Raw genomic sequence first — 72,089 nt, 5'->3', positions numbered from 1 at the left:
GTAAATCCCAGTATCTCTGTGATTTCTTTTTTTCATCCATTGTAAACTAATAGTAATAGAACAGTTCACGCCATGGACTATCATTATAAATACGGTGTAACAACTCCAGGAACCCCCCGACAATGGTTAAAAACATGGAAAGTGTTGGTTACTGCAAGGTGAATTGTTGTAACTGTTCTCTGGGCTGTTTCCCTTCAACACTTTTAGTCTATCCAACAACAGTTTTGCAGCAGGCAATGAATTCAGGCCAATGGCTTTGCTGAAAGTGGAAATGCCTGGCCCTGCTGAAGGAAGCTGTCAGATCCTGAAAGGCCTATTGTGCTAGCAAAAGTGCTGGCCATTTCCTCACTCCACCTTGGAGTCCGCACCCTTTGTTTCTGTGTGATTCTCAGATCAAAGCATTCTTGCCCTGCTTCCCCTCTAAAGCACTTCATATCTGCGGGTTAAGAGTTGAAGGTCACCAGCCTCCCTCTTTCTGCACCCTGTCTTCATCGTGCTTGGGAGCAGCCAAGGCCCCAGCTGGAGTGGGGAAAGCGGCAGCCAGCATTCAGTCTGTGCTCCCAGCAGATGTCAAAAGCTTGGTGCAGTGATCTGGGTGCACCTGTTGGTTTACCACCATCTGTTAGCTAAAATGTTAAAGAGCCACACCCTCGGATGGCCAGCTGAGGAGAACTTAATCTCTCCTTCCCAGGCCTCCCAATACAGGCTGCTGATCATGTTTTACAAAAAAGAGAACCAAACACAAAAGAGAGTGACTGAACCTCCCCCGGGGAGAAAGCTAATCTGCAGTGGTGACTGCGTTTTCTACACTGACAGGAAGGCAACGAAGCTTTAAAAGTAAACCTAGATAGTTATCACCTGATAAGAGACCCTGCGGCAAATTGCCATTTCCTTAAAGGAAGATATTAGTTTCACATGGATACTAGTATTAAAGGAAATGAAGTGGTAATGGTATTTGGAGATATGACAGGGGACCCAATATCTGTTTCCTCTGAAGGATACATAACTGGAGTTTGAGGGGCAGTGTTATAACTTCCAGTGAACTCTCAAGTACATGCTTCTTTTTGTACACTTTCAGGTAGATGGAGGATGAATGGGATAAACAATTATAACTGAGTTTAGCCATCAGAGTCTCAAGGATTAGACAAGCACTCCTCTAAGGAAACAAAAATCCACTTGACCTTTGTCAGACCTCAAGACAGGCTTCACAGGGTGGCTATTCCGTCCTTGCTGTCAGCATCATTGCAGCACAAAACACTTCCACACTGCAAGGGATCAGGGGACACAGGCTAGTCTCCTAGTGTGTCATTTCAGAGCTAGCTACTATCCTGTTCTGATAGATACCAAATACTTGTTTATAAAGGCAGTTCAAGAGGTGGGGACCTTGTAGCAATGACCAGGTCAAATCCTATCAAGCTAGCAGACTCATCTAGGAATTTTATTGAACATCTATAAAGAGGGTTGATGATGTAGCTCAGTTGGTAGGGTGCTTGTGTGGCATTCAGGAAGCCCTGGGTTTGATCCACAGCATACTGTATATTGGATGTGGAGACTCATTTCTGTAACCCTATGACTTGGGTTCTACAGGCAAGAGGATTATAACTCAAGACTGTGCTAACTAGTCAATTCAAGGCCAGCTTGAGATGTATGAAACCCTGTCTCTGTATATACAATATTATATTGTATATTATTAATATATAATAAGTGAGCAAATGTTAGCAGACATTCTGGTCTTTTTAAACACTAAGCAGAGAGTAAGAAACAGGCTTCTTTCCAAAGTTGTAAAATAAGGACAATTTATTTTATAATTTAGCATTTTAAAAATAACCCTTAATTTAGAAATGACTATATCTAGCTAATGCTTGCTTTTTTTTTTTTTTGAGGTATAAAAACACATTGGTCAAATCTTTGGCATGGCCCTAGACTTTTCACAATGATTCTTTACCCACTTTCTTTCTTATCTAACCAGCATTCAACTAATCCTTTAGGAATGGTGAATGGAATTAACACCTCCCTGGCAATCCCATTAGTGTTCTGTTAAATTAATGGGTTCATTCCTGCCCTCAAGCAAGAGGTGGATTATAATCTTGAGACAAGCTACCTTTAGGCAGTAGGCAATCACTTTAAAAACCTGCAAGCAAGCAACATATGGCACAGTACACAATATGAAAGTGTTTGAGAGGTACAAGTTTCCACCCTGGATGATACATGCCCAGTTTTAAATAAAACATAGCGTCATCTGGCTCATGCTTAAACACTGAAATTGAAATGATTGGCCATACTGCCATTTTCAAAACAATAGCTAACGGTTTGCACATGTGCTGTTTACAAATCCACAGCCTGTAAACACAGCCACCAACCACAACTTTGCAAAGGTAAATGACAGCTTGAAAAATCTCAAGTTGCCAGAACTCCTGGGATTTCCTTATGCCCCCCCACACACACCCCATTCATTCTTTCTCCTCACCCTGTCTAGAGTTCCCACCCCCAACCTAATTATAGACACAACATAGCCTCCTCTGCTGGAGCATGCGTAATGGTAACCTAGTCACTCCACAGCTCCCCCCAACACACACACATTTTCCTGCTGTTGAGACCAGCTGGGATGTATTAGTCATGCTGAAGCACGTCATGTAACACCACAAAATATCAGGCAGCCCAGTGTCATGGGAAAAGAGAATCTACTTCATTATCTACCCAGGGAAAGGAAACAGAGCTGCCATGTAAATGGACCTGGTCTTCCTTTCTATGCTGTTAATATTCTATTGATATCATCAATAATATTCCAAGGAAAATGGTGTATGAGCAAGCATCATTGGTGACACTGATACTCACATTTGTGTTCCTTGGTCCTTAGCCCCCCCTTGTTCTTCACACATAGTTTCTGTAGATATCAAGGATCTTTATTTTCATAAGCAGGGGAAAAGGATACTATCATCAGAGTAGAAACAGGCAGGTCCCCCATTCTGTGTTTCAAATTGTCATGGCACCATAAGACATTGCTTTGGAAATTCTAAGAGAACAAAAGAATGACACACGCCACTGTTTCTTACCCTTTAACACACAGTAAATTGTACTCAGACCCTCTTGGGTAGTTTTTTGTTTGTTTGTTTTTTTTGTTTTGTTTTTTTCTGATTAGGTGGCCTGAAATTGTTTTTGTTTTTGTTGTTGTTTTTTTTGTTATGATTTTGAGACTGGGCTTCACCACATAGCCCAGGCTGGACTTGGATCCACACTCTCATGCTTTGCCTCTCAAGTGCTGGAATTACAGGCATGTAACAACACACATGCCTCTGAAAGTTTGTATTATCAACAAGCCTCAAGCCTCTGAAAGTCTGTATTAGCAACAAGCTTCAAGGTGATATCCAGACTGTTGGTCATAAACCACACTTTGACTAGCAAAATTAAATAAAAGGGCCAGCATTCAGGATAACTTAAAGGATATTTGCCTTGAGCTACCAAACAAGCATCAGCATCAATCCAAAGCTGATCACATTGAGTGAGAAAATGCTATGGTTTGAGTATGGATTGCCTCCATCTAAACTTGGTGAGGTTGGATCTTCACTGTGATTATGTTGAGAAGTGACTTAGCCTTTAAGAGATTTGGGGCTCACTTTGATGAGGAGATGGAGGAGTGTCTACCCAAGAACAGGGTGTTATCAAGAAATTTGTCTCCCATAGTGTTTCTCTGGCTTCTTCCCTGGCACACGCACTCTATCAGCATATACCTACTGCTTCGTGCTTCTCCACTATGAGAGGATGCACCAGGAAGCTAACCTATGAAGTCTCTATCCTCAGGCATCAAAAACTGTCACATGATAAACCTCAGTCCTTTACAAAGTACCCAGCCTTAGGTGTATATCAACAGACGTATCAACACAAAACAGATCCTAACAACAAAAAATCAGAACAAGATGATGGAAAGGGAGAGGACCTTTCAGAATTTGCACACCAGCATAAAGAGAAATATCCTTGGAGCAGAGTAGGAGTCAAGAGTGTGCTTAAGTTGTGTTTAATTTTTTTTCTTCTACTCTGGACAAACCTGAAATTCTGGGAATTACAGCATCCTCTCGAGGAGGCTGGATGTTGGCATAGCAGATATTTTAAGAAGAGAAGCAGATGTAAAATGAGATCTTCATAAACAAGAGAATGATATCAAAGGAACAGGCGATGGAATTGAAACCTGATTCTGCCTGGGAACTGCATCCACCATGGTGGACCCTGGGGAATAGAACAAGAGCCTGCCCTTCTGAGCAAAGCTAGCTGAGGAAGCGAGACTCCCATCTCGTTGAGTAACTAACGTCTACTAGCTCAGCTGCCATTTTTCTCACATCACTAATGATGGAAGCCAGAAAATACTTTGTTGACATGAAGTTGTTTTGCATTTGTGATAACATTTTAAAGACAGAATGCATTTTCTGAAACTGAAAAATGACAGGTGTTTTCTGTCGTAGAGCTAAGAAACACAAAGAGTTGTGGCTTCCTATGCTGAAGCTAAACGTAATCTTTGAGGGTTGAAAAACTGCAGTAATCCTACTTCTCGTTATTTCTGAAATCATATTCTGGAGCTGTGTTCCCATGGTTACAAGGGCAAGTTATCCCAAACTCAGTGGCTGGGGGTTATCAGTAGTCCTCAGTGTCCTTGGCTTGTGGCTGCATCACCTAGTCTCCAACTCTGTTGCCTCAGCTTGGGTGTCTTTTCTCAGAATGCAGCAGTGACTCAGACTTAGGCCCACCCTGATCCTTCACGGCCCCGTCTTACCTTACTGCCTCTGAAAAGCCCCATTTTCAAACTTATTTACATTTACAGGTACAGGGGTTTAGGACTTAGCACATTTCCCCCCTTGTCTTCCTAACTGATTTGTTCTTTGACAATATCATACTTGTAATGTATTCCAATCCCTTTCATTTCCCATCCTCTCTTATTCCCACCTCCATCAGCCCCATCTCTTTCCTACAAATCATTCCTCCACATTCTTGACTATTTGTTTTGTTTGTCGTTTGTGACCCAATGCGTTTGACTGGGGCCATCTGTGTGACCAAGGGTTTGGCACTATCCACTAGAGCCTGATGCACTCACTAGTGGGTACCCAAGTGAAGAAAATGACTCCCCGACTCAGTCTTTCAGTAGCCCATAGTTGAGTAGGGAGGCATAAGGCTGCATGAGTCCCTCCTGCATCCATGACCGATTTCAACACAACTTTTTAAAAGATCCTACCCAATCCTCCACAGGTCACAGCACAGATGTCTTTGTACTTTGTTGTAAATTACCATTCAAAAATATAATTTTAAACATTGTCCTTGCTAATTAAGGCAAGGGTGACTGTCCTTTATGGCAGAAGTGCTATGATTGCAATGGGAGAACAAAACTTAGCTAAGCTTCACTTTTTAAAATCGACAAGTAAAATTGTACATATTTGTAGTATATTGTATAGCATTATGTACTACATGCCAGATGTATGCATATGTGATAAAGACTTAATCTATCTATTACCCTGACAATTTCTATGTAGGCAAACCAATAGCTTTAGCTGCCATGAAGTTACTCCTGCCTGAGAGAAGTAATTGTCTGGAGAACACCTCTTCGTGCCTCTTTGCCCCAAAGCAATGCCACTGAAATCCATATTTATAAGTTCGGCTAGAAAAATTTATGCTTAAAAAAGTAAACTTTTCAAGTACATAACAGATATTCTAATGCTTTGCTTTATTTTAGAGCTAATACAATTCCAAGTGCTTATTGTTAGAAGACTTGGTGTGCCTCTATATGCCGGTGTTTGTTCATTGGTGGGTAATAAGTGTTATGGGGACTCTCAGAGACGATGACTCCATACTGTCATCATAGTGAAAGGCTCCTGAAGTCTTTCCTGACCACTGTCCTGTTATTTTGATTTTCCCTCTCTTGTTAAAAGTGCACTTCCTGAATATGAGTTGACTGTTTTTTCCTATCACCTTAATAAAATAAAACATGTCTACTCTCTGTGGGAGTCTGTGAGAGCCCAGCTCTGGCCTGGTCCCACCTATCGAAGGGTTCTTGGGTGGAGGAGAGAGGAATTAGGAAATATTAGGTAGAAAAATAGACCTAGAAGATGAGGAGAAAGACAGAGACACAGGATAGCTTCAGGAGAGCCTGGATCAATACCCAACAGCCCAGAGCTTTATGCAAAAGGGCTTTTTATAATATGCCAAGGGGAGAGGCAAAAGACCTCCCCCTTGCAAGATCAAAGCACACCATAGAGCCAAGTGTAGACCCTTCCAAACAACTAGTAAACACATCTGTGGTCAAATCATCCCATTATGCAGCCCTGCTGAGTAAAGCAAGCTCAGATTCTGTGACCCTGAGAAATTTCTCACTAGATAGCCTCTGTGGGCCTCTACACTACTCATGATCAGCACCCAGGTGAACCTGTTGACTCCATAACAAAGCCTTCTCAGAAAGGGGAACTGATACCTTATAAGTGCTATGAGCATAAGACATCTAACAAACAACCACAAACAGCCAGGGAAGAACCAACACCCTAGCTTCATCTTCCAGGCTGTAAAATCTGAATGTTTGGGATGGGATGGAGTTCGGTGGTGGGAGTCCTCACATGTGTGCGGCCCTGACTCCTCCCCACATCTGAAGAGAACAAGCTTCGCACATTATGCACTTCGGAAGTCCCGAAGCTAGCTCACTCCACATGCTCAGGTGTGAGTGTAAAGTTGCAGTCACCTGCACACTGACCCTCTGAGATACAGGAGAAAAGGGAAGAAAATCTGATATGACATCGCTTTGACTTAACATCTTCCCAGAATCCTTTTCCTCACCAGTCTTCCCCAGCACAACCACATTCATGCAAAAGTAATCAAGAAAGAATCCTCATGGTTAAGATTCAGAAACTCTTCTTGAACTCAAAGCTAGCAAATGTCAGCAGTTTCACGTTAGTTTGTCCTAATGTTCTCAGAAATCTAAACTATGGTGTGTTGCCACATTTAAAATTCTTCTCTGCTCACTGCAGTCCCTAATAATATCCTGGCCATGTACCTTCATCTATATTCATGAGGGTGCAGATGCAGCCAAATTAGAGGCAGCAAATACAATCTGGCTTCCTTTAAACATTTTTTTTTGACAAAAAAAAAGTTTTATTAAAAAAAAACAGAAAGAAAGAGAGAAAGCAAAGCAGACAGATTTAGATTCAGTACCACCCGTCAGAGGAGTCTGCTACAAATGCACAGCTGTCTTGACGGTGACTGACAAATCAGAAGTCAGGGAGAAACTTCCTGATCATCGGAGCCCTTGCCACCCGATTAGCAGAAGAAAACCAGGGCAGATGGAGGGAGACGCAGCAGTTCGGAGGGAACAGATGGCCACTGCGAACTTGATATATGAAATTAATAACACTTTCTCAAATACAATTAGTAACAGGAATACATTACCTGAATTTTCATAACTGTGAGCAAGCTGACATTAAATGAGGTTTTTCAGATTAACAGTTGATGTGGCATTGATATTTGGAGGGAAATAAAAATATATAGCAATCTGAGAAACCTCTTGCTTTTTGGTGCCATTGATCAGGGTGTTACGACATATGAAAGGAGACTCACCATTCAAAGAAATTCTATATTTAAATTTTGCTAATTGGGATTTTTTTCTAATGTAGCCATTTGGGCCACATAATGCATGAGATCCTGGAGAGCTTCGTAGATGTAGGCAGCATCTACTGCCCTAGATGAATTGTTCTTTAGGAGAAAATGATAGCTATCTCCTTATAGAGGACCTGGGGGAGAGGCACACAGAACAAGCGCAGGCCAGCAGCATGTGAAGGCAAGGGGAAACTAGAAGCCAGTATTGAGGTTTCTTCTGTTTTGTGTTTTCTTTCAAATATAAGTAATTTTTAGAAAAAAGCTTTCAGCTCTTTCTATTTTGATGCCCAGTCTTTAGAATGGGCAAAAAGCTTAAGCTCAATATTTTATTCAAAGTGTTGTCAACCCCAAATATTTTTCATTTAAAACCCATTAGGACAACACTTGGAACTGTATTAACTGGCCCTCTGGGAAGCTAGACCCTCCATGAGCGTAGGAAGGTCAGCCCCAAGTGCAGGAGCATCTGAGACTCCTGATGAGACATGACAAGGACAGCACCTCCCTGGATGATATTCAACTCTAGCCCCTGTGGGAGGTGGAGGCAACCTAGTATACTACAGGATGTGGCTGTGTGTGCATGCCCTATCTTGTTGAAGGAAGGGCGCATGAGTGTGTGGGTAAGCTTTGCCATAGGTCAAGGCCTGTGGCTCAGAAGGCAGAGGCACATGCACTAGGCACGGTACAGGGACAGATCTGTAATATGCATCCACGCTAGCCATATGCACTTCTCCAGGGTGGCAAGAGGAGGTTCTCCTGAGTCCCAGGAGGCAAATCATTAGGTCTGCTACAACATAGGGAGGGCTATGACAGCTGGTAGCTGCAGAAATAGCCAGACTGAAAAAGTCAGGACACTTCCTGCCTCCTGAAAAAGAATAACCCTGGTCAATCAGATAAATGAAGTCACAAGAAGGAGGTTTTCTCTGCAGCAGGGCTAGTACCCGTCTGCCTGTATTTCCAGAGAGAGGTAGACTTCCTTCCCCCAATCCATCCAGAGATAGACATAACAGATAATCAGCCCAAATGCGTACAGTCAGAGATGAATCGATGGTTAGGCTTCAAATAATAATTATAAGTAATATCTGAGTTGGTTTTATGGTTTATGGTTTGGTTTGAAAACAATTTTCAGAGTTAATTTAGGTAAGTTACTCCGTTAGCATTCTAGAACCTTGGAGTTGTCACTGCTGAGGTGAGAACTTGGGTTTTTTATGCTGACTAGCAGATGTCTAGTTGTTTTATTATATTAAAATTGTGAAAGTTGTGTCTATATATGTTTTGTGAATTCTTTCAGGTTGCAGTGATGTGTTCATTATTAATCAAGAAAAAAGAAAATAAAGTTGCCATAAGGGTTAATATTCAATGTTCCGAAATGTTTCAATCTACTCTTAAACAAAGGAATATTGCTTTTCATAGTGAACATATTTTACATGATTTCTGAAACAAATTTAAGACCTTCACTCATGTTTAAGTGAGATTATAGAGAAACACAGTTTCTATAGGCAAGTTTCTTAGTTTAAATCCCCCAGAATCCCACTTGACATCATAATTTTAGAGTATTTTGTTTATTAAGAAACTGAAAAAAAGTTGAGTATGAGGACACACACTTATATGCCAGCACTTGGGAGGCTGAGGCAAGAAGGTCACAAGTTGGAGGCTGTCCTGGGCCGTATAACAAGACAGTGTCTTAAAAAAATAAACAATAACCAAACAAAATAAAACGATATCCAATAAATGTCACCTTCTCAAATCAGTTGCCACAAAGGATAAATTCTGCCTGGTCTTACTGAGAAAACTCTGAAAACCTGGAGTAAGCCACTTATTTCAGAATTAACACATTGCACACAGGATAAGGGAATGTGTTGGGTCTTTATGTAACAGCTTCAGCCGGTCATTGGTTAAGTGCTTCTCCTGGGGATTATTAACTCCTCTGTGCTTCTGGTCTGTGCAGGGGGTCAAACAGGCTTCAGAAGCAGGAGAAAACCCTCGGGCAAAAGGAGCAGGTTCTAGAAGTTGAGGTTCCCCTTCTCTAAGTGCTAAGGGCAAGACCAACCAGGAGCATTTCCTGCAGCTTGTAACAGTAAAGCCTCCTTCATTAATTCCCTGCCCAGTAGCGGTGGGTTCTTGGATTGTGTGCCATGCAACTTTCTATGTCATCCTTCTCTCACCTTGGGGAACCGGTAGAATAAACAGGGCATCCAGATGTCAAGCAGCTGTTCCTGCTCCAAAGGAGACGTGCCTTACTGTAGTCTCTACAAAAGAAACAACCATCCTTGCGCCCCAGCTCATCAGATACACCTCAGCATTTGCTGCTGTATGTGCCTCCAGTGTTCTGGAAGCAATTGCATCCTTCCTCTGAATAGTCCTGCCTCCATAGCTGGCTTTGCTCAATCTGGAAATTAGGTGTGAGGCAGCAGGGGAGCCAGAAAAGCTTCTCTCAGGGTCTATCCAAGATTGAGTGAGAGGTGGCAACTGTTCTAACCTTCCCTACTTCTTGTTATTACTCCCCTGGGCCTGAAAAATCATTGCTCGGGGTGAAATGCAATCAGACTTCCATTTATAATACTTAGAGTACAACCAGAAGTTGCTGCTTCTTTGTTGAAATCTGTAAATTCAAGAGAGCTAGTAAGCAGGTCATCTAAGTAGAGGGTCTGTAAGCCAGACATTTGATGATGTCTTCTGCTCTCCCTTGATGCTGACAGCCAGCATGCCTTTCAGAAAAGGCCACAGCAAGCATGACATGTCTGACCTTTGTGCTGTAAGCCTCATCTGGTCTATAAGCTCATTAGTTGGGAGTGCTACAGGGCTCAGGTGTCACTTAGAGATTTTCTCAAGGACCTCCTAAATATGACTATTCAGATAGCCATATTACCTCTTAGCATTTACTTTATTCTCTATATTTAATCCTTGAGAAGTGGCCATTATTTCCTTATTCAAAAAATGTTTATTGAGCCCATCTCATGTGGTAGAGGCTGGACTAGGTAAATATTTCAGATGAAAGCGCCTACTTCTGTAGGATTTATAGTTGCAAAGTGAGTCAGAAAAGAAATGAGCAATAAAACTATTAAGAAAGATAGGTAGAATCTCTGTCTGCTCTTGGACAGTGTTCCCTAAGCCTCTGGTATTGGGGTTGTATTTTACACATTTCAGTTGGACTGGGCCACAGTGACTTATTTTCTACATTTTGACGATTGTGGTCTCTGTAATAGTCTTCATATGTTGTAAAAAGAAGTACGTTTGATGAAGGTATAAAGATAAACATTTAGAATACAGTTAGAAATTGTAGTGCTTTAGGAAAATGGCAGTACTAGCTTCTCTGCTAGGGTCTATGACCTCTCCAGTCAGGAGGAGCTGACTAGACTTGAAGAATCAGGCATGAATTCTCTTTTATTGAGTGGACTTTACATCCAATTAGACAGCTGTTGGTTAAACCCGAGATAAAAGTGCCACTACTGCATCAAAGGAGACATCACACTAGGTTAGTCATTGTTATGGTTCATAGATACTACAGCTGGATAGGACCACTGACTCTTCCTCTGTTTGTAGCTTCTATAATATCTTCTGACAGTTTGAGAGCTAGTCCTCAGTGAGAAGTTTTCCAGGACAGTTCTAGCTCACTTGCTCCAAGTCCTGTGCCTGAAGTGTGTGATACCTTCAGCAATAGGATATTACTTTTAAAGGGGTCTGGTCTGGAGTATGGATGATAAACCCAGTATCACTCCATTAGAGAAAATTGAATTTGCTTCTCATAACAGGTATTAGTTGCAAATAGCTTCTTGGTTAGGGTGGGGGCTTTGTGGCCACCACGTTCCCCTTTTCTGTCCTGTAATTTTGTCTAGCTCAAATGTATACATGGCTGTGCCTGCTATCATGTGTGTAAGACTTGTGTCTGGAAGACTCTGTTTCCTTGAAGTCATCCATCACCTCTAGCTCTCAGAAACTTTCCTCCTTTTCTTCAGCCAAGATTCCCAAGTTTTGATGGGGAGGAGTTTGATAAAGACATCCCATTGAGGGGCAAGTGCTCCCAAGTCTTTCGCTCTCTGCACATTGTCCAGTAGTGGGTTTCTGTGTTAATTACCAACCACTGAAAGAAGAAGCTTCTCTGATGAGGGTTGAGAGGTGCTTTTGATCTTTGGGTGTAGCAGTATGTCAGTTAATTGCTATGTTCACTTAGCATAGTAATAGTAATAGGTTTCCCCCCAGGGCTCGTGACCTATGTAGTCTCAGGTTCTTGGTCACTTTAGCAATGTCAGGTATGGATTCCATCTTATGGAGCAGACCTTAAAACCCATAAAAAAGAGGTTGGTCACTCCTATAACATTTATACCAGTGTATCATGCAGGCAGGTTTTTATTGTAGGTCACAGGGTTTATAGTTGAGGTGGAGGATAACAGGTAGCATTGGCAGTAGCTTTAGTGTTTGGGCATGGGAACTAAGGGACAACTTTGGTTAATGAATCTAGAAGATCTAACCCATTCCTGGTATGGGGGGGTTTAGTTCGTAGTATAAGATCTAGTTGATATATTGTGTACGCTATTGTAAGGTAATTCTATTTAAATTCCTTTAACACATGTATATAATTTAAGATGCTTTTACAGTAGAAGTTTTCCATACAGCTTTTCCAAAGGTCTTAAGTGTTAGTTAGTTGTCCCTCCTGATATTCCCAGCTTCAGCTGCTCTCCCAGTCCCCTCTCCATGGAATCCTCCTAGTCTCATCTCCCCTTCCTCCCCTTGTAACACTATGTTCTATTTCTCCTTCCTTGGAAGATCCTTTTCTGAAGACATTAGCACAGGAAAGGACTGTCTGAAGAGGACCACAAAAGCACTGGCTTTAAGACCAACAATTAATAAATGAGGCTTCATTAAGCTAAAAGGCTATGTATAGCAAAGGACAGTATCATTTGAGAAAAGTAGTGGTCCACAGAATGGGGGAAAATATATACCAGTCATACCTCTGACAGACACTTAGTATCTAGAATACACAAAGAACTAAAAAAACCTAAACATGGAGAAAACAAATACTATAATTTAAAATGGGGCATAAAACTAAATGAAAAGTTCTCAAAAGATAAAGCACAAATGGCTGAGAAACACTTAAAATATTCAAAATATTTAGCCATCAGGGAAATTAAAATTAAAACTACTTTGAGATTTCATCTAATTTCTGAAATAATTTCCTTAAAAAAACCCTACTTGGAAATATAATCACATTGGAGCCTGAAGCTTCAACATATGAATTTGGTTTGAGGACATAGCTCAGTCCATAACATTGAGTTTTATTTTAAAAAGAGCTACCATAGCTTTAAAATGGTATACGTTAAGTTCAATTCCAGTTAGCTTATAATTCCACTTCTCCTTACATCAGTTATTTATAGAAATGACAGTTCCTCTATCGCAACCTTTCTAGTTAAGTTTCCTTTAGAACACTTCACCAAAAGTTTTCTTTCTATGGTCTGCACTGACTGCACTAAACTCTTCTTTAGTTCTTTCTATTTACTGATTTATTTGTTTGCTCTTTTCTCTGCTTCCATTTGTTTCTATGATTTGATCTTAGACCAGATCTACTTTAAACAGCCTCTTCTGTTGGGCAAGGTGAGGCTAGTCTTCCTCTTGCCCTCCTCCTGCTCTGAGAAGATTTGAAGTCGCCTTTGCCAGCCTTCCCATTTTCCCTACACATACTTGGAGGCCTAGTCTTGTGGATCCAGCCCCACCACTTCCTTCTAGAGCTTTGAGGCTCCAGGTGACCTCATTAGCTCTCGTGCCTTTACATCAAACCTATGGACTATCAACTTCCATATACCTATCCAACAATGACATTTCTACTTTGAACCATATTTTGTATCCGATGACACCCTTGATTTCTCTACTTAGATATCTTAAAGATCTCAAGCTCATTCTTGCATGGAACCTTGGACATACCTTGCCTCTACACTAAATCAGTTCCTCTGCTTCCTTTGTCCCCAGGAGTAAACCACCTCATCAACATGGCTGCTCATGCCTCCTACCTGTAAGTCTCCCTTACTTCCATTTTGTTTCTTTGTCCTGTCAGGTCTACCCCCTCCCTATTCCATCTACCTTTGGTACCACTCAACAATTGATAAAAATAGAACTTGTAGTTTAATACAACGGCCACAGTCCTTTCAGTTTGAGTGTGAATTCTCTAACCCTTTCTTTGAAACATTTGAATAAGAAAGTGAAAAAAAGAAGAGATGCATACATTTAAATGTCTAAAACTTCCTCAATCTTATTTAGAATATGAGATATGAGTTGCAGGAATATTATGCTATTTATTGACTTGTGGAAAGTCAATTTCAAGTATAAAAGAAATATAACTGAGCCAAAAATTCCTTTGGGGGAGCAATTTAGACTAGTATGAGCTGGGTGTAAGGTTATGACTTAAACATCCCCACAGATAGACAACTTGTGTTACATTTTGCCCTTTCAAAGTCAAAGGAAGGGGTTGGTCAAGCCAACCAGGGGCACATAATGCCAAGACCCCAGTGCTCCATGGAGGGATGTCAGGGGAGTTTGGGGAAGATACTGGATTACTTCATGGAGTTTCTCAACCGTGATGTCACAAAGATGGAAAAGACCCATTAAAAATGGGGGTGGGGGAGCAGACAAAAGTCAAAAGTAATCCTAAAACCCCATAAACTCACTATGCACTTTTAACCAATTAAACGTCTGCTTTCATTTAAAAACAATTGGCAAGAACTAACCACAGAAATGATTTGGAATGTGAGTTTATTTGGAGCCTAGACGTTACTGGCCAATAGGAGAGTTATGAGAGCTGGCTGGGCTCAGTATTGGAACCTTTTGGTTTGTTTTAGCATTCTCTATTATTCGGATCACTAGAATTACCCACTCTGTAGGGGACTGGAAAACTCTAGGCCTAGGTTTTAATTCGCTCCTACTACTTCTTAGAGTTGAAAGAAATTATGAATGCAACATAAAAATGTTCAAAATTCAGAATTTTTTTTCCCCTTCTAAGGTCCCTCTGTTGACCTTGCATGGTGTTTTATATCATCTTAATGCCACACTCCCTCAGGCAGATGAATATACACAGGTGAGTATAGATGCTCAGAGGCCTTTGAGCTGCCAACTCAACATGTCTCTTTTCTTTCACACAAGCCAGCCAAGCTGATGGGTGGGTGGCTCTGAGGGACTCCAGCCTCTTTTGGAAAAGAACATATTAGGTACCTCTATCAGAAGAAAAGTACACTCCCTGTTCCAAACTACCCAACCGGTGCTCTGTAGTAATGCCAAGATTGTCATAAACTCTTCTCTGATTTTCTGCAGTGTGCAGATTTACTCTGTCCAGGCCCACTGCAAGCTCACTTTGAGGAAAGGAGGGCAGTCACAAAATGTGGGTCTCTTCTGTTGACCTGATCTTGCCTCTGTTGAAGGTGTTAGGGCTATGGGTATTGGAAGGTGAGTGTGGGGTACTTAAGACCTAAATAGGAGTTCTCCACCCCAAGATCTGCCCTAAAGAAATGGGATTGCAAGTGATGATGACACTCATGGTAGCTGAGCCTCCAATTCAGTCTTCAAATTCTGGCTTCACATCAGATTTTATTTGCAACATACAAATAGAAGGAAAATGATTCTTTTAATTAACGATTATTAATGCCTTTGCAACAATAACTGCAGGGCATGGAGCCTGCACCCAAGCTCCTTTCAGGTCAGGGCCCCAGTCTCTAGGCTGGCTATGCTGGTGAAGCTGATGATGGCTTTGCTGGTGACATCCCAGGGTTAGGATCCTAGCCTTGGAAGCTGTGTGAGTCTGCCTACTCTGACCTGCATGCAACATAGAGAACTGAGTTTCTGAAAAAGAACTTTCTACCCAGTAAGATAAGGAGGATAAGCCTTTTGGGAGTTTATAAAATAATACAACTTCATTTCCTAGATTTATACAAATTCTACATAGCAATGCTAGAAGAAAAAAGTCATTTAATTTGGAGAGTATTTCTCAGCAGTGCCTTTCTCTTTAAGAGGTGATTAAGGCATTGTGCCCCAGTACTCTCATCTGGGTTCAGTGAGCTTGGATGATGCAACTACCTGAGTCCTTTATAGCCTGGACTGGAATAGTCAATGTTTCTCCGTGACCATTTTACCTTATTTCTTTATCAATATTGTTCAAACCATACTTGGCAAGTCCCTGTGTCATCTCTCTATGATGAATCAGTCCACACATACATACTTCTGTAGCATCCACAATACAGTTCTGCTAATAATTTTCATTGTGGTACATTGAAAAACACCTAATTAAAAGCAAATTTAACAACTTCTTCATAGATTTGAACATATGGCCTCAGTTTTAATTCATTTTTATAGTATGATATTGCTTTCCATGGGTGATGGTTAGGAATAATCCATCACATTTAAGTATTATAATTATATGTGCAGTTATATGCAATTATGGTTATATGTATAATTGTCAAATGCTTGCCACTTGCCAACTATACTTAAACTTAATCTTCAGAACACTCATCACTATTTTACATATAAGAAATTGAGTTTGAGAGTGATTGAATGTTTTGCCTGAATTCATACATCTGGTAGGTAGCAACATTTATGGAGTTCTTACTATTAACCAAGCACCACTGTAACCAGTCTTTTTTTTGTGTGTGTGTGTATGTGTGTGTGTGTGTGTGTGTGTGTGTGTGTGTGTGTGTGTGTGTGCACCCTACTTTTGTTCTTGTTTGTTCCTGATCAATTCTTTAAACATGGAGACATCTGTATGTCAGTTGGTATATGTCCTTAAGTATCCTCATGTTCTGGTATTCTGTTTTTAAAAACAATCTGACATTTTAATAAGGTAAAAAATTATTAGGCACAGGTGAGACTTCTCAATGGGAAAATGTACTTGCCACCAAGCTGTTGACCTGAGTTCAATCCCTAAGACCAACATACTTAGAATGAAAAGTTAATACTTGTATTTTATGACCAAAAGATACAGCAACTGAACATTAACTCCACAGGTGAAAGTTCTCTGATTTCATCATGCTGTGAAATAAAGTTAGGAACACCCTCATGTTTGTTTGTGTCTATACTCAGCAACCATGCCACAGGTCTCAGCAATGGCGTTCCTCACACACTCTCTAGAAAATAGTGCTGGCTGTTGCCTGAGATTGTCTTAAAGTGGCCTGACAGTATAGTGACTATATTAGTTTTCTATCACTGCTTCAAAAAACTACCATAAATGTAGATGTTGAAAACTACTGAAATCAATTTTCTTAGACTTCTGTGGGCCAGAAGTCTTATATGGGTCTTACTGTGCCAAAGCCCAGCTACTGCCAGGCTGCCCTTCTGAATGAAGGCTCAAGAGATACTCCATTTCCTTTTACTAATTTCAGGGGCTGCTCACATTCCTTGGCTCATGGCCCACTTCCTTTGTCTCCAGTGCCTTTCTGCTTTCCTTCCACTCCAACATCTTCTGGCTTTGAATTTCCATCTGGCTTCCAATATCAAAGATCTCTGTGAATATATTGGGCAAACCAGATAGTCTATACTAATGTCACTGTCTCAAGGACTATAATAATGCTTGCCAAATGCCTGTTTTAATATAAGGTAATATCATCATTCTCGGCTCCCTGAGTGATGTCACGAATATCTCTGAGGAGCACATTATTCTACCCTCCACAGTGACTGAGCCATAGGGATGAGCTTCCTGAGGCAGCAAGCTCAGGTGGAAGTTTCTGTTCTGACTGCCTGCTCCCAAATAACCACTCACCCTTAATATTAATTATAAATGCTCAGCCAATAGCACAGTCTTGTTAATGGCTAATTCTTATATTTAAATTAATCCATATTTCTTATCTATGTTCTACCATGTTGGCTCATTGCTTGTTATCTGATTTTGTACACATCTGCTTCCTCTGCATCTAGCTGGCAACCCCTCAGAATCTGCCCTTCTTCTTCCCAGCATTCTGAGCTTGGCTTTCCCATCTAACCTTATCCTGTTCAGCTATTGGCTAGTCAGCTTGCTTATGAAACCAATCACAGTGACATATATTCACACGGTGTAAAAGAATATTCCACAGCAAGCCAGGTAGATCTACATCTGTTTCTTGTAGTCCAACCTTCAAAGACTCCACCATGCTGTGGTTTGTCAGGGCAGTCATAATGCCCACAAGGCATCTGTGTGGACTAGGCTGCACTTCAAAATGGGGGTGTATAGTTTTAACAAATATATAGGAACAAGACTGCTATTCTATCCCATTTGTAAAATGCAGTTTCTGAATGCAAGCAGTGGCTCTGGTGCCCAAAAGCTTGTGGTAAAATTCTGACTCTGCTGCTTGCTAGTGTAGAAGTGTGCCCTTGAGAAATCAACTTTTCCAATTTCAAGGTTTTCTGTGTATAAAGGAGGATTGTAATAATGCCATACTGAAAAATAATTGCAGACATTAAGTAAGATAGCTGATAAAGAATATCTAGCATAGAGGGCTAGAGATATGCCTCAGCTGATAAAGTGATTGATCTGCCAGCAAGAAGACCTGAGTTCAGATACTGTCATCTAGGTGAACACCCAGGTGCGGGGACACATATCTGAAGTCCTAGGGCTGGGAGGCAGAAATTGACAGGTCCATGAAGTTCACCAGCCAGCCAGCAAAATCAGTGAGCCCCAGGTCCAGTGAGAGAACTTAACTTGGAAAATAAGGTAGAGAGCAGTATAGTTAGATAACTAATATTGACTTCTGGCCTACACACACGCATACACACACTTGCATGAAGACATACAGGCACCATGCACACATACATGCATGAAAACATACACACACACATACACATACACACACACACACCATACACATACCATGCACATACACCACACACACACACACACACACACACACACACACACACACACCATACACACAGACACACATACACCACACACACACATTCACACACCATGCACATACCATGCACATACACCACACCAAACATACACACACACACACTATGCACACACACATACATACACAGACACACAGACATACACACCCACCAGGCATACACATACACACCATAAAGCAGGAGACAGAGGGAAGGAAGGGAATTAACAGGAAGTAGGAAGAGAAAAGTGCTGTGGGATGTTCTGTATGTCAAATATGTTGCTCTGATTGGTTAGTAAATAAAACACTGATTGGTCAGTAGCCAGGCAGGAAGGATAGGCGGGACAAGCAGAGAAGAGAATTCTGGGAAGTGGAAGGCTGAGTCAGAGAGACACTACCAGCCGCCACCAGGACAAGCAGCATGTGAAGATGCTGGTAAGCCAGGAGCCATGTGGCAAGGTATAGATTTATAGAAATGGATTAGTTTATGATATAAGAACAGTTAGCAAGAAGCCTGCCATGGCCATACAGTTTGTAAGCAATATACGTCTCTGTGTTTACTTGGTTGGATCTGAGTGGCTGTGGGACTGGCGGGTGAGAGAGATTTGTCCTGACTGTGGGCCAGGCAGGAAATCTCTAGCTACAGAAAGGAGGGATGAAATGAAGGGCATAGGGAGGTCAAAGTAAATCCCATCCTTGAAAGAGTTGTCATTGTAACACCCCTCACTCTGTACAATGAAAATACACCAGAATCTTTAAAATAAATATTGTTCTACAGTATCTGAAAGATTGCTTAGCTGCCTTCACAATCTGAGAAAATCAAAATTAGACAAAATTTCAGATTTATGAGGCTGCCAAAACACTAAATGTTTGAAAACAGCAGCTGAAGCAAGATAGAATAGTGACCAATGTTACACACACAATAGTGGGATATGAAATTGTTTGGAGAAGAATTAACCATATCTAAAAGATTTGAAAGTACATGTTTATTTCATCTTACCAACTTGAAATCTTAAGTATATATTATATAGTGAACTCTAGTAAATTTGGAATGCAGCATTTTTCTGTGTTGAAAATGAAAACTAAAACAAGCAAAAAAATAAATAAATCTTCATTATCAAGAGCAGAGATTAGCCATGAGGAATAAGCTAGACCTATGCCTACCAATATAAATAAATCTTAAGAATGTAACAATAACTAAAGGCTAATTTTCAGGTTGAGACCGTGCATAAAGTCTGGAAGGATACAAAATGATATATGCAATATAAAATAAAAAGTATAAAATCATGCACATCTGAAATTCATAAAACCAAATTCATGATCATAGTATGTGTCTATGTCTGTTAAGCAATGTTTCCCAATTTCCTGTGTGTTCTGTCGGCTGATAACAGGGAATTGATGTTTTCCATTAATTCTATGAACCATGAGAACCATCCAAAGAGAATTTCTTTTCAGAAAATGAAAGGTTTAAACTGGTCTTAGGGATGGTTGATTACTGTTTTTTTGTTTGTTTGTTTTATTTTGTTTCTTCTTTTGGTGTTAGGAATCTAATGTGAAGCCTCAAAAGTACAGGTGAATATTGGTTGATTTATTTATTTAATTTTTAAATTGTGTGTGTGTGTGTGTGTGTGTGTGTGTGTGTGTGTGTGTGTGTGTGTGTGGCTGTGTGGACATGAGTGCAGGTGCCTGCAGAGGCCAGAAGAGGGCGTGGGATCTACTGAAACTGGTATTACAGACTGTGAGCCAGCTGTCACGGGTGCTGGGAACTGAACTTGGGTCCTCTTCAAGAGCAATATGTACTCTAAACTGGTAAGTGTGTGTGTGTGTGTGTGTGTGTGTGTGTGTGTGTGTGTGTGTGTGTGTGTGTGTGTGTGTGTGCGTGTGTGTGGTGTGGTGTGTGTGTGTGTGGTTTGATGCATCTACATATAACCTAGAATCCACAAATGAGGGGAAAAATGGAATACATGTTTATTCAAATCTGGTTCATTTAACTCACTATAATGATCTCCAGTTGTATCCATTTTCAATAAAACAGCATAATTTCATTTTTCTTTATGGTTGAATAACTCCATGTTTATATATTCATTTTCTTTATCTGTTCATCTGTTGACAGACACCTAGGATAGCAACAGCCAAATTAAGGGAAATCTTTTTTTTTTCTCTGTGAACTTTTTGAGTTTAAAATCTTCTACATATTTTTCTATTGAGCTTGTGTATATATCTTCACTGACACACAGACGTGCCTTAACAATTCTGGTTAATAGTTTGTTTTGTTGTATTCTTTACAAAAATCTTTCCTAGGTGCTGAAGTATCTTTTTGTGGTACTTTTTTGCATAACACTAGTTATTGCTTGAATATAGTCTGAAAAATAAATATTTTCTTCAATGAGATAGGCATTTGTCAATTATTTACATTATCTCAAGATTATAAACAGAATCCATTCACCTTTTCTGTAAGGTTTATATATGTTTCATCAGCCTGGAGCTTGCCTTCTCACAGTGGGTAGCGTGAAGTAAGGGGTTCCATATGATTTTGCTTTTATGTAAGCATAAATAATTTCTCAACTGCATTAGTAACATTAATCCCACCTCCTTCACTTTAATGCCTTATTTTTTATATATTTTAGTTGGTAACACATTATAACATCTCTACAATTTAATGCAGTTTATTCTTTCTGTCCATAATGTCTTCTTTTCTGCTCTGTTGACTTAGAACTAATTTATTTTTTACTGGGTCCTATTTAGATGTCATCCCTTTATGAGATGGCACTTACATTTCTTCCCACTTCTCCACATCGATCACAACTTTAGCTGCAACATGGATTACAGCAGAGAAATTTATGTGGAGAGAGGTTTTTTTTTTTTTTTTTTTTCAGTGCCAGACTTTTAGCTTTTATGGGACTAAACGTGTGACACCATCTTATTATTTCGTACTATTAAGTGTCTTGTAGTTATTTCATGAGATTATCTACAGGAATAAATTAATGAGTGAATCTTCAAAACAGAACAGCTTGAGTGACACCTGGTAGATCTGAATCATTCATCTTTCTAACTCTCATTTATTTTTTACCCCTTGTTTTGCTGACTTATGTAGGAATGGTACCATAGTTAGTATGGATAGCATTAGCATTTTTTAAAAAATTATTATTTATGTCTGTAATTTGTATGATGCTATTTTATTTGTTAAAATCTTTTCATTTCTGCTTTTATTCATTTTGATATGAAAGATGTCTAAGAACTAAGTTAGCAACTGTACCTACCCAGTAGCTCTGAATCCCCTAAAACTGTGAAACTGAGACAAAGGCGAATTCTGCACTGTGAATAAGTGCTATTTAAAACATATTTTCAGAAATCTATAAATCAAACCAGAGGCTGGAAACTCAACCGATTTTATTTAAGTATTTTTGTGTATTTTATGGTCTTCTGGTACAAGTGAGGGTTCCATAAATATTTATTGAATATTTTCATGATAATAAACATGTGTTTCATAGCATACTTCACTCTTGAGAGGGCTTTATAATCATGAAAGAATGAAAAGCATAAGGTATTTCTGGACATCATTTCCATCGGTGCCCATACAGCATGGGAAGCAGAGTGGGGACAGTATCACTGCTGTGGTCTTGAAGCTGTCACAGCCACTAGTTAGTGCTATTATTAGAAGTAGATTTGAACCACCCATCCTTAGTGTCGCTTTTACTCAGTGACCCTTCAGATAATGAGCGATAGTCACTGATGATTAATGCCAAATTTCTCATCAAAACTGTCAATTCCAAATAACTAAAAATAATGGAAACAAAGCAAAACAAACAAACCAACACCCCCAAGCTGTCCAGCTGACAAACTCAATCTTTGGACTATCATGCCTAGCCAATTACTTAGGATATAAAAATTCTTTACCCTGTAGTGTGGAGACTTGGGTGTCACATGGCTTGCAGGACCCAGGACTGTAAGTCATCCATAGTAACTCACTTTGTTTAGAGGAGTCTGACTGTGGCCAGTTCTACACCATTTCTGCAGGAAGCAAAGTGCTGCCTTGAGTTCCTCTAATTGGCTCAAGGAAAGAAGAAGCATTTCCAAGAGTTTTCTCAAAATTCTATCCCATGTAAGGCATCTTTAGCACTGTGACTTTTTCTCTTGAGCTTTCTCTTGCTGATCCCTAGGAATATCTTCTTACTCCTGGCTTTCTGAGGGCTCCCCTACATAATTCCTGACCTCAGTTCTCCTTCTGGAACTGATGGCTGAAGCTTAGTATTCTTTTCTAATGAATTTCCTCTCTGAGTTCACCTTGCTCTAGTCTGCTAGGGTTTTTCCAATCACAGCACAACATACTTCTAATTTCTTCTTGATCTCTGCCTTAGGGTTCTGAATTTTCTCGCTTTCTCCTTGCTCCTTTTCCTTGTAAAAGGTCTGTTTTTTCTCAAATTGGTATTTTAAGTCCGAAATTTACATTTAAAGGGCATAAATAACTCTTATCTACAGCCCCTGTCAGAGTCTTCCTCTCCTTAGAGCTCAGTTTCTTTGTTTGCCAAGTGAGGTGGATGGGAGGGCTCTGTTAAGTCTCTCTCAGCATAAACATCAGGGCTCTGCAGACACTGGAGATTGTCCTGTTTGGTATGTGGAGGTTCACTGGGGTTACTTAGCACAGAACAGGGTTTCTGTGTTACATAGTTTGTCTTGAGCACTTTGACCCTCCTCACATTAAATGATCAACTGGGTCATAAAAGGAAGAAGCAGCTAGCCGGCATCCACAGGTACCTGTGTCTGGGCACATAGCCAGGCCTGCTTGGGAGGACAGGACAGGAAGCAGCTAGAGCACAGGGCACTGCTCAGGGTGAACTGACATGGGGCCCTGTCAGACAAGGTCTTTGTGAGAGTCTACACACAATGACCAAAAGGATCTGTGTGGTGTTCAGGACTTCCCTGGGAAAGTTAAAGAACAAGACAAGAAAAAAAAAAAAGTCAAACAAACAAAAAAACTCTATTTCAGAATTAAAACTAAACCCAAGCCAAAGATCAGAAAATAGAGAAGGGGGTATTTTGTTTGAACTCCAGTAAGATTATTTCCTCAGATTGTGAACTGGAGGTCAACTAAGTAGGGAGACAGACCCCACCAGAGTGGCCAGCCATGTGTGGAGTGTGGAAGGAGGATTGAGTACAAAATCCTCAGTCCTTTGAATTCCTCCATGGAAACCTCCAACCGTAGTTCCTGAATGCCACAGGCAGAAATAGACGGGTGCTGCTTTTTGTGTTTGTGAGACTGCCTCTCACTAGATCGCTAGGTCATTGGTAAATCTGTAACGTCAGGTAAGTACACGGAATAAAATCATACTTCCTCCTTCCTGTGGCAGACAGCTACCAACCACAGTGTGTCAGGTATTGAAGACAGCTCTTTCTAACCAAACAGAATCCTTGCAAAGGGGTTTCCTAGTTCCTGAAGAAAAAACTTGCAAACTATCTAGTCTGAAAGTTTATTTTAATTTTATTGAACCACCTTTATTTTTCAAATGAATGAATAAATCCTTTGTGTGTATGTGGGTATGTATAATTTTTAAGACAAGGCTGGCCTTTACTCTGCAGCAAACATCTTGCCTCAGTCTCCAAGTGCTGGGATTACAGGTGTGAACTGCTTCATTCTGCAGATTTTTTTAAACTTATTTATTTATTCTTCATTTCAGGCACACATAGGCTGCAAAGTTGTCTGGAAAATGAGTGACAAATGCTTACATTGACATACTTTTAACGTTAAAGCCACAGTAAAAATTTCTGTTGGCACAAGTAAGTAGCTATGGTTACTGTACCCATTTTTCAGATGTGTACATGGAGGGTCTAAGTGATAGAACAAATTGAAACTGGTCACACAAAGCAAGAGACAAGAGTTTAAACTCAGGCTCACTGACTTACAGTGTGCTATTAACCTTCCTCCCAGCCTTTTTCCCAGATGTTGAGAGGAGTGTATTCCTTGGACATTTGTAACTTGTAAGTACTTAGTATATTAATGATGAGAATGTGACATAATGAGTCTCTTGGCAGTTGCTAGGTGACCACCTGGCATTGCCCTCCCATCTCCCTGCCAACATCAACCTCATCCTCTGAAACCAGATCGCCTTCTTTCTTTCCTCAGCAGTTTGCTCTTCCTGATTTGTGTGAACAGCGGCCACCAGAGATTGTGGCAGGACCCTTCTTTGACTCCTTGCTGACATCGGTCATCACATGCTCAGTGAGTCCTCACCCCACGCAGACGACACTGTGAGGTGCAGTGTGAAAGAAAAGTTACTGAGGCATCAAGGAGTACTTACACTGATGGAAATAACTCCTTTATATTATTTTGTGTGGACCTCCTTTGCTTCAAATCAGTAGGAAAAAAAAAAGGATTTAGATGGTTGAGAATCAAGGAACGCAAGAAAATGAGTCTCAGTTCAAATATGTTTAAAGTTCATATAAAAAGAGGTTGCACTGATTTGCATTTGACTAAATTAAAACACAGTTGAACTCTTCAGCATGGCTTTGAGAAGAATGTAGAACTGATGCAAGGGCTAAGGGCAGGGCTACCTGGCACTCATGTCTCTCCCTGTCAGAGGAAAAGAATGCCTGACTGCTTCCATTAGCCCCACAGCCCTTCCCCCACCCTGCTGATGGCACTTCCTGGCACACTGTGCAACTGTGATATTTTCAGTGTGCTCCGACTTTTGGTGCACCTTTAACTCAGTGACCACCAGTGCTGGCCAGGGCTGCATTAGCCAGGTCCAGCCCGCCCAAGAGAAATTCCTTTCATTCATCAACAGATAAGGAGTTTTGGCAAGCCTCTCTGGGGCATAAAAGGGAGAACACACACACACACACACACACACACACACACACACACACACACACACACACACACACACAATTGCCCTATAATAGAGGAAAGCCCACAGGGACAGAGCCCCAGGAAGATTGAAGAGAGCTTTAAGGCAGCCAGTGTAGACAGGGAGTCAACTATCAGAATTAAGCACGATGAAGTCCAGATCCCCTCTCTCACGCTTTACCTGCTTCTTCTCAATGTCACCATGGACCGAGCATTTGATACAAAACAGATCTCCAGAAGTATTCCAGTAACTCCCCAGGACCACCAGGGCAAAAACAAAAACATTCATGGCTTGACACTTACCAGGGCAGCCTGCCAAGCTTATCACATGTGAACAGATCTGCTCAGAGAGAGCCATCTAGTTCAGAGACTGGGTGCTAAGTCTCTGAGAACCAAAGGGCATTTTCCTTTCTGGGCCACAGGTTAGAAGGGCAAGAGTAGTGTTTCTCTATGAACTGCCAGAAAAGGCAATTAGTGATTCTATTAAAGTACAGGCTGGGGGAGAACTTGCATGGTCTTTGGTGGTGGCAGTAGCGGGAGAGTTGGAAGGAACCTACCTGGGTACACTGGAGTGGCCTCCTTGCAAGGATATCTCACACATTCCTCCTGTCAATCTCACCTGCAAACCTGGTCTTGAGGAAATTCTGACACCATCCTAAAGCTTTTCTTGGGCACTTTAGTTGTTTTTTTCTGTTTCTGCAGACTCCACCATTGCAGCATAAACCGCAGCATCCTCTAATGCCTTCTGTGTACAGACATGATTCCAAGCTCTTTTCCATGTGATCTCCAAAAATGCCCCCTGACATTTGTGCTGTTACCATCCTCACTGTCTAGATGAGAAAACTGGGGTCAAACGAGCTTGTCTGCAGCTTGTGGCTGCTGCTCAACAGAGGGGGAAGCTAAATTTATGACTTATGGGATTTTCAGTTTTAAACAAGGCGTCTCAGAGACTTTCCTCACATCAGTCTCTCTTCTTTGCTCCAAACTCATCTCATTCCCATGATGCCTTCAGGTTTGGCACTCCCCATTTCTCAAATAAGGATTCCCCCAATAGTGTGTGTCTTATTTCCAGTCACTGTTGCTGTGATGAAACACCAAGACCAAAAGCAACTTGTGTGAGGAAAGGGTTTAGTTCACTTACTTCCTAATTGTAGCTCATCATTGAAGGCAGTCTGGGCAGGAAGCTGGAGGGAGGAGCTGACACAGCCATGGGGGAGTGCTGGTCACTGGTTAGCCTCTCCTGGCGTTCTCAGCCTGCTTTCTTAATCTGCCAGCCCAAGAGTGGCACCACTCACAATGGACTAGGCTCTCCCACATCAATCATTGATTAACAAAATGCCCCACAGGCTGACCTACAGCCAGATCTTATGGAGGCAGTCTCTCAGTTGAGGTCTCTTCCCTCCTCTCAGATGACTCTAGCCTGTGTCAAGTTGAGACAAAACTAACCAGCATGTGTTTGAAACTGTTAATGCATGTAGTTTTAAGTTTAGAAATGTTATCTTATACATGTTATGTGTTCTTGTGTGCCTGTGTCATACTGTTACAGTTACTGTTGTTTTTAGCTAAACCATCACTTATCTAACCTATATTCCTTATAAATCCTTACAATTGTTGAAAACAGGTTTGTTGGTCTATTAAATGTTTTTGATAAAGACTGAAGGAATCATTTTATATTTACTTTTGATTTATACACACACACACACACACACACACACACACACACACACACACACACATACACACACACATACTGGAGCTGACAGTGCTCCTCAAACAGCTATGGATTATCTAACAAAACCTTAGTACCTGGCATGAGATACTCCCATTCAAGTTGTTAGCTGGGTTGGTCCAAGTTTCTCCCCAAACAATATATTCTATTGCTGTTGCCCTTGGTTATCTATCAGAGGTTGAAGATAAGTTCCTATTGCTGAAGATACCACATATTTCAGACATAAGGCTTGTAAGATTCCAGTTGGATCTAGCCTGAAGTCCTCCTAGTTCCTCAACAGACCAGTGCTATGGGATGTTCTGTATGCTGTGAATGTGTTGCTCTGATTGGTTAATAAATAAAGTGCTGATTGGCCAGTAGCCAGGCAGGAATCATAGGCAGGACAAAGAGAGAGGAGAATTCTGGGAAGTGGAAGGCTGAGTCAGGAGATGCTGCCGGCTGCCGCTGCCATGAGAACTAAGATGTAAAGTACTGGTAAGCCACAAGCCACATGGCAAGGTATAGATTTATAGAAATGGGTTAACTTAAGATATAAGAACTAGATAGCAAGAAGCCTGCCATGGCCACAGTTTAAAAATAATATTAGCCTGTGTGTGTTTATTTGGATCAGAGCAACTGCAGGACCAGCAGGTGAGAGAGATTTGTCTTGACCACAGGCCAGGTGGGACACAGGAAAACTTCAGCTATACACCAGTGTTGGAGTAATCTGTTCAGCATATTGAAGAAGGACCGACTATGAAGTCAATAAAACAACAACAAAAACAGTAATAGAAATGATGCTGGTAGCCACATAAGCATTTATTTGATTTCCACATATTGGATACACCTTTGTCATGCTAGTCCCTGGATATACAGGATGGAGGTTCACCCCCCACCATTCACTCAGAGGAGTAAAGATAGCAAGAAGGGCAAAAATCAAAATATATAATTCATCTCCAGTGTGAAAGGATGTCAGACAGAAGCAGCTCACACAGAACAAACTCAGAAACAGCCTCTCTAACCAGTACTTCCTAAGCTCAAGCACAGGGTGTATAAATTAAGACAACAACAACCACCACTACCCAACTGGGAATGAAGCTCTATGCTGTGAGGAGAGCATGCTTTCTAGGGGGTGGACTTGTAAGAAAGAGATGTCATAATGTGTAGCCATCCTGAGATCATGCAGGTGAGTGTACAGGATTTTCTTCTTGCTTTGTTAGTTGTTGGTGTGTTTTGCTCTAAGAATGGAGGGGTGCTTGTCCACATCCATGTAGTGTTCTTTACAGTTCTTTGCAAAAATGTTGAACGTTGGTTTTTATTTTGCGGTTTTGATTCCTTTTCTGGTTCTTTGGTACCTTGGACAGAAGGTCATGCCATACTTCCTTGGATGTAATATCTTTGACTTTCATTGTAAACACCTCTTCTTAAAACTGGTGATCTTAAGGGCCCAGGACAGTATAAATTTCACAAAGCTACTCAAAGTACTTTCTGGACCAATGGGAACCAGAGTTTCCATATTAATGACTGCTGTGTAACTTTTGTGTCTCCATCTATAGTAACTCTTTGTATTTTTGCCACACCGCCATGACAACTGAAACATTACCCAGTGTGAGGTCACATGACTGGCCCCAAATCAATATTGATAATAAAACTAAAGAGTGAGTTTTGTTGTATTGCTCTTTTCCAGGCATTCAGTTGACCACTTTCCTCTCAGCTTCCTGGCATTTGAAAAGAGTCAGAATCTTCTGTAGGATTCTAGCTTGAATAATAACTAGTTTTCTTCACAGCATTAATTAGGAAGGTGAATAATTGAAAAAAATGTAATTCTTATAAACAACCTATGTATCTACATATTTTGAAGATTTTTGAACTCTATCATACTTACTATATATGAAAGGCTTAGTATTATTTTTTAAGATTTAGTGTTGTTTTTAATGGTTACTTTCTCTTTTTTTGGAAAAAAACTTGGTTTCAGTAATTCTAAATTCACTTCTTTACATATTATTCCTCCTGAGAGTAAAGGGGCATTTGAGTGTTTATTTACTCAGTTTCCATAATTGACAAGAGGGTCCTTCTTTCTTACAAGAACAATAGTGTATGCTAATTGAGAACCAAATTTAGACATGCCACATGCATTTTTCAAAAATTGAGAGCCTTTGAATTAGAATTTTACTGGATTCTTAGATTGTTTTGTATTTCTACCTATATGGAGGAAAATGATTCTAAGTTATAACAAGAGAGCACTGAGTTAGCTGTAAAGAAGAACTTTGTATGTCAGGCTGATTAAACACTGGTGCAAATTAGCAGGGGGCTTATGGAAGTGCCATCTGTGGAGATATTTCAAAAATAGAATTGACAATTTTCTTCTTTGGATGATTTAGGAAATGCCCCCTCTGGCAAAGAGATGGACCAAATGGGCTCTTGAAAACATTGTGGGTTCTCTGCTCCCAAAAGTCTTTCTCTACAGCTCTTGAAAGAATTCATTTCCTAAGTTGAATGTAGACCAAAATGGCTTTAGCAATGTTGGTGGTGTGCACATCTCTCTCCATCCATGGTGTGAGGTAGAAGTGTGCAGAGGAAACACTTTAAATACTACCATTTCCTGATCAGTTATGTTTGCCTATGTCAAATAAATAGGACTGCTTCAGACATTGTGGGATTCTGCCAGCTCTGTTCCTCATCACTTTCTACTTCCTCTGCCAAACTTCAAATGCAGGCTGGAACAACCCAACCCACCCCTGCTCTGTTCTCCTCTCCTCTCCTCTCCTCTCCTCTCCTCTCCTCTCCTCTCCTCTCCTCTCCTCTCCTCTCCTCTCTCAGTCTCTCCTTTCCCTCACTCCTAGGTCTTTTCCTCTTGTCTCTCCCAAACGAACCCTACACTGTCCTGCTGTTTCTCTTTTTGGACCACTCATAAACCTGTTTCTACAACCATGAGTAGTTCTCTGATTATAGAACTGAATTCCAATCACCTGTCAGGTGCATTCACCTGAGACATACTCAACATTCAAAGACCTGCTGAAGGGTCCTTTTAGATCTTCTAACTCCTCCCCTCTGTGGCTGTACAGCTCTCTCAGCTCCACCTACCACCCAACACTTCTCCCAGGTTCCCTCTGGGTCTTATTATCTTACATAGCAAGTTCTTGTGACAGAACTTAACCCTTGTATAGAAAACCAGGCCAGACCCTCTTAACCGGAATCACCCTTCTTGTAGCTTAGGGCTCTGCATGAGTCTAGTTATCTTTCTTACTCCACAACACTTTGAATAATCTTCACATTCAATTGCAAAATTGTGCCACTACACAGTTATTCAAACCTCTGGTCTTAGTTTCTCTTAGCAACTCATGTGCCTCACCTTTCCTTCAGCCAATGGTGATTTTAGTAGTTTTCAAGGACTATGGAATAGGTACATAGGATAAAGGATGAATCATTGATTATCCAGAGTTATATCATATATATAAATCCCAACTTTGTGACTCTGATAACCGACCTAATGTCTCAGTGACTCAGTTTCTTGAGGTATCAAAATGGGATTATAAGCAATACTATCAAACAGTACGGAGGATAAAAAACACTCAATTAGAAACTATGTAAAAATGGAACCGTAATTGGGTTGAATTCAAAGAACTTATGGTGAAACAATAAATAGTATATGTAAAATATATAGTCAAATAACTATAATAATCTTTAAATGTCGTTATCATCACAACTAACTTTCCTTTAGCATTTGCCCTGTTGCCCAGCACTTTTTTAAGGTAGATGAATCATTCAACAGAAGGTATACTGTGAAAACCCTCAAAATAATTATTCAGAACAAGGTCATTTAGATTCATTGACCTTTCTCCAGGCAGGGCATTTCCCTACAGTAGTTCGTGAATATTTCATTAGTTTACTTTTAAATGACTGGAGCTACTTAGCTCTTACCACACCCTATGGAAGGCTATCCTACAATGTGCTAGAAATAAATTTCAGAGAATGTCTTTGTTTGAGACTAACTTTTCCTTCAAGTACTTCCACAATGGTCACATCCCATCATTTCATTCCACAGAAATGCTACCATTGTGCAGATCTTGTGCTTAGTGTTTGTAGATAGTTATTTCATTGCTTCTAACTTTTTCCCTCTAAGATGCCATAACACATAACACTGTCTTATTCTTCCAAGATATTAGTGCTAAGTAGCCAAATCTTAGCTATCTCTGCATCTATTTGTGTCTTCAAATTGCCTCCCATTTATTTAAAGTTCTGTGGCATACTCTCAAATATTTAAATATCACTTTGTCTGGTATAATGATGAAGACAATAAAGGCAATAAAACCAACAGGAATTAAGAGAAGGAGAATATGAAAATAGTGATGCCTTACACAAGTCTGGTACGATGTAGCATTGGAAACACTATGTACCTCAATTAAAGTAGGATTAACATCTTACACAGAGATCAGGCTCTCATATCAATATGTAAAATGAAGATTGCCTACAGTTAAAATTACTCTTAAAAATATCTTAGGAAGTGCCACATGCAATACCAACATACCATTTCTCAATAAGTCCAAAGATTTCTTTTTTGTTCTGTGATTGGAACAGAATCTCTGTTTCTTTGGTTAAGCTCCAGATGAAGCAGTTGGCTTGCATTGAGGGACCATGTTGCATGAAAAATAAGTATCTTTAAACACTAGAATCACACTCCTGCACCATCAGGTGCCCACATTATGAAAAGCATCTACAGGGAGACAGAAGCTCAAGTAAAAACACCCTCTCCTGTCACTCTCACCCTGGGACATGTGCTCAGACACTGGAGGGTTGTGTGGAATGGGCTACACTATTTTACATCTCTGTTTCATGTCTCTTATGCTCTCTTTCTTTCTACCCCAGATTATCTTTCTCTTTGTGAAGAATAGGGATAAGAATTTAGCAGAATATGCTTAAGTCAAGAAAGGCTCCTAATAGCCTGCCTCTCCACTCTTCTGGGTATCTCTACAGTATGAAGCAAGAGATTGAAACTGCTATCTCGTTTACTTAACTGGTTAGTCTATGTATATATGACAGTCTTCACTCAGAAGCAAAATTTGGCCTCAAGTCTTCCAGTTTCCACACCCCTTACATTGTTAGTTCATGGTGCTGCACATATTTTAAAGTCTTATTTCTCATCTGTCCTTTGTTTACATATGAATAACATACTTATCTAAATTATATTAATGATTCAAATAACTTTTGTCATTTTATTAAAATGCTTAATTTAAAAATAAGTACCATATAAAATGTACCTTAGCACTAGAGTATTTTATAAATTCAGATTCTGTTCTTGACAAGGAATTAGATATCTTATCCTTTTGTAGATGAAATAACCATTGAATTTTACTTTTAAAAATGTTGTGAAACCCAAGGAAAAGTGGTGAATATAGCAAAAACCTTTGGAACTGAAAAAGGATGGAAATATTTAAGCCAAAAAAGAAGAAGAAAAGCCACATTCACACATCTAATACATGGGGCTTGTGTTCGCTATGACATCATTTATAGCCTATTAGGAAGTTCTCTTGGTTTTCAGCCTTCTTATTCCATTTCACAATAATTGGTATTGATAGCATTTTACTGTTGCTATAGTCTGCTAACACCAAAACTGTTGGATTTTGATGCTTTAACAAGGAAGCACAGTTTTATATTGTTTTTATTATACCATGTTACCTGGCAGGCAATTGCAGTTCTGTACTTTAACATTGTTTTCCAAGAATAACGACCATAAAATGTTTAGTTTGGCCAGTGCAGAGTCTATGACTGACCACCTGTCAGAAGGAAAATGAGGCATTTCTGTGAACTGAAGATTTCAGATAAATCATACAAGGTTTTATGGCAGGGGACACCATATTCTATTGGTTGCAGTAGAAAATCTGAGAAATGAGGATAATTAGATAACAAAGATATGAGTATTATAGATCTTTTGACTATTCTTCAACTCCACCCCCCAAATGCTGCCATCCATCAAGAGGGATGGACGGTCCGACAGTCAAAGCACCTGAAGTGGAATGCCTGTGGACTGATCTTAAACTGGTGTGAAGATCCCCACAGAAGATTAAGGAAGCATTTCTGGGGTCACGTGGCCAGAACAGCTGACTTTGAAGCCACATTTAAAAAAAAAGAAGAGTTTTAGTGGCCTCATATTTATGAGCCTCTGTCCTACACATCTGTAACAATTACTAGTTTGCACACTTACCTCAGTTCCCTCATCTGAAAATCTAATACAAATGTTATCAGTGTTGCTTGGAAAAAATAATGTAAATGAACAACTCTTTGTTGTATAATACCTCAATAAATGAAACTATTATTAATATTATTGCTAAGCTATATGAATGAAGAGAATAAGGCCTGTCTGTCAATTTGTGTGCTTGTATGTGCACATGCACAGTTTGGATGTTCTTGAAGTGCATGTGTGCTCATGCATATGGAAGCCACAGTTGGATGTCAGGTGTTTTCTGGATTACTCTCCACCTTTTTTCTCAAGTAGAGGTTTTCCACTGAATTCAGCACTCACTGATTGGCTATATTGGCTAGTCAATGATCTCTCAGGTATGACTATCTCTGCTGACCCTCCATCCCAACTAGGGTTACAGATGCATATGAACACCTTTGGCTTTTTTTTACATGGGTGTTAGGGAATCTGAACTCAAGTTCTCATGCTTACATAGCAGGTACCCCACTGGCTGAGCATTTCCCCAAGCCTGTTTAGTGAACAGACTTTGAGGGCTGAGTGACAGTTTTCTAGCTGCTGGATAAGACTTTTAAACCAGAGCTTAAGTTCTCTCTTTGGCTTTTTGCCATGATCCCTCATCCTAACTTGATACTTCTATATGAGGTCGAAGGATACATAGGTGACGTGCACAGTGAGCACGTGATACTATGAGATAAGAGCACTTGCACCTGGGACTCTAGAATTTATTTTTTACTTTATTTTACTACATATATCATCATCCATGTGAAGTATTTATAATACTTCCGTTACAAGTTTCACTAGCATATCTGAGTTGGTGAATGACAAAGCTGGCTGGATTTTGCAACTAAATTTGTATAGTTATGGTGTCTACTCTCTTAACCACAACATTCAGTAGAAAATGCCTGAGATCTTCTAAGTAAATGACTCAGTGTTGTAATCTATAAAAATAGAAGAAAGATCAAGCCTTTGGTCATTTCTGTGCCACTCAGATGATCATCTCTTGAGTCTAGCATGAAAGCTGAAAGCTAACATTTCATATCAAAGTAACATTGGACCAGTTCTCTGGTACTCCTCCATAATTATGCATTCATTAACATTTATGGAACTAGTCCCTCTTGCTGTTGATGTGATCAAAATGAAAGGGTTAATGAATCAAGCCACCTTTGCTAAAAATGATCTCAGCAGACACTGTATGTGGTAATTCTAATGAGCCATTTTACAGCAAATGTGCTTATAAAGATCATGAGAGAAACAAAGAAAATTAAAGTCCAAGTCAAATTAAAATATTAGTGGCAAAAAAAGAAAAAAATAAGAACTACTTCGGGTCTATCTCAAATATTGCACTGCAAACCTACACGTTGCTTTTCACCAAAGATGTCACAACTATTTAGCAGTGGGTTCCCACTGTAAAATAGACACAGAACAATTGATGCAAATTACAGTGAATTGGAGACTCTGGATTAGCAAGTCTCTGGATAATCTTCACAGTGAGTTTTAATCAGTAATAAAAACCCAAACTTTTGATTTACCACCCACTATTCAATAGTGATCATTTTCCTATTTCTCAACCTGGAAACGTCTAAATAGGTCAGTCTTAGCTACCCTTCTCACTGCTATGTTCAAATTCCTGATACTAGAAGCTCAAAGGAGGAGTGGTTTCTTTTGGTTTACAGTTCCAGGGCTATAGTCCTTCCTGCACAGAAGGTGAGATGGTTACTTAGGTTGTGTCTCCTGTCTCTGAGCAGATGAATGCTAGTGCTCAATTTGTGTTCTCCTTGTATTCATTTCAGAACTCCAGCCATTGAAATGGTGCGATCCACATTTAGAGGGCATTTTCTCTCTTAGGTTAAACATTTCTCTTAGGTTGAACATTTTTCTAGAAATGAGTGTTTTTATCTTACTCCAGGCAAGTTATCAATGGAGATTAAACATCCCAACTGGACAGCTCATGAAGTTGATACCCAAACACAGTATTTTGAAACATACCATTCCCCGGTCCCTAGACTATTTTCATCAGATAGTGCAAAATGCATTTAATCAATCTCTAAAAGTTCCAAAGTCTTTAATAGTTCTAATAATTTAGAAGTCCAAATTGTCTCTTATTCAAGGCAATCTCCTAAATGGGCACCTATAAAATAAAGCCAAGTTATATACTCTAAGTATACAGTAGCATGTATTTGTAAGAGATATTTCTGTTCCAAATCCTTTTTAAAGAACCAAAGAAAGTTTAAAACCTAGCACAGCAAACACTACACTCTGAAGCCCTGTATCTGTCATTTGGGGAGCATGGAGTCATCTGCACCCAAAGGACTTAGCAATCCTCATCCTTGTGTGTTTGTCCATTCAGAACTATATTCATTCTTTTTTCTGGTTGCTTTGATCAACTGTCTGATAAGAGAAATTTAAAGGAGGAAGATTCTATTTGGCTTACAGATTGAGGGGACACAGTTCATCGTAGCAGGACATAGCCTCTCTCTTGGACCTGCTCTTCTCCCTAACTTTAGCTTTCCTTGGTTGGCATAACATTGTTCTGACATCTTAAATATTCTGGGGTTCCCATTGCATGTCTCAAAGGACTTCCAGGGTTTCCTTGCAGGTATGCTGACTCTACTACATATTGTCTGGCTTTAGCATCTCTCTAGAACCTGGCATAAGATTTCATGACCCCCTAAATTGTGTAACTTCCATGCATGCAAAATCAGTACCACATGGACAATGCCATCTAGTTCTGCCCCCAACTTGAATTGTACTCTGGCCCTTAAGACTACGGTTACACTAGTCTCTGTGTGCTTACCTGGCGAAACAGTCTTTTAGATTGCTATTTTTAAGCAGAAAATTCCTTTAGCTGTCTTCACAATTTAGGCTCTTTCTTTTCAAATGAACTTGAGTTTTCACAAAATAGAGCCATTGGTGGATGGGATCTTATCCTCAAGATATTTTTCCTATCATCCTAATGGATAGTACTAGGTTTCTCTTCAATGGCATTAATATCTTTAAAAATTCCAACTGCTTTCTCAGCCACTTTGTTTATGACCTTAGATTCATTTCTTCTCTGCTAAATAGTGCATTTCCCCATCTTTTTGCTTCACTTGTTGCCTTCTCTTACTGTAGACCTGGCTGAGAACAGAGAACAGAAACTCTGAATGCTAACCTGTCTTGAAATTTCCTTGGCTAAGCATATTCATCTGTTACTATTGAATCCATCTGCATTCAAGTCTCAAGACATGGGCAGAATGCAGCCATATTTTTTACCAGAATGCTCTGTCTCTAGCCAGCTCCCCATAGAGTCCTTGCTCACCTCTGAAAGCTAATAACCTAGGCCTTCATGGTTCATGTTGTTCTCATCATCCTGCTCCTCCAAACTGCCATGGAATGGTCGCACAAGCTTGGCAGGCATCATTCCAGGGCTTCTCCAGTTGAAAGTCCAAACTCTGCCACATTTGTCCTGCAAAACAGTTTGGAAAACCTAAAAAAAACTGTATGTCCAGCATCAACCAAAGAATTACCAAAGCAAGTCCATTGCCAAAGCATCCACCCCATCCCCGGGACCAACTTTCAATGTTGGGTACTTTTCTTGTTGTTGTAAACAAATATCTGGAAAGAGTAACTTGTTCTGTCTTACAGTTCCAAATGAGAATCACAGTTCATCGTGTCAGGGGAAGTGAGGTGACTGGTCACACTGAATGAACAGTTAAAAACACAGGCAGACCAAACAAAGAAAAATGAATGCTGGGGCTCCTCCCATGTTTTTCTATTTTATTCAGTCTGGGACATTGGGCTTACAGAATGATCCTGGCCACATTCAGGCTGGGTCTTTCTCTAGTTAATCACCCACATAGACATAGACATGGAGGTGTATTTTCATGGCAATTTTTAATATAATCAAATTTATATTAAATATAAACATCACAAGCACTTTTCAAAACATCACAATATTTCATTTACTGAATTCTCATATTATAGTAATGTATTTTGAATCATAAAGGAGGCACACAACTGCAATGATTACTGTGAAATATCAAATATGAGATTCCAACCAAAGCATGTGATCTTCAGTTCAGGAAAAAGAGTATGTTCATGTCAATCAGCCTGGAGACATATGTGTGGGGTTACATTTATGAAGACATTAAACCCAACACTGGTGACAACCTTAGAGGGATACTTGAGAAACTAGCTTAAAGATCATACAAAGAAATGAAAGGTCAAGAGGTAAGAAATCTCCATCTTCATGCTATCTCAGGAAGGCCTGTAAGAACAGAGTAGTTAAGCCCCTCTCTCTCACAGCACCTGAACCCAGAAGTCAATCATTAAAACACTCACAGAATGAAGGACTGCCATTCAATTATGACATAAGGATAAAGTCAGTCTGTAGAGGAAGTCCTTTGTCAATGAAGAAAGTTTTGGTTTATGAAAAATAATTCCTAAATGTTCATGATTTGACTTTCCTGCCCTGCTCTCTCCCTCGTACCTGCATTGAACAGGCATTGCGTTCTGTCCAATCATTTGTCTTTCACAGTTCCTCGTTTTCCCTTTCTGGCATCAACTGATCAACTTTAATCCATGTTTCAAGCCTCATGAGGTTTTGTTATTGTTGTTGTTATTCTTTCTTTGATATTTCTGTTGGGTTTCTGTTTTCACTGTTCCTACTTCAGTCTTCTTTTAAAAATTCCCTTGACTCTTCTGCAAACACAGCCATTTCCTTTACTCTCTGTAATGCGCGGGACATACCTTAGAAAATTTAGTTACTCCTTCCAAAGCTATTCACGGTGAGGAAGTGGGGTGCAGCAGGACCGAACTTGCTGCCAACATGAGGGATCATGCCTGAAGGTGCTTTGAACATAGAAACGTCCTTTATGTGAGAGGAACCCTTATTTGGCAGCAGCAGACATGTTTCAACCAGAATAGAGTATGAGGCAGCATCTGAGGTTAGGTCCTTCTTACTGACTCTGTGTCATGAGAGAACCTGCTTTGTGTCTCCTGTTCTCAACAGTGACATGAAACGTTGGGGTATCCTGAAATAAAGATAAGATTTTGACTCTCAATTTTCCTTGTATATAGCAGGCCATTTTACATTACCAATGTGTAAATGGGTGAGGAATCACAGTAGCATGTCTGACTTTTGCTTGAGACAAGCAAACCGAGTCTCATTAGGTGGCCTTTGTGATTTTAGTCTATTTTTCCTTTCTTGTGGGAACTGATGAGAATTAGCAGCACCAGAAGCTCTAAGTTTCACAATAAGAAGACAGTGATTGACAGGCACTCTGGTAGCTCAAAGAGTATTTTGAGAACTGGCTGATGTCCTGTGGTTGACTGGTCAGGCAAAGTCCCCACTCTTCTTTCTTCAACAACACAGGCAGAATACAGTGAGGTGGAGGCTGCAGTACATCCTGATGAGAGGAGAGGGGGGAACTGAGTGCTGGGGGGGCAGGGAGACACAAATTGAAAACAGAAAACAACATAAAATACATTATCCTAAGAATGCAAAATATCAAAGGAAACCATTTAGAAATAAAAACATGCAATAACCCTCATTTCTCAGCGACACAGCTGGCAGCTTGACTTATTTCAGGGCTCAGCCCGTGGGCATTATTTCACAGAATTATTTCAGCATTCTCAGTATTGTTTAACACTGACCAATTGCTTCTGGAACGGCTTAGGAATATTTCAGGAACCTTCCAAGGAATCAGGAGTTTGGAATATTTAATCTACCTGAAGGTAAAGAAAAACTAACTCAGAACAAGCTGAATTTTGGAGATTAGTAAACATATATTAAAATAATACCAAGTGATTGCAGCATAGAATCAAAGAACATGCCATCCTGAATTGATTAAAAAATTGACTTGATGGGCATCTAGAAGAGCATATTATCTAGCAGCATGTGGTCATTGGGCTAAGTGTCACTGGCAGGTAGAAATGTCTTCCTTTCCTTCGACGAAGTGATGTTGTACACTAATTTTCAAGTTGGTTTTCTCGAACCCTCTTCAGTGAACAATTTGCTACCACCAGCCAGTGGTTTCTAATGCTACAACAGAGAAATGTCCTCTCAGGGCTTGATATACAGTACTTCCTACTGAAAACAAAAACAAACAGTTCAGTTTGAACAAAACAGTTCAGTTCTTTTCTATCTTGGAACACTGAAATATATCAGTGAAACTTTCCAGAGAGCTGAGAGACAATGGAAAGTTTAGTCTTTCTTTCTTTCTTCCCCCACCCTCTCTTTTCTCTTTTAATTTTTCATACAGGGTCTCTGTAGCCCTAGTTAATCTGTAATTCATAACCTCCCGAGTATTAGTACTATAGGCAGAAGCTGCTGTGCCCAGATAGGGAGATTTTCAAATAAATATAAGTTTATGGAATTTTAAAAAAAGAGAAAAAACACACAAAACACTTTTCTTACCTTTAAAAATGATATACACATAACATGAGTTTATATGAGAGAAACAGGTGTGTGAGCCCAGCAGGCAGATTTTCATGGCTTAAATCAACATCTTAGTTGTTTTTTCATTTACTTCTGTTTAGCCAAGTGGAAAGCAAACTCTTCTAAGTTGTGGGCATATTTCATAAAGTCAGAAGATTGGACATTACACTGATAACTATATTGTTTAAATGCTGTGGATATAATTCAGTGAGTTGAGTGCTTGAGCATGCACAGAGCCCAGGGTTTAATATCCACCACTGATGAAAGCAGGCATAGTGGTGCACACCTGTAATGCTGTACTCTGGAGGAAGAAGCAGGAGAATCAAAAGTTCAAGATCATTCTTGACTACACAGTGAATTGAAGGGAAGCATTGGCTATACGACACACTATTAAGAAAAACCAAATTGAAAGAATATATATATATATATATATATACCAAATATGAAAAATCATATACTTAAGTGTATAATAGTGAAATAATTTTAAAGAACTGTGTGCTACTCAATATTTTATAAATGTACTTCTAGCTATTATATTAATGTGAAAGATAGTTCAGACAACTACATCCAATATCACCCATATAGATAAAGACACTATATTTTAATAATATCATTTGAGAAGACCTTCTGGAGTCATTGGTCTTGTGGTCAAGGGTTGTTGATGGTTATGCTAGATATTCATTGATTTTGTGGTTTAAAGTAGAAATGAATTACTTTGAAAGACTGTATATGGTGATGGAAGGAACCCAAAATTTAGAGTTAGAAATCCTATATCAAGGAACTACAGATAATACTTAATGATGATTCTAGACACTTTCTTAATAATGTGGAGCCTCAATTTCTTACTGATAATGGGGAAATCAATTCATATGTTGTTGGGAAGATTAGAAGAGAGTGCACATAAAAATATTTTTATAGAATGAGCACAGTAAGAAATAACCATTGTAATTACTAACAATAAGCAATAGTTTCTTTTATTTGAGGAAAATGGCCAAAGGAATCTCTCCTTTCCTCAGTGTGTTATTAAAAACTTGATGTTATTATCCAGCTCTTTGCTAAAGAGAAGAAAGAACCCAATGAAACTTTTAATAGTTGCTGTTGACTACCAAAACCTTTTTATTTATGAAGTCACTAACTTCAGTTTGTTAAAATAAATGAAGCAGTTGCATATGCATTTGCAACTATTCAAAGACAAGACTCATTATTCAAAGAAATTAATATGCAGTGATAAAAAACAATCAAAGAAAAAAAGATAAAGTTGAAAGAAATCATCTTGTAAACATCTTCCCCATCAAAGAGTTATGAAAGGAAAGAAGTATCTTTATCCCATCATGGTAACACTGAAACAAAGGGCTGTGGGGGAGTTTGAGAGACTGTTTTCTGTGGCCTCCGGACATAGTAAAGGAAAAGCACTAATGCGAAGCTACAGAACCCGTGATGTGTTACAATTCCTTAAACTGACCAAAGCAGTACCTCAAAAGACACTCTGACTGTGATGCTGGGTAATGAGTCTCCTGCTCTTCCCGACCGTGTCTTCTCCGCACTCTGTATGCATCTCCTCTGCAACCCCGGCTGCCATGCCGGCTGGATAATGCGTCTCCCGTGCCTCCTGGCTATGTCCTCTCCTTTCGCTGGCAAACATTAAAGACATTGGTTTTTATGACTCAGCAGCCACGTTTGTCTACACAATATGCATGGGGTAAGAGTGAGTCTGCTGCTCAAAACGAGTTTTAAAACTCCTTATCCATCAGGAATTCTCTAGGTCCTCAAGAAAAAATTGGTGTGTATGAGCAGCATTAGAGATGTGTCCGAGACTGATGAGCTGCTGCCAGGATGAAGGAATTCTTCAAAAAGAGTAAACATGAAGTCGCTTCTTTCCTACATATTTGTAACTCATAACAAATGGAAAAAGTCTAAGCTTGCCTTCCACACTCAGGGACAACTTCCACGAGATCTTTTATTTATGTTAGCCCCCAAAAAATATTCTCTGGAAAAGGAATTTTTGATGCATGAAGTTTTTCCCGTAATTTGACATACGGGGGGAAGGGAAGACCCCGAACACTAGGTTGACTGCACACTAGTCAGCTCCACTGCCAAAAAAAGTGTGCTGAAGCCAACAGACCTCCCACGTTCTCCATAGTGTGTTTCTGTGCATGGTGATCCGCAAATATTATCATTCCATGACAATGCAGTTTCATCAAGGTACGTCTCAATCCATGGGATACGAGTTCCACACAACAGACGGGGACTTTGGCGGAGCTGCGTGCACGCTGCGTGTGTTACTTACTGGTTATATTGCGGTGGCCACACTGAGTCCCGTATGGCGCCGTATTAACGAATGGCATGCAAGCACCTTCTGTCGAAACATCTGCGACAGGGAAATTTCAGGCATTTTTCCAGAAAAATTTTGTGCTCTGGACCAAATTTTCATTAGGACTCTAAAACCTGGCAAGCAGCATTGTTGTGTATGATTTTTTTTTTAAAATAAACTGGGACATGCCTTTGTTACAGGAGTGAGGAAAAGGGCCCTGTGGTGGCTCCCTTCTATTATAAAAAGTTCAGGAAACATATGACAGCTCACAAAATAACATCTCCCGACTTTTGGCTTTTGTCGACGTACAAATAAAATTCACAGTTTGGGAAGCAAATGCAGATATGTAGATTTTCACATCTCAGAGTAAGCGATTCCAATGGAGGCTTTCCTCAAACACGTTTGTGAAGAACACGCACATCCAACAAGGATGATTTTTACGTGTTTCATTTTTGATGCTGGCTGCCAAAAAGAAAAAGAAAAACAGAGAAATCCATGCAAGAGTTTTCACTTACTTTAAGGAACACCATGTCCCAGAATTAGGAAAAAATAAATAAAAGAGAGGAGTGCTTTTTATACTTGCCTGTTTGAGCTCATAAACGACATGGATATAATAATGAGCAAGCTTCATTAATTTCACTCATAGAAATATGAGTTTTTTACATTTTCTTCCTTCAATAGCTACAGTAATGGAGACTAGAAAAACACCCTTTTGTAATTTTTAAATTCCCTATCCCCTGCTCTAAACACTAATGCAAAGCAAACATGTTTGGCAGTTAATATGTGCATTATCATTATGTAAATAGGCATGTTATCATTATAATTCGATGATGTTGTTCTTTGTAAGGGCTCTCCCCTTTCTAAACATATTATCCAATTTCAGTTATAATGTGTATTATACCACTGGGGCTGTAAGTACTCTAGATCACAGGGAATTAGTAGACTGTATATAACAAGATGTTTCCCACCTATGCACAAAACACTGGATACAGAGACTACCAAACACACAGACTAAGGCTGCTTCCCATTGTTCAATTCCAACACAACAGCGTTGGGAAGCATCGGAGATTAGTATCCATCTAACTGTTCAAATTGAGTACTACATTATGACATTTTATATTGACAATGTTATAAGTTGAAATGATACATTTAAACTCCATGAGATGACTTGATCTAGCACTAACATAAAATAAGCTGAGTTTCTGAACCTTATATGAACTAGGAACCACTCATGTCACAGTCTGTTTGGAAATGTGACAATGTTTGCATAAATCCATTGCTTATGCATAAGCACCAGGGAACTGGAATCCTGAGGCAGGCAGTAATCTATAAAGTTCTTGCGGCGCTTGATAAGCATGCAAGATGCATCGTGCATTCTCCTTGGTGAATTGCAAATGTTTATGCAAGAAGGAGCATATAGCTGCATCTTGTATGAAAAGATCAGCCCAGATTTCTTTAGTAGGGATGGGAAGAGAGCAGAGAAAGGATTGGCAGACGGAAGATGAAAGGCTTGGTATAGTCTGTTTGGGCTCTTAAAACAATGCAAAATCTACTAGTAGATTTGGGGTTTATTTATCTTCATATTCTGTATTTGTCCAAATTATTGAACTTCCCACCGTTTATTTTGTTTTACCTGTAATGAAAGAGTCATATCAATAATTAAAGGGTGTGATATTCCAATAATTCGTGTGCTCTTTCTTTTTGTAGCATGAGTAAGCTATGAACTCTGAAACAACAAAACAATTATGTTTATTCTTTGTTTGTTTAAATGATGCTGTCACTATTTTGTTCCGAATTCTAAAGGAGAAAGCTGTTTGACATATTGTTAATCTGATAAGAGAACATGAATAGCTAAAGATTCAATTTCCGTAAGTTTAAAATGCATTAGCATTAGGTTCTGCCTTAGAGGGTAAATTAGGTGCTATTTTTCATTTGTTCACTACACCTTTTGTTAAGCACCTGCTTTGTGTGAAGCCTTCTTTGATTTTCAATGTCCTATTCTTTTTTAGTTACGCACAATGTGCCGCTAGTCTAGAAACATATCTACCGTGGCATTGAGATAAGCAGATATTTAACATGCACAGCAGAACTTCTGTTTTAACCCAAGAAAGACCATTTCTCCTCCATCATCAGACTGCAGGCAGGCATGGTTTGAGCACTGGTGAGGAGATAATGTAGAGCTGTTTTCCCCATGGACAGCGCAGTGTTTTGTTGGGTCTTCCTGGACAGAACCACTCTTCTTCACTCCAATTGTTCCGCCTGTTGTTTCCTCTTTCCCGAGCCCAACCTGACTGTTCCTTCTCTTTTTTTTTTTTTTTCCTATAACAGCTGAATTAATTTGCTACAGAACTCTGTTCTTAAACTACCATAAGCTGGGTGGCTTAGACCATAAAGTTTCTACTCCTGTAGTGAAGTCTAGAAGGCCAATATTAGGATGCCAACAGTGTTGATTTCTGGTGAGGCCTCTCTTTTTGGCTCAGAGATGATCCTTTCCTACCCTCTACTCATGTCACCTTTCTTCTGTACACATATAGAGAAAAAGAGAGAGAGAGAGAGAGAGAGAGACAGAGAGACAGAGAGAGAGAGACAGAGACAGAGACAGAGAGACAGAGAGAGAGAGAGATAGAGAGAGAGACAGAGAGAGAGAGACAGAGAGAGAGAGAGAGACAGAGAGAGACAGAGAGAGAGAGACAGAGAGAGACAGAGAGAGAAATATCTAGATTTCTGGTATCTCTTCCACTTATTAAGCAGTTGAGTCAGAATAGAGCACCAATTCAGGATTTTATTTTACCTTAATTACATCCAAACTGATTGGAGATGAGGGTATCAACATACAAATCTTAATGTGACACTATTCAGTTTATCACACTAGTAATGAGCCAGAACATAGTTAAGACTTGCTTTCTCTCCGAAAGTGCCTTCTATGCTATCATAGTAGACCTGAAATTCTTTCTAATGTATGTTGTGGGATGTGGTTATGAACTGGAATAATGTACAAGAGAGTCTGCTGTGTGAGTGAAGCATGTGTGTCTTTGATTTGAGTCCAGAGGATGGAATACTGAGAGCGAGCTTGCGCTTTGGATTTGTGCAAATCCAAGAAGCATACTGAGAGACTTATAATTATGGACTCGGAGCCCACAGACGGCAGCATTACAAAGGCTGATGCAAAGGCTAGTATAGAGTCTGTAGAATCCCAATGGGGTGGGGAAAAAGCCATGTACAAATCTGTGGGTCAGTGCAGCTCCCGCTGGGAGCAGAGCAAAGAGACCAGAAGCTTTCAGTCATTTGTCTGCATCATCCCAGGAACCACACCTTCCAGTACAGACTGGTGTCTTTCTGTACCACGTATTGCTTTGTCTCTTCCTTGGAAGAGTGAGCAGGAACCCACCATCTTCTGTGCGTTAGTAAGCCTGAATCTGTAGTTCTCACGGAGCTTGTCCTTCTGGGGAGTCCCACCTGGCTCCTGACACAGCTGGGGAAGAATGGCTATCACCCTCCACACACTGGGTCTCTCTGCAAGCCCCTTTGGTACTTCCTCCGGTATCCTGAGATTCCCTGAGAATGCAATGTGTCACTCCTGAGCAGGGCTTAGGGACCCATGAGATTCTTGTGCAGATCAGTTAAGTTATATAAACAGCCAAGAGAGTCCCATACAGTGGAAACAAGTAGAACAATGGACTTCTGCTCCAGAAAACTTAGCCATGTCTGGAGAAAATTTAGGTTGACATTACTTGCGTGTGAGCAGGGAAGAGGACACAGGTATTTACCTAGAAAACGATGGGGGTGTTGTGAAACATCTTATGTTGTCTTAAAGAAACAACTTAGATGATAAAGTGCTTACCTCAGGAGAATGACAACCCAGGTGTGACGCCCTGAACCTGTATACAAATCCTGGGTACTGTGCTGTGCTTCACTGTCCAGTGTTGGAGCAGGCAGAGACAAGAGGATCTCTGAGGCCTGCTAGCCAGCCAGTCTAGCACAATCAGCAAGGTTCAGGCAAATGAGAGAAACAGGTTCAAAGGAGGTTGATGACATCCTGTGGACAGCATCTGAGGTTGTCCTAGGACCTCCACCTGCATACATACACATGTGCAAATGTGTCTGTACACACATGAACACACACACACACACACACACACACACACACACACACATAAAAATAATGTTATGATAGACAACCCCTCAACGAAAGATTTCTCAGGTTCAAATGCCAGTAGGACCAATTGTATGAACCATGGCATAGTGGTTAAGAAAATGGGCTTTAGAGTGAAACGGTTATTGGAAAATTCCTGGATCCTATCCATGGTTAATGTCTCTTACCCATAAAATGAGAATAAAATAGATATCTCCTGGTTCTGTTATAAAGATTAACTGAGATAATATATTCCAATATTTTTTCATAGTTTAACATGGGTCAGGAGCAGCGACACGTATTCAGAAAAGACTGAGTAACTCCAAGTCCCTAGAGTGATACACTTCTAAGTGAATAAACAAACTATCATGAAATGGCAGCATTCAGACTAGCTTGTGAATTCATGTGTGTTGTGTGTGTATGTCCTGGATGATGAGGTGCTCGTGAGACTGGGACATTATTTATAATTGTACCATTGTTCTGGAAAACATAGCTATCCTATGATGTGGAAAAAAAGAGAATACAAATTCCCAGAGAGAAAAAGTCTCATTTCTTTAAAAACATTATTAGTGAATATTAATTGTACAAAATAATGGGTTTCATTGTGACCTTCTCTTATACGTACTTTGTTCACATTCATCCTTTATTACTCTCCCCGCTCACTGCTTCTTCTTCCCAAATCATATCTATTTAATTTTCATATATAAGCAACAACTCTAGACCGAATATGAAGGAAAATATGCACACTTGTCTTTCTGGGTCTGGCTTATTGTGCTTAACGTGATGCTTTCCATTTTCAGTCTCACCTCTGGAACCCAGGCTCATAGGCAGCAGTGAAATGTGGAAAGGACTCCAGTGCTCACGAGCCAAGACAGAAAAGTAGGATGGAACTACTTATGAACTACGGAAGGAACTAGTTAGGAAGAGCCAGTGGCCTAGAAGCCTGAGCAACAGGAAGAGGCCCAGGAAGCCTGGCAGGAAGCAACACACCAGAGGGTTAAAATTCTCAATCCAGCATTCCCTCTGCTACCACCTGGTACCATATGGATCCTTCCTTCCCCGCTGAGATAGAACTTATTTTTCCTTTTATGAAAACACATGGAGCATAATAGCTATTTAATCAAGGCCTCTACTGTAGTTACTTAGTGGAACTGTCAAAAAGCTTTTACCAACATCAGGGAACTGCTCTCCACCCCTTCTACCTTTTAGCTCACCTCCTGAAGGCACAGCCAGCCCTGGGGCTCTGTGCAAGAGGAAATAATGGCTCCCATGGAGCACTGCCTGAACAGTAGTCTGCTTGATATGGGGCATGAGCCTGTTGGTGTGGATAAGTTAGTGTGAATCAATGTATATTTAACATCAATTGGATCCTAAAGGAATTTTAATTGTTTTAAGAAAAACAGACCTCAGAACTTTGAAATTCATTCACATCACTAGGTAATTGAACCTAGTATTAGGATTTTTGAGAAGCTGAATCATTTGTGTTAACTTTCTAACAATACAATAACATGATTTGCTAAGCTCCATATACATCCATTTACATAATAGCATATCATTTAGAATGAATGATCCTTATGTGTTTCTCTGTGTGTATCCATGTCTCTGTATCTGTGTCTTTGTGTGTAGGTCTGTATGTGTCTGTGTTTGTGTGTGTCTTCATATGTCTGTGTGTTTCTGAATATGTCTATATGACTATGTGTAAATGTGTGTATATCTGTGTGTATCTATGTTTATGTACCTCTTTGTATGTGTGTCTGTGTGTTTCTGTGTGTGTGTGTGTGTGTGTCTTTTCTATGTCTGTTTTTGAACTCAAATTTATTTCTGTAACTGTCACGTTCTCCCAGAAGTGGAGATCTTGAAAGGAAACAGAGCTCAACTCCAAACCCACAGTGGTCACAGGGTGGCTATGTTTCCCTTAACTCCTTTAAAGTTGAACACACTTTTCAAGAAAGTGGGGGGAAAATGCACAGGCTGGAGAAGTCTTTATAAACAAGCCATTTAAACTTCAGTGACCATTGGCCCCCTGCCCTGCTTTAACTTCTGGGTCTCATAGCCTGGGCTTGTTTGATAATTTACTTTCAGGGTTCCCAGCCGTACCAGGCTGGCCTGGGGTGGTTCTACTCTCACATGTGTGGTGTGTGGGGAAGCAGAGCTGCCATGGCCAGTTTGATGAAGTATACATAAGCCCTGGCTCTGCATATCTGCAATATCGCGGACGGTCAAGGAGGCGCCTGTTATAAAAATACACAGTGAAACGCAACTGAAGGACTGCTCTTTCTCAAAGACCAACGTAATGCATTCCTTCTGTTTAGGCTCATTTTCCAGCCTCTCACATTCTTTGCGAACAAGAGTTATAAAACAAGCCTGATGCAGGCCAATTATTTTTACTTTGAAGGCCATTAATCAAGATTGACTAAGAAAATGAAGACAGCTAAGCAAAATTTCATATGTGACTAGAGTGAGATTAAAATAAAACCAGATGGGATGGACAGAGACACTGAGCATTTCTTAAAAAAAATTGGACTCATGTAATAAATGTCTTTTACAAATTACAGCCCTCTTATTTTCTTACAGTAAATCAACTCAGGCCATAGTGTACAAGTGGTCTCATTGCTGAAATGTCAAAAATAGAACCTGCCTTGTTCTCGTGGCATAATCCCGCAAATCTAAAGCAGCAGTGTGGGCTAACAGTCAATAAACCATCTACCTGTGTTCAGTCAGACCTAGACCTGATGAATGTGTTTCTCATGGGCTGGAAGCAAAGCACACAGTGAATCCACAGAACTCTCCCAATACGCTAATTAGAGTTCTGAATTGGAGTCCTCATGCAGACCAGTGGCCTGTAAGCTAAGAAAAGACAGGGAAGAGTCCAGATTCTCCATAATAGAAAAGACCAGAAAGACAACATGTTCTACCTGCGTGAAGATTTTAAAATTGTTTTCCCCTTATAACTTTAGCGGGAGAATCTTTTTTATTGCATATAAATACAAAGTTTTGAAATGCATGTTTTTTTAACAGAATAGTAAAACATGTGTACTTGATATGTAAAATTGAATTCTTTTCTGAATTTGATGAGACTTGTTCTGCTTGGTTTTTGCACAGCAAGGTTCTCTCTCTCCTTCACACAGCGGCAGTATCTTGCCATAGTGACAAAATGGCTGAAAATAACCAGCTGTTTCAGGATCTTTATCAAAACACACACTATAATCCCAAAGAATTTTCCCCATTTAGCTCTGTCAGGTTGAAAAGTCTGCTGAGGAAATGAGACTAAACTTGCTTTTCATAACACGCAACGGACCATTTCCACAATATATTTAGAGAGAACGTATGTGCTTTTCTCAGATCAGATTCAAAATAATCTGGGAGGAAAGTGAAGTGTCTTAACTCCGCTGGTGCTGCTTTTTGCAGAAGGCAATTTGGAGTTCCACGAGGACTCTGAAGATTATTCTCCTGAAAACAACAGAGACGGGTCAGCCCATGAGAATCAAAGCAGGCATTCATTCTCTTCTTCTGCAGCTTCTACACAAAGCAGGAAACGCTTGTCTAGAAGTCCCAGAAAAAGACAGCCCCCTAGACACAGTAATTCCTTAGTTGGTGAAGAAGGCTCCAGACACTCTGCTTTTGTCAGTAGGCTCTTCGTTTAATTGCTTCCTATTTGGAGCCTCCTGGCGAAGCCTTCTTTCAGTAAAGCCTCATACTGAGATGTGTGAGGAAAATCAAGGAATAGTGCTAGGAGAAAATAAATACCTGATGGATCTACTTTTGCAAGTTCAGGTCCATGTGTGCTTCTTGGCCAATGACTCAATGTGACAAGCTCTCTACAATACGTTTATTGTAAATCTAGGCATGAAGGACTCTACACATGAACAAATTTTTAATAGAAATTGTCTCTTTGTTCTGTTCTCAATAGACCCGATACCTTTTATTGTCTCAACATCTAAATTTCTGTTGATTGCAAATTTTACTCCTACCCTGAACCTTAAAATTCCAAGGTTTAAGGATTTTAGAGTGCTTTGAATGTCTCAAGCCCCTTGTTACCTCTCCTAATAGTTTTCTAATCATAATTTTTCTGTGAAAATCAGGATCCTTTCTGCCAATGACTTCATACTCACTGTGTCCCATACAAATCAGTTTTTATCTGTTAGGTCCTTGTTTAATGTTGCCTCCTCAGACAATCATATTTACACTATTCTTACATTCCCCCAGGCATATCTTTTATAAAATTCTGCTTTGGGTCAGATGCATGACCACTGCCTATCAACAGTGGGATATCAGTCTCATGACGCCAGGAGTCCTGTCACTCTGGCAGTGGCTCTATTTCCAACATTAAATCAGTACTAGGTGTCCAACAAGTTATAAAGTAAGTTTGTTGAAAAATGTAGTGATGAAAATTGAACACAAAAAGAAAAATTAAAGCTGGATGGTGATGGCATACGTCTTTAATCTCAGCACTGGAGAGGCAGAGATAGGCAGATCTCTGTGAGTTCAAGAACAGCCTGGTCTACAGAGCAAGTTCCAGGACAGCCAAGGCTACACAGAAAAAACCTGTCTCAAAAAACCAACTTCACCCCTCAAAAAAGATAAGTTAAATTAGAATACAGTAGAAAAGAGCATAGAGTTGGGATCCCTTGAGGATGCTGAATGTGCTGCATGAGGTGCTGAGACTTGATGGTGTTCCAGTCCATTGTTGAAGGCCTGCCTCTGCATGGCTTCCCTTCACATAAAAAGGGCTTATTTTAAATAAGCAAAACCATAGTATGTGTAATCAGTCATTCCATGAGAACAAGTAGATTTCCAGTCCTTCTCTTCTTGACACAATTGCCTCTGTTCATATTACTTTTCTTCTGTTCCCTCAATGCTCTTCTGGTGGGGCATATTTGCTTCCATCTTGCCTGTTCCCAGTCTACCGAGTGCATTGGCGCCAAATCAATCTTACTACAAACAGTTTCATGATGTCACCTCCAACCTCAAAGACTCAAGTGGTTCTCGTTATCTAAGAGCAAAGGTCAAACATTTTAGCTGAGCATTCGGGACTGTGGCATTGCACCCAGACACACTTCCAGCCTTATCTCCCATGGCTCCTTAACAGTAATCTAGGTCTCAGTTAAACTGGACTCCCCAGTCTCTTGAACTCAGGTTGTTTTCTCTCCATCTTGCTCATGAAACTCCTGCTGATTGGAATCTTTCCCTCTTCAACTCAGTTTTTAAGTAATGATTATGGTTCAGAAGGAATCATTAAAGATTTTTTTAAAAAATCCTGAAATGCTTATTATTATTATTATTATTATTATTATTATTATTATTATTATTGACTGTCTTTCGCCATAATCATACATTCCTTCTAAAGATCATTTACATGAATTTGACTCTCCATAAAGACTAAACATTTATTTTACTTCCTCCCAGCTCTCAGCTTTAAATGTTGATGGTGAACAATTTATTTAAAAGCTTTTATTTTGATTCAAAAGTGTGTATCTTCTCAACTGGAAGCAGGGAAAAATTTAGAGGATTTGCTAGAGTATTCAGTGAGATGACATGTGAAATAGCTTATGTGGTAACTGCTACCATATACACATATAGTGTTATTATATTAGGCCACCGATAGAAGCAGGTTAACAAACAATCAAGGGATTCTTAGAGCCCTTACCAAACACAGCTGGTTATACCATAGTTTTATTGATACTGCAAATGTGTCTCACCAAAACATGCACACAGTAAATAAATTAATATTTTTGAAGTGGGTATAACTATTTGTTTATGGTGCTGTCACCATATTTTATAACTCAAACTGTGATCTTTATCTTATGTTAGAGCTGAAATTCTGTTAAAAATATGAATTAAACTACTGAAACTCTTACAAGAACAATGTAGATACAAATTCTGAGATATAATTCAGAGGATATCCTTATTCCTTGTAGATGCCATATTCATTTCTTGGATGTGCTAGGGGATATGAGGTCTTGAAGTCCTCTGTACAGTTATGGTGTCATTACTCTGGTAATGCTGTCCATTCCTGTCTCCCTGGCAGTGCTGCATTGATAACTATGCCCTAATCAACAGCAGAAACATGGATTCTTCTGTTATTGAGACAAAATTAAATGAAGCAAAAGCAAAGCAAAGCTATTCAGTCCTACTGAGGACTGAATGTGTTTCTTTTAACACTTGCAGCAGGTGCACTACGATGCCGTCAGTAGAGTTTTAGACACATGAACTACTCACTACTTTCCTTTGTACACAAGAGACAGAGACTACGGTATCAAACAAGAGGCCAAATCCACGTTCGCATTTGGAGTTTACTCCTCATAAAATCTCCCCCCTCCTCCTTTCTTCTTTCAGTTTCTTCCTTTCTTTTTTTTCTTTGTTTCATTTTTTAAAGCAATTGGATACGTGTTCAGCACCATCTCTTTACCAAAACTGATCATCTCTTTTCCCCTAAAGGATATCATACTTTCTTGGAAAATACACTGTTATTAAGTACTAATGTGAATGAATACCTACTGTCAGTATTGTATTGCCAAGTTAGAAAATTATTGGATGCTAAAATGTATGTAGTGGGAGGGTAGAGGGATGGATGAGTCAGTAGCCAAGAGTGCACAATTATTTCACGTAAGACTGTAAACTCAGCTTTCTGGGAGGCAGAAACAGGAGGACCACTAGGGCCAGCTGGATTCTCCTCTAGCTGAGGAACCTAAGCCTTAGGTTCATGAGATACCCTGACTTGAAGGAATAGGTGGAGAGTGATAGTGGAGGACCTCCGGGGACTCCTTCTGCCTGATGAACATGGACACAGGTGCTCACACTCAAACATACACAGGCCTCTATCTAGACACATGTGCAGGCACTCTCACACAAATAAATAATCTATTCTCAAAAGAGTATAAGTAAAAGGAAGATGGTCATATGCATAGATCAGTAAACGTATTTTGGAGAAAGACACATTCTAACTGAGATTTGACATGTGAAAAGAGATAAAACTCATGACCTGTTTAGGGTGATTAGAATGTACAGGGGAACAACCCCAGGGCTGGGAAGAGTATTTGAGAAGCTCAAGCAGCATGAGTAATGTTGCAGCTTCAGAGAACAGCACCAGGGTGGCAAGCTTTGTGCCGCTGTTGGAGTTGCTTCTGATTTTAAGGTACAGGAGAGCAGGGGCAGGCTTAAAATGTGATTTCAGTCTTCTTCCATAACACATAGTGTTCCTAAAAATTACTCTGACTTTAATATAACATCACTGGGGATCGGATTAATTCAATTTTTCCTCTTTCCATGAGTAGCGTATTGTTCTTCAGACTCACGTGTCCATTTCATAGCATCTCATTACCTTGAGATGGCTTCTGATGCCTTTGGCATGACTGCTGTGTGAAAGGTAAGAAAAGGTGAACAACAGAGAGACACATAAGATGTGTTTGTCTACCTCACGTGAAAAAAATAAACACTATTTCAATTCTGGAAATCAGCAGATTTCCAATAATGCCTCATTTTCCAGGTGTTGCTACTCATATGGGGACTGCCAATCAAGCATCTATGTCACTATCATCTCAGGAGGTGGCGGATAAAGCAAAGCTAAGGGGGACTAATACAGGAACAAACAGAACTGTAGATTTTCATCAGAAGGACTTTGTTCCCCATCTTGAATAACAAAGTTGTTTGGAGCCATTGATCTCTCTGAGTTGAGAAGCAATATCATCATTTGAAAATATGTCTCCCCAAAGCTGTCATGAGGAACATTAATTAGAGAGGCAAGAACCACTTTAGAGTGGTGACTTGGAAAATATTGGTGGAGGCTTGAACCAAGGTGGATAATTTTAGGAGAGCTGGGATGTATGGAATGTAATGATATGTATGAATTCACTTTAAATTATAAGTTAAAACAGCCACACACTGTATGGTTAAAATCTGACTAACTTTAAAATACACCTTGCCCCTGAACTTATAGCTTTTCTATTACAGGAACTCTCAAATGATAGAAAGTTGGTTGATTTATTTATAAAAGCTTTCCTCCCAGATCCTTTTTCTTACAGGAGTCAAAACTGCGTTTTAATTATTGATATAGAAGAATACAGTAAAATATCCCCACACCAATTGTATTTGCTTCGACCAGCTTGATAAAATAATTGTGCTTTCCTGTTCACACCAAGGAAAACCCAAATGTCGTAGATAAAGAATATTCTAAAACCTGTAAGGAAAAGCTTCAGCCTTCCATTGTAAGAAAAACCATTCCACAAGGGCAAAATGGATAAATCAAACCCACATCCTAACATAAATCTCATAGAAAAATATTAGAATTTCTCAGAGTTTTCTATAAATGCTACTATTAGAATTCATTTCTGAGTGGGGACGTTTTTTCTTATTTCAACTTTCACATTAACAGCCCAATAATAAACCCTTGATTAAGGAAAAAGGATTACAGTGAAGGGTTGAAATAAGCTTAATTGTAGAGGTGTGATTAGTGCCACAGCGAGAGACTCCTAGGTAATGATTTTTAAAATTTTATAGGGAATGTTTAACAAGATGATTGCCTGACTATAAAATGTCTCTCTATAAGAAAATAGTCTTTGAAAGCAGCATTGGGCCCTGTTTCACTAATACATCCATGAATGGCAACGTTTCTTTTATAGTCTTGACGAATGCTGGAATAGAAATTTTATTATAATGATTTTGGACCCAGAACTGTGAAAATAGTGGGCAGAATATGAACACTTTACCAGATCAATCAATTTTCATTTAAAATTCTGCTTATTGTGTATGGTATCAAACTATGAAAATGTAACATTTGAAACTAGTGGTTTCTGTCCTACCAAAATTGCAGTACTTATTTGGGTTTTGAAGTAGATAGGATCAGCATTAGAGACAGCATGGAGTAACAGGAGGGGGAGACAAGGATTGAAATGCCGGCATTCTGGTCCTTTTACGAACCACTCACTAACAACTATTGCCAGAGAACTTAACAAAGCCAAGATTCCAGAATGAAGAGATTCCAGATATGACCAAGTAGTATTTTTCCCCATGAAATTCTCAAGTCCCCAGAGAAGGGAGGTGAGACAGATGGACAACTATAGCATCACTAGTGGTATGACCTGTGTTCATCTATAATGAGAACTGTTTGTGGAAGCACAGGGAAGAGCTCATCTCAGGAGGGTTTAGATCTAAGAACAGGAGTGGAGAGTTAGCCCATGACTTGAAGTCCATGCCTATTATGAGGCTGAATTAGTCCAGTGGAGAAAAGCTATGAAACAATGATGTGATCAAGAAGCTAAGGCACATAGCCTTAACCGACTGCGAAAAGAAGCTGTAATCTGTGGGATATGACAGTGTTAATCAACCTTGGCTGACTTTTACTTGGTGGGAAATCATGCCTGACCTCTCACTAAAGAGTTTGCACTTAATCCTGGAAACAATGAAGAGTCACGTGGAACACGACACAATCGTGTTTAGATCCAAGTTAGTCCACTTGGATGCCTCTGTGTAGGATTTTTAAAAAGGTTATTGTAAACCTCTTGACAGTGGGCCTGACGGAAAGGAGTTGTAGAAAAGAAAAAATAATAAAGAGGAAGTAAAGGTATAAGGCTGAGGATGCATTGAGACTGCTCCAGAAATTGATGGAAGCAAAGCTGGTCTAAGTTGGGAGGAGGTAGGTATTCAGACTGTAATTGGGCACCTATGGATATGCATGAAGACCCAGCAGAAACCTGTGTGCATGACTTAAGAAATTCAGGGATGTGGTGGCAGTGGTGCGTGCCTTTAATCCCAGCACTCAGGAGGCAGAGCCAAGCAAATCTCTGTGAGTTTGAGACCAGCCTGGCCCATAGAGCGAGATCCAGGACAGGCACCAAAACTACATAGAGAAACCCTGTCTTGAAAAATGAAACAAACAAACAATCAAACAAAAAGAAATTCAGGGATGTTCCCAGGTGTCTTCAAGTTCCTACCTCCTTGCCTCCCTACAGTGATGAGCTGTAGCTTGACTGTGAGCCAAATAAACACTTTCTCTTAAGTTGTTTTGGTCAGAGCGTTTTGTCACAGCAACAGCGAATGGAACAGACAACATCCTAATCTCTAGGAGATGTGGCTACATCATAGAACATGAGAAAGGTAATTAAAATCTTAAAGTTGCAGATGGAGTTCAGGTTGGCAATAAACTGACCTTATACTAGATAGATTATCCTGGATTATCCAAATGGACTCAATTAATCACAAGACTCATTGGAAGCAGAAGTGTAGAACAGGGAAAAAGAGAGAGGGAGGGGGGAGCAAAGGGCTCCAGAGCTTCTGAAGGAATGCTGTCTTGCTGGTTTCTTGATGTTTGTGTGGCAGTGTCTATATTGGATATCTCACCTGTGCCACTGCGAGACAAGACAATTGTGTGTTTTTATGATACCACATTTTCCAATAATTTGGTTGGGCAGCAATAGAAAGTCGTATACAGTGCTTGTGACTCTACGTGGTTCTAAGTCAAAGCTACAGAGTAAACTATCTGGACATTTAAAAATGAGGGTGGTGCCTCACAACTGGTAAGTTCCCTAGTCATCTTCCATTTGGAGAGTGCACATCCTTCTATAACTGCCCGTAATTAAATTGGCCGCCACATCACAGCTATCCCTCTCCTCTGTTTCCCCTTCACAAAATTAACTTTTCATTTTCTTTATCTATCTCACTTCATCAATCTTTTAAATCTAAATGTAACTCGAGGGGATCATGTTATTTATGTATAGTTCAACATGTAAATATATGTGTATATGATTTGTGTGTATGATGTGTATACTCATTCTTCTGTGCAGCTGCATATGTATGCATATATGTGTGTCATGGAACACATATAGGCATCATAGGATAACTTTGGATGTTAGTCCTCACCTTCTCTCTCAAGATACAGTCTGTTTTGTTAGCTTACAAAGATTCACTCTTTTACCATAGGGCCACACTACCACACCAAGCTTATGATGAGTTCTGTGGATTTGAACTCCAGTTTCTGATGTTTGCGTGGCAAGTTCTCTATGCACGAAGACAAATCTCTAGCCTATAATTTCATTTCTTCATTAAGAGGCACAGGAGTAATACTGTAATGTAGGAATTAAATAGAAACTGTTAGTGACACTTAAGGTGAGAACTACTGGCAAGAGATTTTTTTTTTTCTAATAATGAAATCTTGACATGGGCATTCTGCTACGGTATTTGCTTGGCCTGTAACTAGGAGTTAAGCTGAAGAGCACAGTAACAGGAGGGTCACTTTACAGGTCATCTAAACATAATTTAGGGTGCGACCTGGGCGCCTGGGAAGCCAGGAATGGAGTCATCAGATTTTCCTTCAAAGCCTTTCACAAAGGTAATTGGTTTTCAATTCGAACGATTATATGTTTAAAAGAGTTTCTTCTATATTAAGTTATTGATTTTTTTCTTACCAAGTCTACTGACTAGAGCATTCAGCTGGTAAGAATTATTTTAGCCTGAATTAAAAGTGGATGGGTAACTCAGACCTATTTCAGGTTTAGCAAACATCTTGAACTATTTTCAAACATTTGGGATTTGGCAAAAAAATGTTTTGCTCAATAATCTTCAGCTTAATTTTGAAAGCCCCATGAACATTAGGGGAATATAATCCGTATGTTTCTGATTCATTCACTGTTAATAGATAGGCTGTTTTTAGTTTTTTTGTTTTTTCTTCACTTTTTGGAGGAAGGGGATGATGTTTTAGGGAAACTGTCAGGGTCTTTGAAAACTGCTTTGAAAGATAGTAACAGGAAGGAAAAAAAAACAATAATACTTCATTTGGCCTCAGGAAATCAAGTGTCAATCAAGGCAGGTGAGGTTCTATATTTCTGTCGGTGATATGGGAGGGAGGGGAAGAAGAGAAAGGAGGAGGAGGAGGAACAAGAAGGAAGAGGAGGAGGAGGGGAGAGAAGAGAAGAGAAGAGGAGAGGATGAAGAAAAGGAAGGAAGAAAGGAAGAGGGAGACAGAAGAAAGGAAAACACTTTTCTCCTGTATTCCCGCTGCAATGAAATGGTTTGTGGATCTGGAGTTGCAGACAGGAATAGGTGCTGAGGGAACCTGGGTTTGCTCACGACTCTGTGCAGGCTCCAGCAAGTCTGCAGAGAGTCAACTCCTCTAGTGAGGGCCGAGTGAAGAGCCAGGAAAGGGATGTTTCTAGCAGCCTCAGAAAGATTATTTATGATTCTGTGCACAGTGGAGAGAAAGAGAAAATGAGGGAGTCAATGGGAAAAACAGAGGAAGAAAAGAGTAAATATTTCTGCAAGAGTTGAGCAGTGTATCATTTTTCTTTTGCCCTTAAAGGGACAGTGTAGGCCCCAAATTGCTCATCACAAGAGTACACTCTAAACCCGGATCGAACAGGAATTGACAAACAACCAATGCTATGATCATTTGTTATAAAAATAAAAGAGTTTTAAATGATGCTAACAACATGTCTCTATTCTGCCCCCTTGTTCAAATTACTGATTTGAAGGCACTTGTAGAAAGCCACGATTACCACACTCTTCAATTTGACTCTCGTTTCTCTCCAGACTTTTTGCATTATTTATGCTATTTTAGAAGCAAACATTGTTAGTTAAGAAGAAAGAGCATTGCATTATTTGTATAGATTTGCATGTCTCTGCAGGTTTATATAGATTTGTGTGTGCATGTATGTAAAATTCTGTCACCCAGACCATTCAGTTTCAGAATTTTCTATCATAAACATTGCAGTAACAACACAATGCTTAATTGATAAAATGTACAAAATTGTGAACCTAAATTATGTTAGCTAGTCAGCAAATATTTGTTGAATGCTTTCACATGTTTACCATGATAAGGAAATCTTATACTGGAGCACAGAGCTGCTTCCTGAGCTGATGTGTATCTTACGGGATATGTTCTCAACTATTGAAAAACAAAGGCCAGTAAGACTGCTCAGTGGCTAAAAGCACTTGCTGTGAAGCCTGATGACCTGAGTTTGATTCCCAGAACCCACAGTGGAAGGAGACAACAGAGGGGGGAAGATGCCATGTCCTCTGATCTCCACAGATTGCATCCTAGCAACCGCACTTACACGCATATAGATCACATACATAATAACCCTAACCCTCATGTTTTTAAATGAAAAAAAAAATGTGATCCTAAGTTTCTAGTTCAGACTCTATAATTGTACTAGACAACTTTTTTTTTGTTAAAGCAACTAGTCCTGGGAGCAATTTTACATTTAGAAAATGTTTGAATAAAAAATTCAAAAGCACTTCAAGCTCCAGGACTCTCCCTCCCATCCTATTAGGAAGAACCTCTCAAGTTTACATCAAAGTATTTCAAATCTTGTCTTCTGCAGAAATGCCAGTCATGTCAGTCAGAGTGTGTATAGTCCTGGCATTTTGTAAGAATGACAACTTGACCCAAAAATGACAGAGAAGGAAGCTGTGAAGAATCATCTCAGTGCTCTAAAGCTGTCTATTGTCTTCAGTATCTCTGGTTTTTTTTTTTTTTTTGAACCCCATTGATCTTGAAACAAAATATTTGATACATAGAGAAAGATTATGGCCTCATAAGTCCTGAATGGGTAAGAAAATGGTCTTGTTCCCTTTATCTCAAGGGTACCTTGATTGAATTTAGCAGGTATCATGTTGCTAGTAGAGTGGGTTATTCCTGTCAGGTGGCTGTGTTGACCCTCTAAAGGAAAGGGCCTGATGCTTCTTTCATAAAAATACTTGATTTAGAAAGCAAAGTGCAATACTCAGAAGCAAAGTAAACATCCATTGTTGTGCTTTTTTAATTTAAAAATTGTGTGGATCTTCAGGATGGATCAATTCAATAATATGGTAGGAGAGGTAGAGGAACAGAACAAATAACTATGTGAGTAAAACAAAGTAATTGGTCTGGTTGAGGAATTCAGGACAGAGACAGACAGAAAGAGAGAAAGGGAGATAGTACATGGTCACTGGAAGGGACAAGAATGCCTAACTTGCTTAAAGTTAACTTATTGTCACTGTAACTAATCCAGTCCCAAGATCTCTAGTGCACTCTTGGGAGACAGTGTTAGTCCAGGAGAAAGGCAGATCCTCTGGCACTTAATCACTTCCAACTAGACTCATGGAGACCTTTCCACTGCCTCCCAGTATACTTGGTCTAACCATTAGTACATGCGCCTTTGGATGGCTTACTGTACCCACTCCATAAGTGGGATGGAAGGCATTTTCATCATTTGCTAAGACAGATTCTGCTGTCCTGGGCATCTTTACATGACAGAATTTATTGTAGAATTTGTTTCTAGAACTAGAGACTCCTAGAATTATGATGTGTATTGCTTTGTGTTTTTCTAATGAAGATAATTGTAAGAAGATCCTTCACCATATTGTCTTCTTTCTCCTTTCAACTTTTTTCACACATAGAACTAATTCAGTGTCATAAGTAAGTGTAAATGGAAAACTCTTTTTATTTCAACCTAGAATTTGTTCAGGATGGCATGTTATCTCTGGGAACCATTTTTAAATTAGCCTTTTTGTTAGTATACAAAATAATGGATTTTGTTATGACAGTATCAAACATATGTATCATTGTACCTTTCTCACCTGAATATTTTGCCTAAAAATCGAATCATGCCAGTTGCCCACCTCTCTGTTAATAAAGTACATGTTAAATAATTATTGGTGAAATACATTCGCTATCATTTTTAGCCTATTGAGACTGGGTGTGATTGGTATGTTTCTGATAGTCTGTTCCTTGCCCTAAACAGGGTATATGAGACACAACAGGGGGAAGGTATCTGGAAGGGTCAAGGATGTTGACAGGGAGAGGGGACAAGGACACAGCAAACTAACAAGATGAGCCCATGTCCGTGCACTTAGTCTCTGTAGGAAACAATGTGACCAGGAATGACAATATTTTGATGGACATAAAAATAGGACCATAATTGGGTGAACAGAGAAGTGTCTGGAGCACTGAAGAATTGGCTGTTTGCAGCTGCGATCCTAGCGAAGTTTTACTAGCTGAGCTAGAAAGACCTGAGTCCAGCCTTGATGAGTGGATCATCTCAGGAACAAGATGAGCATGAGTAAGTTAGCGGCTGTCAATCCTCCAAACTGGGTGGCAAGGAGGAGAAAGCGGAGTCAGATCTTGCCAAATGAAGAAATTTTTTGACAGGCCCCAGCAACATCCCTAATAGTGTGGATGGCGTTAGCATGTGGGAGTGGGGGGAAATATTTATTCTTGGATGCAAGGAGATTACCTCCAGGGTGAGACCAGGACAAGTGATTAGCATGTTTTCCTGTTTACCCAATATCTCACTTCCTTGGATTTTGTTTCATTTCTATGTCTATGGAAGTGGAAACTGAGCCAAAGCCAAGCAGATCTGGACCAATTTCCTGTGGGCCACCCTATTACTGATTGGGATTTGCAGGCAGACATAAGCTTTCTATGCTTAGCAAAGAACTGGCAATGCCAGAGTAAAGCCTGCCTGCCCAAAACATAGGAAAAAAGTCATTTTGTAACCTTTATGTAGGTATGAAATGTCACTAAAGTGATGTTTCCATTCCTAATTATTTCCAGCTCTTCGCTAGTGGTGGCAATGCTGTTCAAAGGCTACATGTGTATCACACATGTGACTTCATTATCACTGTTTAATCATCCCAGAAATAATCAGTTCATCCCTCCCAAGTGAGGAATGCCAGGTTAGATGCTCTGAGGAATGCAGAGGTCAAAAAAAACAGTCCTTATTTTTCTATGCTCATGTTTTTCATCTTTTGTACCCTTGCCTCTCTCCCGACCTTCACTTTTTCTTCTTTCCATCCATCCTTCTCTTTCCCTTTTATGTAACAGTTATTTTAAAAAGGTTCATTTTGCTACGTGATAGGTCTGAAATAATCAATGTTTCTTACTTTTTTTGTTATTTTTGTTTGATTTCAATTTAGAATTCTGGATATTGTTATGTAACATTCTGAAATACTTAAATTTATTTCAGAATCTGCCTCAAATCTTCCGCCATCCAATAAATGCACCTGTGCATATGTTAGTTAATTTGTACCAATAATAATGGCTTAACATAATAAATAATTTAGTTTATAAATCATGGGTGTTTAGGGCTGTTGATATAATAGTCAATCAAGAATATATATCTGAGAAACTATTCAGAAAATTGCATTGTGGATGAAGAGGAGTCTTTGGTATTAACAGGGAACAAACCCTACTTTCACAACAGAGAGGAGCTTCCTCTGTACACTCATTAAAATTAACAATTCATTTCTCGTCTTCCTTCAGTCTTAGAGGCTAATGTAGCTTTAATTCTATCTCCTTTACCATATCTTGGGCACACTCCATTAATTGTCATCCCAATTATGGCCCCTATATCTCATTTCCTTAGGACTGAATTAAAACCATTTAGAAATGTAAATAAATGTTGTACAGACTAACTAAAAATGTTCTCTTGCTGCCACATACTTCTTATACAAGCATCTTTCCCATCATCCTTGTTATTTTGGTGGGGTTTTTTTAGAATTAGGATTAAGTTTATTTTATCTATGTTTCTACAAGCTGAAGTCTAAGTCATATTACTACCCATTCACAAATGGCTTTTGAGAGTAAATTTATTGTAACATCCGGTGGACAGATGTTTAGGGAGCCCTTGACAATGTTCATTATAATCTGCATCTTCAATCTCTTGCCTCTGTGTTTCCACCACATTATTGTTCCACTCTGTCCCTAGTTCGCATGTCTCTTGGTTATACTGCTAGCCTTTTGCATGTGTCTTGGTATTTCATTTTGCTCTTTTAAATGTTGATATTGTTCAGAGTTCTGCCAACACTTCTTGCATTTGTTAACGTCCTGTGACAACTCACAGGATTTTGACACCATCAGAAATGGCAGTGTCATCCAGTTGTCCTGATGACTGTCTGTCAATAATGCTCGACCCTGTCCCCAGTTGCTCCACCTGTCCTGTAAGCTTTCCAAACATCTCACAGTGTTAACAACCACAACAAAACTAAAATAGAAGTGTGTGCTGTGGCATTCATTACTCCCCCACCTTGTTCTTCCAAATTCATTCTTCCCTTTGTACTTGTTGACTCATTCAGAAGTACACCATTTGTTCAGACATGCAAGTTTGAAGGTTATTCATGAATTGTTTGAACCTTGGCTTTTGTATCCAAATAGATAAATGATCATTGAGAATTGTACACTTAAATGATCCTTAATCACCAAGAATTCTGCCCCAAACAATCTGGAGTCAGTTTCTTCATTGCTGCACACCTGACTTCAACATGAAGTTACACTATTAACAAGCTTCCCCAGCCCCAAGGACTACATATCAAAGTTCATATTCTCACAGTGGTAGACAGAAGAATCCATTCAAATCCAGTGTTGATACCATCATTTACAAACTCAAACTTCTGCTGGCTCCTTTTTACTTCGTTTGCCATCACTGAACCAGATTGCATGCCGACTGCTTCACTCTTCTATAATGCTGAATTCTTTGTAGTTCCTCTGCATTCAATGCTGTTTATCCTGCCATTCACTGGTAATTCTGACCTATGCCCTCCATCTGGCCATCTCCTCCTAATCCTACAAGACTCTTCTTGGAGCAACCTCTTCTGGGAAACATTCCTGGTTTCCAACCCATACCTCTGTACTGATTGCCTTCTTATTTTTCATTTAGTGCTATAATTATCATGTCCATCACTGATTAGAAGGGCTATGCTTTGTGCATATATTTTATCTCTAGCATTTTATTCAGTAACTGTCACATTATAGATGTGTATATGTGTGTGTGTGTGTGTGTGTGTGTGTGTGTGTGTGTGTGTGTGTGTGTGTCTGTCTGTCTGTCTGTCTTCGAGGACATCTGTCAGTAGGTTGGATAGATAGACTAAAGGGAAATATGGAACCCCTCAGTAATGGAGTGTGTATATTTTGGACTTTGTAGATACAACAGAAGCATTCTTTTTAAATGAACAATCGACATCACTTGTATTTTTAAGAAAAAAAATGTTTTTGCAATAATAGGTAAATAGTATGCTGGGATCAGAATGCAAAATTACAAATGTATTATTTGAGGAATTAAATTACAGTAATATAATCTAGAACAATAGTAGTAGAAATGCTGGGGAAGAAGTCCACACCAACACATTGCCTATGCTTCCACAAATGCTATGGAGGTTTGATCCCAGGGATGGGCAGAGCACAGGTGTAGCTGAAGATTTCCTGTGTCCCACCTGGTCCACAGCAGCTCAGACTCAAGTAAACACACAGAGGCTTATATTAATTAAAACTGCTCGGCCATTAGCTCAGGCTTACTACTGACTAGCTCTTACACTTAAACTCAGCCCATTTCTGTTAATCTATATGTTGCCACGTGTTCCGTGGCTTTACCTGTGGGCCATTACATGCTGCTCCCTGGACAGCAGGCTGGCATTTCCTGACTCAGCCTTCCTCTTCCCAGAATTCTCCTTGTCTGCTTATCCTGCCTCTACTTCCTGCTACTGGTCAATCAACATTTTATTAAACCAGTGTACAAAAGCATTATTCCACAGCACACAGGTAGCTCAGGAGCAGTGGTTATTTCACTCACGCTAAATGTGTGCTGCGTAGCAGTAAACATGGCATAGAGGAGGGAGAGAAGAAATGGCTGTAAAGTAAAAGTTAATTGATGAACAATGATGTAGATCTTTTACGTGCACACAGCGCATCTATTCCTTGTGAGAGTGGTATGGGGTGTACTTTGGCATCTGATTTTGTTTTCTTCATTGCTGCCAGTACCAGTGCATGGCTCAAGTAATAAATTCAAAATAATTATGGAGTGATAGGGCTGATGCAGTTGGGGCCACTTTCATCCTCTGCCAGCTGCATACATGGAGTTCCAGGACTTAGCACAGTGCATGCTTCTGCTCTGCATCAGCTGTAGAACTTTGATCTCCGCCTCTAAAAGTGTTCTCACTGTAAACAAGCAACACATCTAATAATACCCATATCACCTGCTCCTCCGAATGGCTTCGTGGATGTTTAATTAATAATTAAGAACAAATGTCACCATAGTTGCTTCAGTCTAGACAGGGGACAATTATTCCATCTACTTAGGTTTTCTGCTTGCAGCATATATTAAGCTTTTGGAAAGGTTATTAAGGATTCAGATAATTAAACTTGTTTTTTTGTACATAATGACAATTTATATTTGAAAACAATTAGCACGAATTACTTGTGTGTTCAAAGAACCAATTTTACAGAAACTGTTATAATGTACAAAGATAAATGTTCAAGGATATTAACTGTCACATTGTTAAAAGTAGTGTAATTCTGGAAATGACAACTCTTCATCATAAATTATGGCCTCCTGTAGGGAGATTTCTAAACAAGGGTTGTTTTGGGCCCTCTCTACTCCTAGTCTCCTCCCTTTGCTTATGCTCTTCATTTCCACCTAAAACCACTTTGAGGTTTCATGCCATAGACAGTCTATTACTCTCCCTTAAACTATTTTTTAAAAATCTAAATCTATATACATTCTAGTAGAAAAATCTGCAAGACACATTTTAAGTTGAAATGTTGCAGAATTGTAGAGCACAATATTTAATAAAAAGGAAGAATGTAAATAACAATATAGACCATGTAACTGCATAAATACATGTATACATAGACACATGGATACATATACACACACACATATACACTTATATACATATACTTCATATACATATACAAAATACACAAATGTACACACGCACATATGCCACACATTCACAAACATGCACATATGCATAAACACACATACACATATTATGCCATATATACACCACACATTTAAACATACATACACATATTAACATACACACATATTCTACCACTTGTGATATCAAAATGAACAGATTAGAAGGACTCATAAGGAAATGCCTAATTCTAGAGTAATTCTAAGCATTGAAGAATATTTCTATAACGGCTACATACATTGACTGACTAAAAACAATGAAGTTACTGCTGTGCTTTAGAGCTATAAGAATATTGTGATTACTCCTCGTATTTTGACTTCTAGAAATTAATATTTAAAGTATTTAAAATATGGCCAGCATAATCCCTAACATCATTCTATGAACATCTGTCCGTTTACCCACAGTTAAGTACAGTCTTCACCCCTCATTAAGGAAATTTCTCTTTGCAACAGGTAGAGACCACTACAGAAAACCACAGTCAACTAAAATGCAGAGTGGTGGAGCCCAGTCTCAACAGATACATCTACAAAACATTCATGCAACTAAGATTCAGAAGACATTTCAGAAGAGGGTGTGGAAAGATTGTAACATCCAGAGGATCAGGGAGTTTTCTTTGAGATTGTTTCTCCTACTGATATTAGATGTTGTACCCATAAAGTCTTACAAACGTGACTTCATAAATGTGCGTCAAACAAGGATGACACCAGTGGCTATGCCGAGCTGGATGGGGAAAAGCCCATAAGGCCTTAGCCCTACACAAAGAACTGCAGGCAACTGAAGAGAGCTGGGAAGGGGAGAGGTGGTCTTCTCTAGTGAAGAGCACACCAATTGGTTATCCAGAGTCAGACAGTCAGCCTGAAAACATGCATCCATGGAACATTGTAAGGACGAAGCAGGTCATATTTAGGAATATATGTATATACATACACATGCAATAACAATTAGAGAAAAAGAGGCAGTGAATTTGAAGAAGAGTGAAGAGGAAGGAAAAATGTTACAATTTCTCAAAACTGTATAGTCTCAGAAATTAAAAATAAGATGCAAAAAAATGACTCCGTGGGTAAAAGAGGAACTTTCACTAAAGCCTTGGACTTGGGTTCAGTCCTAGGGATCCATCTCCATCTGGTGGAAGAGAGAGCTAACTCTTACAAGTTGTCCTCCAAATGCATGCCATGTTACAAATGCACTCATGCACATGCATACACAAACACACACACACACACACACACACACACACACACACACACACACACACAAACACACCCGCATGCAAATGCACACACATGATAATTTAAAAAATGCTTAATAGAATGAACTTTTTCTCTAGATTATAAGGTCATCATTCCAAAGTATGCTGACAGAAATTAAACCAGCTTCATGTCAACTTAATGTTCACTTAGATATCAATTCATTAGAGGAGGAAAAGAAACAGTTGTGTAGTCCACCAGGGATCATATTAAATCTATTCAACAACCTACAGCATATGGCATAACCAGACACCTCTGCTCTTCTAAGCCCATTGGACATGGAGTGAGTGAAATGATTTTCCAACGAGTGTGTACTTTTTTCCTTGTATTTTAACAATTCCTAAGTTCTTTGATTTTACCTAGTCTTATTTTTGCTTCTTTTATTTTTGTGATAATATAGTTACATAATTTCTCCTTTACATGTCCTCACCCCAAACCTTCCAAATACCCTTCCCTGACTTCTGTTAAATTCATGGTCTCTTTTTCATTAATTGGTGTTACATACATGCATATTCCTAAATACATAAAAAATGCACTCAGTCTATATAATGTTACCTTATGTATTTGTTTCCGGGGCTGGCCATTTGGTTGTGTATTCTTGAACTAGGTTTGTCCAAGGGACATTCTCTGCATAAATTAAACACTATGATTACATATTTCTTCTCTTCTGTTTTTTTCTTTCCTTTTCTCTCCAATTCCGTAGTCATTTTCCATTCTCTGTTCTGCTACCTCTGCCTGGTAATTCTTCTACTCAAGGTCCATCTCTCTTTCAAACAATGGTTTGAATTTAACTTCTAGATATAATGTTCTTAATCTTGATCTTAACACAATCAGATTGCTATAAAAATGTCATAGATTGGGTGTCAGGAACTGAAGAGCTTTGTTTTCACAGCATATGTAGCTCAGAAGTCATGGGTTAAAGCAATAGAAGATTCATTTCTGGTGAATGTTCACTTACTGCTTCGCAGATACTATCCTCTCTCCCTGTCTGCACATGCAGCAGGAGGGAGCTCTGTAGAGTCTCTTTGTAAGGGACTTTATCTGATTCATGATGGCAGGAGTTTTCTGCCCCAATCACCTCCCTTAAGAACTACCAAGAAATACCACTTTAGGGGGACAGATTCAACACATGAATTTCAGAAGAACAACAAAATTCAGACTGTAATATGCATTTCTCTCCTGAAATGATTAGAAAGGCAACCATAGCCTTTTGCTATGAGCTTCTAAAGAACTTTATTGATTACAATATGATGCTTATTCTATTGTATTATACTGTTATAATTGGGTTCTGGGAAATCAAGGATTTCTCTATCTCACTAATCATATACATTTTGCAACTAGCCTAGAGCCAAGGATATAATGGGTACATTTATTATATGAACAAATTAATAGCTGTAGAAGTGGAAAACATGAAGTAATCCCCCAATTTTCATACTAACTGTCATGAAAACAAACAAAAACAAATTTCAATCAGTGAATAAACTGAAGCATCAAGAGAGGAAATATTGATGCAAAATTCTCAACCATAATTATGAAGACAAGATTGGACCTAGGCAGTTTGGATGCTAGAGTCTTGTAACAATATAATCCAGTCCAGTTATTGGACAGGCAAGCAGCACCCAGGTCCTACAAATCTTATCACATTATAAAAGTCCATTGTCACAAAGTGATCTGCCAGTCTCTGGTGGACATGCCTATGCTGACTGTTTATTGTATCCAGTTCTGGACAGAGGAAACTACATTAATTAATACAACCAGAAGGCCAATGAGAATAAAGCAAAAATAACTAAGCAGGAAGGGGACAGATTGATAAAGTATGCAGACCAATGTGAAAGGAGATTCTAGACTGTTAAGCTATGGAGAAGAAAAATCTAAGAATGAGGATATGTGTGCATTGATGAATATGTATGACACATACATTAGAATAATAAGAAATGTAATATAACTTATATAGCCTTATAATGAGGGTTTTACATGTGCTAATGCATTTAGACATCAATAAAACTTCAGTCAGTGAACAGTATTCCTATCCCTTTTTTGGAGATATAAATCCAGAAGCCAGAGAATATATCATTTGCTTGATATCATGAAGATAAAGTTCATAAAGAGTGTCAGATCCCAAATTTTAAACTGTTAATAATATACTTGCTCAATTATCATGCTAGTCTCTATTTTTAAAATTATACCAAATAGTCATTGAGCTGATATTATATGCCAGGCAGAGTTCAGACCTGTATTAATAATTAAAATGCATTAAGTGGTACCAATCATAAAGAAGATATTCAATGGACAATGGAATCCTGTGGGATAGTATACTCTTATCCACATTTGCAGAGAAGAAAACTGAAGTGCAGTGAGGTTAAGTAACTTAATCCATTGTATAATAAATCATGTAAGTAGGAGGTGATGAAGCTAAATGATCGAAATCCCAGAATCTGGCTACTTGTAAACATTTAAGCATCACATTCCAATTTCTGATGTCTGGATAGAAGAAAAAATTGAGAGTTCTTTTAACTAGCTCAGATCTAAGATCCATCTATTAGTGATTGCTAATCTTGGGCATGTTTCTGACCCCTTGGAGTTTCACATATAAAAACTGAGTCTAAAAAGCATACATACTTCCATTGTAGAAGAGAGATGATGTGTATAAATAACATCATAGAACTTGTAAAAAAATGCAAATTTTGTGAGGTGTTATTAAATAATAATGTGTCCTACTTAATTTTTATTGCATGTATGTATTGTGTCTATGTGTATGTGAGCAAGCACATGCTGTAGCATATGTGTGGAGGTCAGAAGACAACTTATGGGAATTCATTCTCTCCTTCTACCATATAAATCCCTAGACTTGAACTCAAGTCTTCTGGCTTAGCAGTAAGCATCATTATCTATTGAGCCATCTCACTGTCCCAATATGTCCTATTTCTAAGTGCATAGACAGAAGTTCATTCAGCTCACTGATGCTCTTTGGATGCATTCTAAAAACAAAGTCATCAGGAAATATGTTTGACCATTCTAATGAGTCTATATGCTCCACAAGAAAACATTGGTTAAAGAGCATGCAAATTGCTGTGTGTTATTGAGGTTAAAATGCACTTGTTTTTAAAACATCCCTATTGCAGTCTCATTTAGAAGAGAAAGCTGACATTTGGAAATGTAAAAAAGTCATGGTTGCCTTCCAGCTTGAATTCAGCTGAAGAGAGCAATGTGTAAGTCAGGATGCATCATCATCATTGTTATCACCATCATCATCTCAACAAGTTTGATGAAACATGTATTAACTGAAAGACCACTATGTGCATGATGCAGGGAGCTTTGAGTCATGCTGAGAATGTTGATCAGGCCTTGTCTCTTGTGGTCTTAGTCTGTAAAGGAACCATAGCCTGAAGATTCACAAGTGTGAACTAAAGAAGTGATCAGGATGCTGTGACTGGCCTCTCATGTGAAGTGACTGATCTATGGTATCTATAAATATCATGGTCTGCACAACCTCAGTACCAAAACAGAAAGAGTGTTTTTGAATGAAAGAAAAAAAGACTATTTATATTTTCAACAAATAAATAGCTTCTGTCTTGGAGCTAGAGAGATTGCTCAGTGGTTAAGAGCACTGGCTGTTCTTCCAGAGGACCTGGGTTCAATTCCCAGAACCCACATAGCAGCTCATAACTGACAGTACCTCCAGTTTCAGGGGATCTGACACCTTCACACAGACAAAACACAAATGTGCATAAAATAAAAATATGTAAATAATTCTTTAAAAAAACCACTTCTGTTTTTCCCAGCATCTGTACATTTTACCATCACCTGTCATTTCATATGAGGAATGAAGGAACTCTGCACTTGTTTATTGTACTCATTATTTTCCCTCCAACCCCCCTTTTTACGATTTTATCTTGTTATTTATTCATTTGCATGTTTGTATACACACACACACACACACACACACACACACACACACACACACACACACACATCTGTGCTTGTGCTGTGCCCAGGCTAGAAGAGCACATCAGAACCCAAGGAACTAGAGTTACAAGCAACTATGACCCACCTGGCCTGGGTGTTGTGAACTAAACTCGGGTCTTCTGCAAGAGCAGCAATGACTTCAACTCCTATCTGTCTGCCTTTGTCTTACTTGCAACCTCAACCAGCTGGTGCCAAATCTTAGTGGACACCACCACTTAGAAGGCTGTCACCTTGACTTCTCCAGTGCCCAAAATAAACTTGTCTCTTCCCCAAGATACAAGTGCTTGAGTTTCCTTCGTCAGTTAATGGCATCTATGACATGCATGGCAATAGATTTGCCTTACTGATTAAGCCTTCTCTAAGACAGGAACAGCCTAGATAATGCTATAGTCTCACCCTCAATAAAAAGAAAAACTTGAAAATATTCATAAAAGAACTGTAAAGAAGTCCAATGAAATTCTCATTTGTTCCATGAGGACAATGTTAGCTACTTCTTTGAACTCTAAAATGCCAAATTATGCCCCCAACGAGTATGGTGGCTCTGCCTTGCGTGTCTGCAGAGTTTTCTAAGTAATCCACGTGGCTGACTGACCCCTCATCTCTACCTGTCATAGTGAACACCCACTGCAGCTGTCTCCTCTGCCCCTCCTTTCCCACCTGGATCTTTCTGGTTATCCTTCACAATGGTGACAGTTTCAGAATACAGCTGGTAGGACAATACAGCACTTTCTGTGTTGGCAGTAACACACTTCTGATCATTTTTCCCTGTCTTTACCATACATGCCCCAGATTTCTAGCCAAACCCTCGCCGTATATGCAAGGTAATTTTCTGTTCCCTTGCTGCAACTATTACAGCCCTCTCTGAGTTCCTCTTTCTTACTCACTCATATATTTTGCCATTTCAACAATTTACTAAAACTATCTTTTGTCTTTGAAGACCTTATTCCATGACAATTTTAACAATTTCAAACCACTCTTGCATTTATCACAGAAATTATTTCTTCTTTGAATCATCTCTGAAATTTGTTTTAGAGGTACATAAAGCATACATTATGTGGTATTGTCACCACAGTCCACTTTACTGTGAGATCTGAGTCCTTTCATGACTAAGAATGCCTTCTTCTACTTCTCAGAGAGCACAACTGCC

The sequence above is a fragment of the Peromyscus californicus genome, unplaced genomic scaffold (assembly GCF_007827085.1).
Source record: "Peromyscus californicus insignis strain IS unplaced genomic scaffold, ASM782708v3 Scaffold_5__1_contigs__length_169319896, whole genome shotgun sequence".
Classification (NCBI taxonomy): domain Eukaryota; kingdom Metazoa; phylum Chordata; class Mammalia; order Rodentia; family Cricetidae; genus Peromyscus; species Peromyscus californicus.
This window is presented reverse-complemented; position numbering follows the sequence as displayed.